General features: G+C 36.1%; 6 protein-coding genes across 9 annotated transcripts; 3 read left to right on the top strand and 3 right to left on the bottom strand.

Annotated features, from left to right (window-relative positions):
* Positions 1 to 6,807: 6,807 nt before the first annotated feature.
* Positions 6,808 to 10,607, top strand: LOC133867339 (uncharacterized). The gene is made up of 4 exons (XM_062304071.1): positions 6,808 to 6,988; positions 7,342 to 7,449; positions 8,723 to 8,890; positions 10,288 to 10,607. The coding sequence occupies exons 1-4, from the start codon at positions 6,887 to 6,889 to the stop codon at positions 10,408 to 10,410; spliced, it is 501 nt and encodes a 166-aa protein (XP_062160055.1). The 5' UTR covers positions 6,808 to 6,886; the 3' UTR covers positions 10,411 to 10,607.
* A 6,501-nt stretch (positions 10,608 to 17,108) lies between these two features.
* On the top strand, positions 17,109 to 22,236 carry LOC133866920 (glycosyltransferase BC10). The gene is made up of 2 exons (XM_062303578.1): positions 17,109 to 18,413; positions 21,393 to 22,236. Exons 1-2 carry the CDS (start codon positions 17,895 to 17,897, stop codon positions 22,029 to 22,031), a joined length of 1,158 nt encoding a protein of 385 aa, XP_062159562.1. The 5' UTR covers positions 17,109 to 17,894; the 3' UTR covers positions 22,032 to 22,236.
* Positions 22,237 to 29,608: 7,372 nt separating this feature from the next.
* Positions 29,609 to 36,342, bottom strand: LOC133865939 (uncharacterized). Of its 2 annotated transcripts, XM_062302466.1 has the most exons (8): positions 36,103 to 36,342; positions 35,879 to 36,020; positions 35,539 to 35,784; positions 35,314 to 35,384; positions 33,951 to 34,364; positions 31,476 to 31,830; positions 29,997 to 30,074; positions 29,609 to 29,820 (listed from the first exon to the last, which is right to left on the bottom strand). In XM_062302466.1, the coding sequence occupies exons 5-8, from the start codon at positions 34,340 to 34,342 to the stop codon at positions 29,770 to 29,772; spliced, it is 876 nt and encodes a 291-aa protein (XP_062158450.1). In that variant the 5' UTR covers positions 34,343 to 34,364; positions 35,314 to 35,384; positions 35,539 to 35,784; positions 35,879 to 36,020; positions 36,103 to 36,342; the 3' UTR covers positions 29,609 to 29,769. The 2 variants fall into 2 exon arrangements, with proteins under 2 accessions (XP_062158450.1, XP_062158449.1); XM_062302465.1 differs by having other exon boundaries at positions 35,879 to 36,342.
* Positions 36,343 to 43,686: 7,344 nt separating this feature from the next.
* On the bottom strand, positions 43,687 to 50,781 carry LOC133865729 (vacuolar-processing enzyme-like). The gene is made up of 9 exons (XM_062302178.1): positions 50,515 to 50,781; positions 48,450 to 48,614; positions 48,219 to 48,375; positions 46,078 to 46,163; positions 45,788 to 45,987; positions 45,417 to 45,465; positions 44,944 to 45,159; positions 44,476 to 44,682; positions 43,687 to 44,082 (listed from the first exon to the last, which is right to left on the bottom strand). The coding sequence occupies exons 1-9, from the start codon at positions 50,728 to 50,730 to the stop codon at positions 43,900 to 43,902; spliced, it is 1,479 nt and encodes a 492-aa protein (XP_062158162.1). The 5' UTR covers positions 50,731 to 50,781; the 3' UTR covers positions 43,687 to 43,899.
* Positions 50,782 to 60,540: 9,759 nt separating this feature from the next.
* Positions 60,541 to 65,424, top strand: LOC133866627 (uncharacterized). Of its 3 annotated transcripts, none has more exons than XM_062303215.1 (5): positions 60,541 to 60,716; positions 61,161 to 61,411; positions 61,967 to 62,072; positions 63,723 to 63,866; positions 64,904 to 65,424. In XM_062303215.1, exons 2-5 carry the CDS (start codon positions 61,227 to 61,229, stop codon positions 65,153 to 65,155), a joined length of 687 nt encoding a protein of 228 aa, XP_062159199.1. In that variant the 5' UTR covers positions 60,541 to 60,716; positions 61,161 to 61,226; the 3' UTR covers positions 65,156 to 65,424. The 3 variants fall into 3 exon arrangements, with proteins under 3 accessions (XP_062159199.1, XP_062159197.1, XP_062159198.1); XM_062303213.1 differs by having other exon boundaries at positions 61,150 to 61,411; XM_062303214.1 differs by having other exon boundaries at positions 61,141 to 61,411.
* A 229-nt stretch (positions 65,425 to 65,653) lies between these two features.
* LOC133866625 (probable protein phosphatase 2C 72) lies at positions 65,654 to 68,240 on the bottom strand. The gene is made up of 5 exons (XM_062303212.1): positions 68,004 to 68,240; positions 67,227 to 67,559; positions 66,910 to 67,024; positions 66,186 to 66,409; positions 65,654 to 66,080 (listed from the first exon to the last, which is right to left on the bottom strand). Exons 1-5 carry the CDS (start codon positions 68,160 to 68,162, stop codon positions 65,880 to 65,882), a joined length of 1,032 nt encoding a protein of 343 aa, XP_062159196.1. The 5' UTR covers positions 68,163 to 68,240; the 3' UTR covers positions 65,654 to 65,879.
* Positions 68,241 to 70,664: the final 2,424 nt, after the last annotated feature.

Here is a 70,664-nt window from a genome sequence, read left to right as displayed (position 1 = left end):
ACACGGTATATGTGTCTCTAATTTCTAAATGATAAGGCTGAAACATTCAATGCTCTCAAGACCTATAAGGTAGAAGTAAAGAAATAAAAGGAAAAGAGAATCAAGATCGTAAGATCTAATAGAGGCAGAGAGTACTATGGAAGGTACACAAAAAATTGACAAATGATAGGTCCATTTGCACAATTTCTTGAAGAATAAGGCATTATTGCTCAATACACAATGTCTGGCACACCACAACAAAATTGTGTAGCAGAAATAAGAAATTGCACACTTATGGACATTGTAAGGAGCATGTTTAGTAATTCTGAGTTACCTGTATTTCTATGGAGTGAAACCTTAAAACCTGTTGTGCATGTATTAAATCAGGTTCCATCCAAGGCTGTCCTTAAGACACCTTTTGAATTATGAAATGGATGGAAACTAAGTTTAAATCACTTACACATATGGGGTTGTCCTGCTGAAGTGGGAATTTACAATCCAATTATAAAGAAGTTAAACCCAAGGACAACCAGCAGTCATTTTATTGGCTATGCAGTCAACTCCAAGGGATTTAGGTTTTATTGTCATTCTCATAGTACTAGAATTGTTGAGTCTATAAATGCCAAATTTTTAGAGGATCTTGAACATAATGGGAGTGCTTATCCTCAAAAGATTGTATTAGAGGAAGCACAAGAGTTAACTGACGCTCCTTTATCTAAATGACGTTTGATTATGCTAAAGGAAATCCAAACAAATTACCTTGAACCACAATCAATTCCAGAACAGTAAACTCATGAGGAACAAGTTCACAATGAACCTACTCAACCTCCTCCAAATGCGGAGGAAGTAGGATTAAAAAGATCATTTAAAATAATTAGACCAGCAATCTTTAGTGATTATATTGTATACCTCCAAGAGTCCGATTTTGATGTTGGGCCTAAGGATGATCCAAATTCATTTTCACAAGCCATGAGTGGATAACACTCTACATTATGGTTAAATACAATGAAGGAAGAAATGAAATCCATGGCTAAAAATCAAGTCTGGGGTCTAGTTAACTTACCAAAGGGAGCTATAGCCATAGGCTGCAAATGGGTTTACAAAACTAAAAATGATGCTTCCGATAATATTGAACGATATAAAGTTAGACTTGTGGCCAAGAGTTTCACACAAAAGGAAGGCATTGATTATCATAAAACATTCTCTCCAATATCCAATGAGGATTCATTTAGGATAATCATGGCATTAGTAGTTCATTGTGATCTAGAGCTACATCAAATGGATATGAAAACAGCCTTTCTGAATGGGGATCTTGAAGAAGAGGTTTACATGAAATAACCTGAAGGTTTGATGATAACACTCAAAAAGTTACAAACAAATAATTCTATTTATGAACTAAAACAAGCCTCCCATCAATGATATATCAAATTTCAAAAAGTTATTACCTTATTTTGTTTTATTGAGAACTTTGTTGATCAATGTATATACCTTAAGGTTAGTGAGAGTAAAGTCATATTTTTAGTCCTATATGTAGATGATATTTTACTTGTAAGTAATGATTTAGGTTTATTTTATGAAACCAAACAGTTCCTTTCTCAAAATTTTGAAATGAAAGATTTGGGTGAAGCCTCTTATGTCATTGACATAGAGATTCACAGAGACAGAAAACAAAGAATATTAAAACTGTCTCAAAAGGCCTACATTGAAAAGGTTTTAGAGAGATTCAGAATGAAGAACTATTCAGCTTCTGTAGCACTTATCATTAAATGAGACAAATTAAGTAATTATCAATGTCCTCGGAATGCATTGGAACAAGAGCAGATGAAGAACATTTCATATGCATCTGCAGTTGGCAGTCTATTGTATGTAGAGGTTTGCACTAGACTTGACATTGCAATAGCAGTTGGAATGCTGGGTCGATATCAAAGCAACCCAGGAATGGAACATTGGAAAGCTGCAAAGAAAGTCATGCAGTATTTGCAAGGAACTAAGGACTACGGTTTGACATTCAGACACATTACTATTTGGAGGTGGTTGGGTATTTAGATTCAGATTTTGCTGGATGTGTAGATAGTAAGAAATCTACTTCAGGGTATATCTTTCTCTTGGCTGTAGGGGCTATATCCTTGAGAAGTAACAACCAAACTATAGTTGCTACATCTACAATGGAAGCATAATTTATTGTGTGCTATGAAGCCACTACACAGACACTATGGTTGAGAAATTTTGTTGGTGGTCTCAAAATTGTCGATTCTATAGCGAGACCAATCAAGATCTTCTACGATAATTGTGCTGCCATATTCTTTTCTAAGAATAATAAAAATGGAAGCAGAAGTAAGCATATCGACATCAAGTATCTTTGTGTGAGAGAGAACATCAAAATGAATGAAGTGCTCATTGAGCATATCAGTACTGAATTGATGATTGTGGATCCTATGACTAAAGATTTACCGGTAAAGCTGTTTAAAAGTCATGTGGAGCATATTGGGCTCATTGATTCATTTTGTACCTAGTTCTTTCTAATTAGTCTATAAACATCAAGTTATTGTTAATAAAGTTTTTTGCACATTTGTTACATTATCCATGGGGATAAAATTAAAATTGGACCTGAATAACTTATAGGAAGTTTATTCATAAAGTTTGATTGTCCATATAGTACTCATTTAGAGAATATTTTATATGTAATATATGGAAGGGACGACTTATTATATAAAGTTTTGTCGTCATGATTCATGTGTAGTATTCCTTGAGTGAGTGGGGGGATTTCATGAATAGTTAAAATAAATAAAATAATAATCATATTGAAGAACCAAACATCATAAGGAATTATATGTGTCATAAGGGCCAAGTGGGAGAATATAAGAAATGACAGATGTGTCTCTATGACACATTTAATTTGTTGTAACAGTAACGGTTAAATAATTACTGTAAAGGTAATTATTTAATGGATTTAATATGATTTATTTCACATTATGTTACATGATAAAAACGGTTTTTATATTTATATATTTCTGATTTAATTCCTTAATGGAAGGAGGAAAATCAGCTAACTAATGAATATGAGGGGTCCCTGTCCTACCTATATAAAAAGTCATATGCATCCATCTATTGGCGCACTCATAGGCATAGGTCAAAAGAACTCTCTGAAATTTTTATTTTTCAGAATTCTTGTTGTTGCAGAAAATTCTCTTCGTTTCGCTTAAACAAAAATATGGCTGGAGGTATTTATAATTCCGCTGCTTATTTAATTTAATTAGCATTTTATTTATATTATGCTTACAACCAGCTCTCGGACAACTTTCTGTAGCAACACTTTCTTCGTAGGAGGGACAGATTCGGCCATATTACTTGTATGAAGCAAGCTCCATATGGAGGTAAGCTTCTAACACAAAATGGACTTTGTTTATAACGTGAGAACAGAGGCAAACAGAGGAGGAAAGCTTCTACCACAAAGTGGACTCTCTTTCAACATATCATGTTCCACCGCACTCACATCCTTATCCAATGGGTCAACAAGTCCTAAACTACAAGGTTCCAGATGTGTATATAAATTGACCACCATATATTATATGTACCTTTATTAATATTAAAATTAAGGATCAGTTTGATTGGACGTGTGTAAAAATATTTTCGTTGTTTTCTGTGTTTTGACTGTGGTTGGAGAACTTGGTAAGTTGTAAAATATTTTTAGTTAACTGTAAAACACTCTCTTGCTTTCTCTGAAGTGGTTTACATTTTGTCAAGGCATAAAATCATCTCCTCTTTTCAAATACTTTCTCCAAGGGAGTGGAGGGGTTTGCAGCACCGGAGTTTTAAGTACAGGTTATCGGTGTGCAGGTCAAGGAAGCCGGAGTTGGAGACAATAACAAGGAGCTGGACAAAGTCGTTGGCATGGATAGATACGTGGACGTACGAGTTCGACATAAAAAAGTTAGTGTATCTCCAAGCCATCGTGAAGGAAACACTGCGCCTATACCCACCTAGTCCAATAGTAATACGTTCTCCACTGGAAGATTGCACCCTCTCAGGTGGGTATCACATTCCGGCCAACACACACGTAATGGTGAATGCGTGGAAGGTTCATCGAGACGAGCGTGTGTGGCCCAACCCTGACGATTTTGAGCCTGAGAGATTTTTTACTAGCCATAAGGACGTAGAGTTGAGGGGTAAGAGTTTTTAGCTCATTCATTTTGGCTCAGGAAGGCGATCTTGCACTCGGATCTCAATGGCTCTTAATACGGTGAATTTGGCGCTCGCTAGCTTCTTATAGGGTTTCAACGTTGCTAAGCCATCGCATCGCATGAAGATGTGGATCTGACTGAGAGTGTTGGTTTGACACACTTGAAGGCATCCCCACTTGAAGATGAGGATTTGACTGAGAGTGCTGGATCTAGTTTTGTTTCTGAGCCAAGTGATTGCGTTCCTGCATACAGGTAGTAATATGAGAAGAAGAAGATAAACGAGAGAGGGATAGAGATAGTTGCAGAGATGAGAGAGAGCAAGCGAGAAAGAGATGAGAGAGGGCAAGCGTGAAAGAGAGAGATTGAGAGCACTGAGGGAGTGGTATTAGGATCCTTTCCAGTTCAACTATAAATGCTACATGTATACTTAAACATTTAAGTAGAGAGTCTTACTAAAATGATGTGGAACTTATTTATTAGAGATGATTAAAACAATTAATAAAAAAAAATACTACTGATACCAATGAATAAGCCTCACATCATCTTAGTAAGACTCTCTTTATAAAAATTTAAGTACACGTAGCATTGAACCGGAGAGTATCCAGTTAATTGTAGAGTAGAGGCATTTTTGTTAAAAAAATATGAAAAGACAAAAATGCCCTTACACTTACAACTAACTGGATACTTTTTCCAGTTCAGTTGAATTTAGGGGTGGGTATCGGGTAAGTTGGTGTCAGAAATAGCATTTCCGATTACCGACCCACCCTTGTCGGTAAAGTCGGATAATTACCCGACATCTTTCCGTTAAACTTTGATTTCGAAATTGTCGGATAAATCGAGAAAATCGGAAAGTCGGTAATAGTCGGTCGGATGAATCGGTAATACGAACACATACCGATATGCCCATAAAGGCATAAACACAGGCAAACATCCAAAAAGAGTCGAAAAGACCAAGTAAAACTCAAAACATGAAAATAAAATAAAATAAAATTATGTGAAATGTGTAATAACAATAACTACAAGGATCTAAATCAGTCAGGAAACGATAACAAAGAGTTTCGTAAATCGAAAAACAGAGAAAAGTATAAACGACGTAGATCTATCATCTATGCTAATTGTTGTACCTGGTTTGCAAAGAAGCAACCAGAGGGAGTCAGGGAGAGTTTGGTAGAGAAGCTAAAAATGGAAGAGAAGCGAATGGGCCATGGCAGGTGAATGAGCTTTATGAACCCCCCAAACGCAGTACTTCCGATCTGTTTGGTTGCTGAGGGAAAGGGGGAAAGTTAACCGAGGCAAAGAAATTAAAAAGCATGGAATCTGAGACTGAAAGACGTTTAAACGGAGGGGCGGACGGCTGAACTGGTGGAGGGGCGAACGGGCAAGGATTTCTGGTTCTGGGTTTGGGGGGGAGACGGCGCTGTGGGTCTGAGTTGAGGGTGAAGGTCAAATGGAGTGAATAGGGTTTCCAAAAATTAGATTATATAGGTGTTTAAAACGGCGTCGTTTTGTTAGTTTTGTTAAAAAACTAACTGAGCCTTGGTCATGTCGGGTAAGTCGGTAACCGACTGAAAAAACCATTTTGCTGATTACCGACCGACCCGAAAAGTCAAAAACTCTTTTAATTTCGAATTTCGATTTTATAATTAATCGGTAGGCGGTATGCGGTCAAAGTCGGTTCAGTAACGGTCGGCATATTTTCGGTAGTCGATAATCAGATAATTTGCCCACCCCTAGTTGAATTGGAGAGGATTCATTTCCGACGGAGTGAGGGTAAAAGAGGAAAAAAAAAATCATTAAAAACGCACGTGATGGTCACGTGATAGGTTAACTGTCCGATTAACAATGCTAACTGACAGAAGGGAAATAAAGGTTAAAAAATAGGGATGATTGTACCGTTGGTCCCTGTGGTATGCCATAATTATTTTTCACTCCATATGGTTTAAAAAGTTCATAGGAGGTCCTTGTGGTTAACAATAATTACAAATCGATCCCTACAGTTAAATTCCGTTAAAAATTTTAACAGATTCCGTCAAAGGCCACGTCAGCACCACGTGTTTCCAATAAAATGGCGACACGTGTCCATCTTAATAAAAAAATATAAATTTATTAAAAAATAAATAAATAAACTTATTTTTTTAAAAAACAAAAACAAAAAAACAAAAAAAGAAAGAAAAAAGAAAAAAAGGGCAGGAAAGGGGCCGGGCGCCACCCTTTTCCTGCCATTTTTTTTTTTAAACAATAAGCTTATTTATTTATTTTTTAATAAATTTATATTTTTTTATTAAGATGAGCACGTGTCACCATCTTATTGGCGACACGTGGCGTTGACGTGGCCTTTGACGGAATCTGTTAAAATTTTTAACGGGATTTGACTGTAGAGATCGATTTGTAATTATTGCTAATCACAAGGACCTCTCATGAACTTTTTAAACTATAGGGAGTGAAAAATAATTATGACATACTATAAGGACCAACGATATAATTATCACTAAAAAATAATAGTTTGATGCTCTCTTTTAATCGTATCGACAGAGAGTGATAGTTCATTAAAAAAAAAAAAAAAAAAAAAAAACTAATTACTCCTATTAAAAAATATATGTAATTCTCGCGTAGTAAGAAAGACGTTTCACTTTTAATAAGATATATTCTCCAATGCCAAAACCCAGACTAACCGTCCAGTGCGTCCACTACACAGCGAAGAGCTTGGAAATTTTGGACGGCCAAAAATGGTGAAATGCCTCTTGATGATCGCTGCGGAGCTCGAGAACCTCACCAACCTTGAGCCCCAAGGCGGCTGTGACGACCCCAACTTTTCCTACCTCTTTAAGGTCTCCTTCAGTTTCTTCTTCAAATATAGCGTTTCTAATTTCGTGTCCAAATCATTCTTCTTTGAATCTTTCTGTCTTGCTTTTTTCTAGTGTAAAAATTGATTTTTTTTTTCACTGGTTTTGTTTCTATATCTGAGGGATTTTACTTTTGATGATTGTTGATTCTTAAATCTTAATCCATTGTTACTATTAAGAGTTAATAGTTTTTCCTCAATTTGTTGGTTCACGAGTTGAATCTGGAATTGTTCTGTATTCTGTTTTACGAGTAAACTTTTGCTCATTATCGCTACCTTTTGAAATTATCGTGAAGTATGTTTTATGGATGTAGATTTTTTTCTTATAAAATTTTGTAGTTGAAATGTGGGACTTGTGGAGAGGTGAGCCAGAAAGAAACTTGTGTGGCATTGGGTGAAACCGTTGCACTCCCAGTTGGCAAGGGAACCACTAATCTCATTCAGAAGGTTATCTCTCTATCTCAGTCTACTGTACTCTCTTCTATTAAACTGTGGATTATATTGTAAAAAGGGTTTATTGCAACACTTGGCACATATGCTTCCAATTGGTTGCTGATAAGAAAGGGAAAGAAAAATGAAAATTTTTGGGTCTAAAATGTTGTTATCTCATTTTCTTCAATTTTTAGTTGGACAGTTATATGTTCTCAGTTGACTTGAATTCTTTATGTTATTTATGTTCTAAATGATGATAATATTAATTTTCCAAATCTCGATTGTTGTTTTAGTTTGATACCCCTTCAGAGCAACCAAATGTGGTTGGATTATCAGCTACGTTTGGTGTAGGCCTCTAGGTTTGATTTCTGTGAGAACTTTGTTGATTTGTCACAATTGCATCTTCGCACTCTTATAATACATCAATCTATTTGGTCACTTGGTTTGTGAGCACTGGGGCGTTGATATGTTTTTGGTAGTTGATATTGTGACAAGCATTTGAGAGGGAACAAAATCGATTCCATTTCTATGGATATATGCGGGGGAGAATAGCAAGGTTTTATAATCTCATTATAGATGTGCCCTTTCCAACTTTTCTTTTGCAGATTTTGTCTATTATGATATTTATTTGATTGTTTGACTGATGTTATTCCTTTTACTAGCCTCTGTGCACATGCTCTGCACATCCAGCTGCTCTTTTGCTATCTCTTCTCTTTTATAATTTAACACATGTTTCTCCCTTTTCCTCTTCAATTTTAAAATCACTGTTTTAGGACCCCTTTCATCTCATATAATGATTAGGAAGATTACATTTCCATAGACCTAACACATGAGGACATGAAACATTAACCCATATACATTTAAAGCATAATTCCTGACAAATGTTAAAAATAAGGATTATAAGTACCTAAGACGTTGGAGGGTGGGAACCAATGCTTCATGAAGCTCAAACCCTTCACCCATTAAATAAAAAGATAAAGCTGCATATGGTTTGGTGATCTTTTAGAGGCTATATTTTTTCCTAGCTGCCTCTATGTTTTACCCTCTTTTTTTCTTCTCTTCTTTTACTAGCCTGAATTGGTGTAGTCAACTTGGTATATGAGATGGCAAAACTTAAACGAACAGGGTACTATCAGACTTGAGAGTGACGTAGGAACTTGTTTGGTGGTTATATCTTTTACTTATTGTGTAGCTTCAGTTTTTGATAGAACCTCTCTTCCTTTTTTATCTGAATTCTGCAGCAATTGTGGAATATTTTAGTGCATTTTTTTTTTCCTTTTTCCTATAGTGCAAGTTTTGTGGGAGGGATGGAACAATAACAATGATCCCAGGCCGAGGTAAACCACTGACTCAGGAAGTAAGTCAATCCGGGAAGCATACCCCCTTGATGTTGTTTGACTGCAGGGGTTATGAGCCTGTGGAATATGTATTCGACGGTGGATGGAAAGCTGAATCTGTAAGCTTCCCCAACCCTTTCTTCTTTTTTTTTTTTTTTTTTTTTAACGCAAAGAATTGAGAATGTTTTGGTGTAGATAATGGTGAATATTTCCTTGCTCTGATTCTGAGTTACAAACATAATACAAGGGATCTTCTTATTCTTTCTTGCCTTGTTTCCTTTCTATTGTTATGTTGAGCATTTCATTCCCATTTTATTCACTGTTACATTCCATGTAATGAGGTACAAGTACAACGATAGACTCATAATTTGAGTTGGGTTTTCTATGAGTTGTGATACTTCTTTTCTCTGGGTGGGGTGGAGAGATAGTAATTGTAGATAGTTTCAAGAAATATGTGCTTTGCATTTTTCACTTAATATGTTTGTTTTCCAAAATTTTAGGCATGATTCCATGAAATTTATTTACAGTATTGTTAATGCATTTGCACTTTGTGCATAAGGATGGGAACCTGTTCTTCTGGCAAATTTTCATGAACTGCTTTCCATTTATGTTCCACTTTTGTATTTATTGATATATGTACAAGTTGGCTTCTTGAATGATTAAAGGTTTTGAGATTTAATGTATTGGGATTTTTTGGTTTTTAAAAAACTGGTACATGGAGATTTCTTACGAAATTGAATACATTGTTTAGAAACTCTTGATTTCCAACACATTTTCTGTTAAATATTCCAGATTTTTTACCACAGATATGGGAACTGTTTACCTGAACAGTCACAAATAGACAAGAACCAGAAATTACACTGCAATAGTCTATTCATGCATTTATAGATAATACAGTTCATTATATGCAATAAATTTTATTTTGATGATTCCTTTGGACCATTAAGCAGAGATTGTTCTTTGAGAAAGTCACTTGTACATTCGATGGTCTCGTGTATGGAAGTATTCTTTGCAGTAGTCTGAGGTCACCTCTTTCAGCCATTATGCAAAGCTACAGGTGGGTGGCATGCCCGATGCCTCCCACCTGCTGCAAACATTGGAGAAAATAGAGAGAAATGAGGAGGGAAAATAATACTTAAGAGATTAATGAATTTTGGATCTCCTGTAATGAAATTAAAGACGAATTTCATTCATTTTAAACTAAAATTACTATAAATGCAACCAAGCTGCCCCTAGACTTACGTATCTCCTAGAAATATACTTCCTGATGATTTCCAGTGGCTCAACAATCAAGTCTCGTCCAAGTTTGGAAATACTATTGTTGAATATTCCCTGTTATATCAGTGTATGTAATTTGATTACTAAATGATTTCAGCTGTTGCTTGACTGGATTCACCCCCTTGCACATTTGTCCTACTTATATACAAAGAGATCTCTGATGTAGACTTAAAATTTGGAAATGCCCGGTTCATTTCTTTGTTTATTAATGTCAACTTACACCACATTCATTTTGTAGATTGAGGGAACTAAATTTCACGAGATCGACTTGTCGGGAGGGGAGTACGCCGAATATGATGAGAAGGGAGAGTGCCCAGTTATGATATCCAATCTTCGCTCCAAGTTTGATGTGGTGAAGTAGAGTGCAATACTCTTATGTTGACCTTTTCTCTTGGTATATATAACTGATTCTTCTTCTCTGGATGCTTTATTTCTGAAGTTGGCTGAATGTAATATGTTTTGACTCGGATATATTCTTGTATTTGCTGGTTAGAGCTATCAACTGTATGCAATGAATGAAAACAGAAACGTCAAGCTAATGGTAGCCCTTTTGGACAATTCTCCTCTGGCCGCGGATCTCCCCAAGGTGATCCCCCTCCAACCTTTCTTTTTTTCACTGGATCTGATATTTTATCTAGAATTTTGTCGTGGCTAAAACTCAAGGACTCAAAGGCATCAAGAAAGAAGTGTTTGAAGAAATTCTTTGGAGAGTATCAAAAAAAATCTTGCTGGAAAGCTAAGTCATTATCCGAAGCAGGTTGGTTTAGCCTAATAGAATCTGTGGCCACTGCTCTCCGCCTTCTACTCAATTTTCTTCTCCCAAAATCCATCTGCCCCAGATTGGATTTGATGTAACTTGTGGGGTTTCAATCAAACTAAAAAACGCAATCTCGCTCTCAAAAGCTGGGATTAAATAAGCTCTCCCACTGATCTCGGTGATCTTGGGATAAGGAGAATGTGGGATTTCAATTGTTCCCTAATTTCAAAACCAGGACAACATTTGGGTGCATGCCCTAAAATGCTATAAATCTCACGTTCTCTCCAACAGGCTTCATGGCTCTTGAAGGTTAATACTTGAATTTGAGACGCTCAAAATCTCATATGACATGGTAGAACTAATTTTGTCTGGAATGATCCTTGTGTGCCTGATCTCGCTAACCTAATCCCCATTTCTCGACAACCTGCACTCACTTCTCTTACTCTGGAGAGTTTGTTGGAATGCTCTTTCAACTCCCTTCACCCTTTTCTTTTTTAGAAGAATCAAAACTTTATAGAACAAGAACAACAACAAACAACACGCCAAAACAAAACTGGACCACGTCCAAAGAACAGGACTCACAGGGGATCAACAATCAAAGCAAACACCTATTGCATCAAAGATAGCAGATTACAATAAACAACTACCAAACAAAAACCAAACAGATTACAACAGGATGTGAAGATTCCACCTATACACCAACTCTAAAAAAAAAAAAAAAAAAAAGCTCTTAAACCTCCCTTTAGCTAGAAGTCTCGTTCTAACATCCCAAAGAACTTGGACCAAAATTGCTTCCTCTAAAAGCGGTATATTACCATGCTGGAGGTCATTATGATCCTTCTAGAGATGATACATCACCAAGCCAAAACACAACCGGCCTAAGCAGACTCTTGCCATGGAAATGAGAAATACCCCAATCCACAACATCATCCCAACAGCAAGGAGGATCAGTAAAACCACATGCCTTCATAGCAGCCCTCCAAATCTTGTGGCTAAAGCTACAGCTAAAAAAATTATACACTCTGCACTTAAAGCAACCATCGCAGAAAAGACAGTTCAAATTTTCACTAAAACCCCAACAAGACAGCTTATGTTTTGTAGTGAGAGCATCTCTAAACACAAGCCAGGAAATGAAATAATGTTTAGGAATGACCATAGAGAACCGAACCAACTTCCTCCAAGCAACTTCAGGAAACTTCTCCCTAAGATTATCCCAAGTGTCAGCACATGAGTAAGTGCCCTTACTAGACCTCCAAAGGGGCATATTAGAATCCCCAAAAGTAATTTCAGGTAGCCGGTTCTGGATGGTAACCAAATCATCTGATCTAGCCCCCTGCCAAAACCAGTCATTATTCTTGATAATAGAGGAGAGTCTTGTATCCTTAGAGAGCCCAGAATTATAAATCACACGATAACCATGTCTCTCCAACAAATAACCTGCAAGGTGCCAATGGTCATGGTAAAGAAAAATACTACTTCCATCCCCCACCTGAAACTGGATAAAAGTCTTTGCAACCTCCCTTAGCTTGAGAAGCTTCTTCTAGCTCCAAGAACAGGAACCTGCCAAAGACTTCTACCTTTTAGCCAATTCAAATCAATCCAGGCCACCCACAAGGACTCAACCTTAGTAAACAAACTCCAAATATGGTTTAATATCGAGGCCTGATTCCAATTAGCAACCCTTTTGAGCCCTAACCCTCCCTCCTTAGGAAAACAAAGATTACCCCAACAGACTTTAGCATTTGTCTTAACATCACTGCCAGATCAAAAGAACCTATTAAATTTCTGTTCCAAAAGCTGCACCACCTTCTTAGGCAAAAGAAAGACCCAGGCCCAAAACATTTGCAGGCTAACCAACACAGAGGAAAGGAGTTGTAACCTCCCTGCAAAAAATAGCTTCCTTGCTAACCAAGAATAGATCCTAGAGGAGATTTTGGAGATAAGGCAATCACAATCTGCAGTAGAGAGCCATTTAGTGATGAGAGGAACACGAAGATACCTCACAGGGAGAACGTACACCTTCCGGCATATGCAGCAAATGAAGAAGAGACTGCTTCTCAAGAGGAGGAACACCAGCTTTGAAGACCAAGCTTTTGGAAGGATTAGCTTTCAACCCTAAAAGGTCTTCAAATTCAACAAGAACCTTAAGAATGCACTGCACAGAGTCTGAATTAGCCCAGAGAAAATCAGAAGGTCATCCGCAAAGCAAAGGTGAGTGAGTTTTAACAAACTACACCTAGGATGATAGTTAAAGAATGAACCGGAACTAGCCTCTCCCAACAAGAGAGAAAGACCCTCCATAGCTAGCACCCCCTTGCCTTAGATCTTTTTTGCCTTTAAAGTAGCCAACTAACATCCCATTAAGGGATATAGAAAAGCTAGGACTAGTAATACACTCCCGGATCTAACCAATGTACCTAGAAGGAGCTCCAAAAGCTTGAAGGCAATGTAAGATATACTCCCAGCTCAAGGAGTCAAGCTTTCATTAAATCAACCTTTAAAGTACAACGAGCTTTCCCCTTTTCCTTGTGATAATCATTCACAACTTCTTGAGCCAACAAAATGTTTTCAGCTATCCCCCGTCCAAGAATGAAAGCACCTTGGTTAGAGCTAATAACTTCCTCCAACCCCGAGATCATCCTATTAGGCAAAAGTTTAGTAATACATTTGTAAATGATATTGCAACATGAGATGGGACCTATTGCCCGCCTTTTAACTCGAGCAGAGCATCTCTATTATGGGTGAGATAGGATTTAGAAGTTGTAGTAGATTACGATTTTATTTAAAATATTTTCAATGATTTAAAATCGTTAAGATGTGTTCTTCTCTCGATGGTTGTTGTTAGTATTGGCAGTATAGTTTGAGCATTTTCGTTGGGCTAGGCTAGGCATTTATACCCCCAAAAAAATGCCTAGTTTCTACGGTGCTCAACAAATTTGTTAAGTAGCACAAATAAATTAACAAAATCAATCGCACGTTCTCTTCTCTGAAACTCTTTGGACTCTCTACACGAACTGAACTCTCTTTCTCATCTGGGTTTCTCTTGTTTTCTCTTATTCGAACTCTCGCTATCCTTTGCTTGAGAGTTTTTTTTTTTTTTTTTTCTTCCCTGTTTTCTATTTTTTTTTCAGGAGCATTCCAATCTTTGATTTTTGTTTATTTAAATCGTATATGTTTAAAGGTGCGAATTTTTTTGGGAAAAGAAAATGCGTTGAATATTCTTGTTGCGTTGCTTGCTTTTCAAGTTGGAAAACTAAGAAAAGTGGGTTTGTGAATTAATTATGGAAAGTTACTGTTGATCTTCTTGTTTTGTGGTGGGTTTTGGTGAAAGAGAGAGAATTTGTAGATATTTTTTAGGGAGCTAATGAGGGTTTTTTCGGTTGGGTTTCTCAAATCGGAGAAACCAAGGATTGCTTTTGTCTTATTTATAACAAGTACAATAAATAAGGGTCCGTTTGGGTTTGCGATTTCAAAAAGTGCGATTTAAAATAACGATTTTAAAATGTGCGATTTGAAAAAAATGATTTTTAAAATCGTAGTTAAGCGTTTGAGAAAATCGCAGTTTAACTTTTAAAATCACAAATTAGCCTTTAAAATTTTGCGTTTTCAAAAAAGCATCATCTTGTCTAGGGCTGAGCATGGGGCGGCGGGGGGGGGGGGGGGGATGCCCCCTTTTTGGCCCCGCCCCCCACCCCTGCGGGTTGCAAAAATCGCACCCGTGAACCGCACAAAATGGGGAGAACCCGTGCCGTGCGGGGTGATGCGGGGTGGGGGATGCAGGTTGTGCGGGGATATGGGGGTTTTCAACAAAATCCAGATCTAGGGTTCATAAAGTCACAAATCACAGATTCAAACCAAATCACAGATTCAAAAACCAAAGCCAAACAAAGCCAGATTCAAACCAAAGCCAAACAAAGCACAAATAGGTTACAAGATGAGATGGGAATCATTCAATACTGGTCTTGAAGCGAGCATTGATGATCTTCCCGCTGTTCCCAATCTCCTCATCAACCTTGATCTGGAGCTTCATGGCGTCCCCACAGGACCGGCGACAAGACGACGCCGTTTAGGAGGCAGAAAAATGAGAGAAGTGTACTGGGTACTGCGAGTGCGCATGAAGTGAAAGAGGAAGAAGATCGAGGAGGAGGAGAGATGGAGAGGTGGCGACTGCGAGGAGGTGAGGAGCTGCTGGTGTTGGAACTCATGGAAGAGTCGAAGAAGGGTGTGCGGCAAAGGTGTGCGGCGAAGAGGGTTAATGAAGAAATGAAAAAATTGAAGAAGGGTGCTAGGGTTACTAACTTAATGGACTTGGGCAGTTGGGCTTTTCTTATTTTTTTTCTTTAGTTTTTCTTCCTGCGGGGTGGGGCGGGTCCCCGGGGTTTTTTAAAACCCCGACCCGCAACCCGCCCCGCCCCGCACGGGTATACCATTTTTGGACCCGTACCCGCAAAAAAAACACTAAAAACCGCGTTTTTAGGTGCAGGTTAGGGAGGGTCCGCGGGTTTTTACTCACCCCTAATCTTGTCTGCGATTTAAAAAAAACAGATTTTCTGCGTTTTTAAATCGCAATTTTTAAAAACGCAGTTCTCAAACGATTTATGTTCTGTAATTTGATTTAAAATCGCACTTATTATCTACGAAATTGCAATTACAAACGCACTCCAAGACAAAACAAGCTAAATAAATATACTTTGTTTAATATTATTGTCACATCATACTAACATTTACAAATCCTGCCCTTGTGAAAAAGAGTTACCACTAGCTCACGGCGGCATTTCAAAGTGTGGTCGGAAGGAGCTAGTTTGGTAGCATGTAAATATTTGTCAAATATACGTGATTATGCAGTCATCATTGTTACCAAGAATTATGTTGATTTTCTAGCAGCACATATGATTCATTTTCAAGACATATCCAAGAAGTCCCACCTAGAGAGTGTGGTCTAGTGACATTTTAGAACCATTTAGTTTTAACATTGTTGGTACATTTTTTAGCCCGGTGACTAGCAACTTCAGATTCGTCTCTTTGCCTGTGACTTGCAAGACAGCAAAGGGCTGTTGGGGCAAAGCTTCCTCCGACGCCCAAGTCAGTAAGGAGAGTGAGAGAGAGAGAAGATGATCATATTAGATGATATATGTTACCTCTTAAGTGTTATGCCTATATATAGGCTATTTTCCGTCGCTGATATGCATAATGAAAGTCTCACAATTGTACAATGTGAACAGTGATCAATGATGATGTTCTGACATCCGGTAAGGTGTGTAGATATTAGGCACGGGACTCTGTACTGACACTTGATATGATTCCTAACTTGATTTGATCAAGTTATCATGCTGGAGATCTTAATAAATGTTGGAGATTTTGATCATGCCTGACCTGTGTATAATCTGAGGGTACAATTCGAGCACTGTACGACCCGTGCATAGTGCGAGTGCCATACATAGTCCGAATGGGGATAATAATTCCCCAACAAATATATAATAATAATTTTCGTTCAAACTCGAAACAAAAGACGTAAAATATTTGTGTAAATCTGAATTCGTAAATGTTCAATCATTTAGATGTGAAGTACTTGTATGTACTCAACTATAAACTGCATCGTATACTTAATTATATTATAAAATAGATGCATGATTGTTCAACCACTAAAAATAAAAATAAAAATAAAATATGATGCATGATAATTCCTCTCTCCAAACTATTTAGAAACATGTAAACTACATGTCCGAACTATCAGTGGATTTCCGAAGTTAAATGCAAACTCCTTACCATCTTTTTTACCTCTCTATTCACTATCAGCCTCTTATCTAATACCAACCCATTTAATATTTTATTGACCCATAAATGTCACATGCACTTGAATTTTTTTGTTTGACAGTAAAAATTATTATTAAATTCAAAATTCAACGGAATGATCCATTTAAAATTTAGTTATAATTTTTACTGTCACGTCAAAGAGTGCATGTAACATTTTTCTTTATTGAGTATGCCCGCTTCGTTAGTAAAATTAGAGTTTAGCTCTGTTTTTTAGTTATTTTTCATTCTTCTTTTTTTTTCGAAAACAAAATATTAATAAACCCAAAATACAAAATATTACATCGAAATATTCTTTCAATAAAAGAACAAAAAATACCTTTAAAAAAATTAACAAATGGGGCATAAGAAAAGCAATTTAATAGTCTTAATCAAAAAAAATTGGATATCACTTTCTAAATGGTGTACCCAAAAAAAATCTCACTCCAAATTGGAATTAAAATAATAAAAAAAATAAAAATAAATTAAAAGGAAAGGAAACATAAAGAACATAACAGAGCAAGAGTCCCCACTTGAAAAATACCTACAGCACATTGCAAGCAAGCAAACAACAAAAGGAAGACAGAAGCCCTCTCCTTGTAAAACAAGACAATTCCAAAACTCATTAGATTGATTTTCACGGACACATCCCAAAATTATACACACTCTCTCTCTCTAGACTCCCCGCCTCTTTTGGACTCTCTCTCTCTCTCCCCATTCCTCTCTAGCCTGAGGACCACTACGAGACTTTCCCACATCTCCAGTGCCTAACCTTCCTCACATACTGAATATTCAACACCGTCTCTGTGAAAAGTCTTAGTATCACAGAACAAGACTTTACTGCAATCCAAGCATTCAGTTTATAGTCAGAATCTTGCATTTTCGTGATCTGCAATTCACTGTACATCGACTGCTACTTGGTACGTTATGCTAACCCCTTGTTGGATCCGATAATGTCCGATCTTGGCTCAAGAAAAGCTTTATTTTTTGAACCCATATGTGCTTTGTATGTAATCGTGTAAAATTGGTTCTGGGTTATGTAGTATCAGCTCTAGATCCGCAGCAGTTTCTTCTGCTTGGAACAGTTTCTTTGTTAAAGACCCATGTTGTAAAATTCATAACGCTTTTACTTTTCTCTTCTAAGATTCAATTTAGGATTCTGGGTTTCTAGTTTTGATAATTATCCAAGATTTTTGAGTCTTGGAACCGTTTTCAGTCCGGAAATGCTTTTTTTCTTTTTGGGTTTTATATGAAACAAAATCCCAGAAGTTGAATTCGACTATACTTTTAGTATCAATATGCAATCGAGGGCTGTACAATTAGAGGAAGGCAAGGAACCTACGGTTATAAACAGGACAAACCAATCTAAAGCCTTGCCGTTTAAGGTGCTTCAGTTACTTGTGCCGGTTCTGGCTCTCTGCATTGCCTTCTCGGTCATTAGTATATACACAATTCGGCACTTTGGCATTAGTAGTGTAGTGACAACGGTGACATCCACATCACAGCCGTGCCATGATGAACCGACAAGTTTGGAGCAATGGATTAGGCCACCAGTGAATTTAATCCATGCTATGACTGATAAGGAACTATTGTGGAGGGCCTCTTTTGCGCCTCGGATAAAAAAGTATCCTTTTCAGAGAGTTCCCAAGATTGCATTTATGTTCTTGACTAAGGGGCCGCTGCCGCTGGCACCTCTTTGGGAGAAGTTTTTGAAGGGGCATGAAGGGCTTTATTCGATATATGTTCATTCACTGCCATCATTCCAGGCCAACTTCCCACCTTCATCAGTTTTTTATAGGAGACAGATCCCTAGCCAGGTATTGATATTTACGTTACCTTCTATATTACAAGGTTGCATATTCTACTAGAAATTCTGCATTTGATAATAAAGATTTGTGCATTATTGTTCGAATTGCAATTTTAGTTTTTTTTTTTTTTTTTTTTTTGGGGGGGGGGTGTCCTTAACATTTTATTTGTATTTGAAAATGCAGATAATGGTGTGAGTTTATGCCTTTTTTTCTGTAGAATTGGAGGGACAAAGTTGTGCCCCATAGTTCCTTTTTATTATTATTATTAATTTTTTTTTTTTTACTAAAGCTGGAGAGACGTCTTCCTCCATGAGGATGTTATTCTGTCTATATTTTTTTCAGTGGCTGATTTCATCCTACTGCTGGTTCATTCTTGCTCGATTTGGTTGAATATGATTAGGTGACAAGCCTGACATTAGCATTGGTGATTTTTACATTAGGATAAGGATTATTTGTGCATACAACTCCTATTGTTATGCCACGAGAGACACAAAAGTAAACACAAATTGACAGTACAGAATGTTTTTGCTTGGTTGCATCATGCTCATTTTGATCTTATCATCTGCCCCTTCACTAAATTTTGCTGGTTGAATATAGGATTCTAGTTTAGAGTGTTTCAGAAACGGTTTTTATTTGTCTCTGTAAAACTTGCTTCTATAGTTGCAAAACTAACAACAATAGTAACTCTCTACATTCCAAACTCCTAATTAGGGGAAAAATAAAAGATAACAACAACTTTCTTATGTTAAAATAAGAATTAAGTTAACAAATCTTGAAAAAGATAAGGTTTAAGAACTCATAATTGGAAAAGTAGTAACTTCCACTCTAAACAACCCGAAATTTAAAACAACAAATAAGCTCTAATATGATCTTTTCAGTTTTTCTTCTATTTTTCAGGAGGCTGGGACCATGTTGCTCTAGTATGAAAAATCAAATGCGGGGCCCACGGGAGCCACTTTAACTTTGCAAATTTATGCACGCCAATAACTATAAGCTAGTGTTTCTATATTGTTCAAAATCAGGTCTCAAGGAGGGGTAAATTAAAAATCTGGAGACTTGGATTAGGAATTTAGGATGGGTATAAAAGATTGAGGAGCTGGTAAGTTGCTCCGTACAGAACTGAGACAGTGAATACTGGTAATTGTGAGAATTAGAGAGAGTATGGTACTTAGTCCTAGTGTTAGTTTTGCATGAGATTAGCATGAAGAGCTACAATGCCACTTGAAAAATCTGTATATGCTTTTTACTGGTCTTTTTCCAATATTCTTCCTTGAGTTGAACAATTATGATGTATCTGATGAGCTTCAGGTTGTGCCCATTCTAATTTTATTAGGATTCAAAAAATAGTTCCATTTTTTAAATGCTTCAAGTAAAACAGACATGCCATTCTGGCTACACATAAAAGCTCATTTGAAGTAATTCTGCCTGATCACTAGCAGAAGATGGCCATTGCAGTTCAAGCCCACATGTCCTAGCCCTTGTCCCAATCAGTTTTAATAGATGGATGTAATACTAACCAGTTGCATTTAGACCAACAGAAATGATAAACTTGAATTTAAGTTCAACTAGACTTGATAATGCATGGTCCCCCAAGTTGATCCTACTTCATTTAAAACATTCCATAGAAATGATTAAGCGTCAAAAAAATTTCTGGTTCCTTTGGTCTTAAAAGTGTGTTAGAAAAGACTTTTACTGTAAGATCCCATTGTCATATAAAGTTTCTTCGAGCTCCAATAGGCTGATTAAAGACCATCGATGGTGCTGATTTTACCTTGGGGTACTGGAGTGTAGATGTTGGATGGATGGAGTTCCTCAAGTTTACTTTGCTCATTGTTAATTTCCCTCGATTATTTTTCGTGGAAAGGAGTACTGAGTTGAGGCTTTTCCAAGTCACTATATGAGTGTGTCTTCTGCAATTTGAAATGGGAGGGCTTGATGTATCTACCAAACCTGTCCAGAAATCATTATGATTCTGATTTTTATCTTGCATGATGTTTCCTGGTTTATCTTGTTAAGATATGTGGCTTTCTGTTGTGAGGAAGTATGAAGTATAGCTATGTGTAGATGCAGGAATATTTGCATACGTGAGTCATATTTGCTTCCCAAGTGCAAAACAGGAGCACACCTCTTTCAGGGTTTTATAGGAAGTTGTATCTTTGCATACGTGAGATGGGCATATTATCTTGCTAACAAATGGTTATGGTCAACATTTTCTTTTTCTTTCTCTTTTTTTTTTGATTAGTATGGTCAACATTTTCTGTTTTACAGAAAAACAGATTTTGTTGACCTGGCTTGCCTGTGTCTGGCTGAGGCTAATCTTGATGTTCTTGCTTTGTAGGTTAAATATGAATAAATTCTGTGTTGTGCCAATACTGGGGTGGGCGGAGTTCGGGACCAATAGGTTATGGGAGAAGTTGTAGGTGAATGGTCGAATAGAGCTGTAGACCTGAGCTGAGCTTTAAGTCCATAGGATTGATTCTTCTTTCATCCTTGTAAGCTTCTATGGGAAGCACTTTACCACTCACATTGTTCCCTTGATGAAGCAGCAGTTGCATACTGCTTAATTAGAGGCAACTGGTTGCAAGGGCAGTGTAGCAAGTGAATGCTAATCTTACTGTGTTGATTATTTGAGCTCATACTTCAACAGAGAGATAGCAGCAGCAGCAGTTATAGTTGTAGGCTTGATTTTTTATCTTTTATTTTTATCTGGTCTCAACAGGAAAGAAATCCTTCCCAGTCATATAAGTTGATTTGGAGGAGAGCTCCAGGGGTGATTTAAGAATTCCAAACACCTCCAAAGTTCTTTACCCCATTTTACCCACCAGATATAATTGATGCTACCACTCAGTTATCCGCCCAAACTCCTATACCTATCTTGGTTTTGGCTAATTATAGAACATTTTTTCCAGCTCTAATATGGTCTTGTTTAATGCATCATTTCTAGTCTTCGGAGAAGGAGTTTATGATTTTGTTGTTTCTTCTTTGCAGGTCTCTGAGTGGGGAAGGATGAGTATGTGTGATGCTGAGAGAAGACTCCTTGCTAATGCGTTACTCGATATCTCCAATGAATGGTTCATTCTCCTCTCCGAATCATGCATTCCGGTCTATAATTTCAGTGCCATCTACCACTATTTGATGAAATCTAGACACAGCTTCATGGGCGTGTTTGATGATCCGGGACCGTACGGGAGAGGCCGCTATAACGAGAACATGGCCCCTTTGGTAGATATTACCCAGTGGCGTAAAGGGTCTCAATGGTTCGAAGTACACCGGAAGCTTGCCATGAATATTGTGGAAGACACCATGTTTTACACAAAATTCGAACAGTTTTGTAGACCTGCATGTTATGTGGATGAGCATTATTTCCCCACCATGTTAACCATCCAAGCGGGGAATTTATTAGCAAATAGAAGCATCACTTGGGTGGATTGGTCGAGGGGTGGAGCACACCCAGCTAGTTTTGGAAGAGCCGACATCACGGACGAGTTTTTCAAACGAATTCTTGAAGGTCAAAACTGCAGTTACAATGATCGGTCCTCTTCAATTTGTTTCCTATTTGCAAGAAAATTTGCTCCAAGCTCCTTGGAACCCCTATTACAATTGTCAACAAAGGTTTTGGGCTACTGACACTAAAAAAATGGGACAGCAGCAAAAGTTCTTTGTGCCATACATGTTGAAATGGCATCATTTGTGACATTAACTATGTGTTTTCTCTTGTATACGTTGAGTTCTTTGGCAATGCCACAATCTAGAACAGGTTTTACATGTACACAGAGTAGCATTTAGCATCATATCCACATTTTTGTTTTGTGAGTTTTGATGTTCCCTGCCTGCTTCTCGTGCCTCCACTTTTTACACATACCTTTTCCCTTACTCTGATATTAGTGCTCGGCAATTCCAAGTCATCGTTCTCTCAAGAGAAATGTCACTTTCGAACTCCACTTTTTTAACTTTGAATTCATCTCTGTTGCAGCCTCTGTAAGGAGAAGAGAAAATTTGTAAAAGAACATAATAAAGATGGTGGTGGTGGGGGGGGGGGGGGGGGGGGACAACGTGATAGATGGTGCCCCACAGCCATAGGACGGTTATAGGAGGGAGGACATTTCAAAAGCCGTGTGAACAGTATTATATATATATATATATATATATATATATATATATATCATCTTTACAAGATAGGATTGATTGCACAATGAAATCCCCCTTTCGTTCTCCTCCCATTCAATATCTACACAGTAATGCTCCCCACACATGCCTTTTCCGCATTGATCTCGGATCTTCTTCGTCTTTACAAGATAGGATTGATTGCACAATGAAATCCCCCTTTCGTTCTCCTCCCATTCAATATCTACACAGTAATGCTCCCCACACATGCCTTTTCCGCATTGATCTCGGATCTTCTTCGTTTCATGGTTCATTATTTAAAGTTAGGACATCTAACGGCATATATAATTTTATATTATTTAATTCTTTTAAAAGACGTATTAATATTAACTTTATGTACACCGTTATATATATTAATGGTGCTATGTTAGTCAATAAAAACAAATTTTACAAAATCATGAGATTTAGTTGTCGGAGCCACCCCAATCAGCATACCACATCAGAGTATTCATTGAGGGTGGTCAACTACATCCGATGCCATTGAGAGTGATCTCGACCACCCCTCGAGGAGATATGGTGGTCCAAATCTCACTCGTAAGGGGTGTACTTGACCACCCCCAATGTCATCTAGAGTGATCGCGACGGTATAACACTTCCAAAAAAAAATTTGTGGTTGAGTTACGGAGTAATGTGACCATTTTGAAGGTTCGGTGAGGGTGATCAACCATCTTCTTACCCCTAGGCCCCAAGCGGGTGGTCGACCACCCCGAAGAATGGTTATAAGTGATTATTTGGTCATTCATTAATAAATTGTATAAACAAAAATTGAGCTAACATAACAGTGTCACATCGCACTCGCACCGTAAAACATATTTCGCATAATATTTTTTATTCCATTTTTCAATTTACTGTTATTAAGGTAAAATAAAAGGCCATGTTGGCATTTCCCCTGTTTTTTTTCCATTTTTCTTTTGTTTAAAGCAAAAATCATTTAAATGATGGCTATAGAGCATCCGAGAAAGAAAAAGAAAAGAAAAAAAATGATAAACTCTTAGAAAACTTTGCTCCCCACTTCCAAAACGCAACTAGAACGGTTACATAATGAGTAGATGAACTCATGGTTTGTTTGATAAAACTTTTTTGAAGATGTTTTTCATTTTTGAATTAAAAAAGTATTTTGACGCGACATAAATATAAAAAAATAAAATAAAATATTTTAGTTTAAAATTATTTGTTAATGTTTTTATTTATTTTGTTAAACAAAATATTTTTTTTTTTTTGAGTTGTGATTGGTGTACAACAAAATTGTACGACACATGCACAATACTAAACACATAAGGTATATTCATATAGGTCTCACCCATGTGTCTTGTGTTGTATATATATTGTGCAATTTTATTGTGTAAAAATCTTTTTCCTTTTTTTTTTTTTTTTTTTTGTATAAAATACTTTGTGAAACGAGGCGAAAGGCTCATTCATTAATACTCATGGATCATTAATACTCTTGTCCATGAAAAGAATATAATAAGGTATAAATTAAGGAAAATATTAAATTTACAACACCAACACAACAACCCTTCACATGAGGGTGGGCCCTACACACTGGGGTCCACCCTCATGTGAAGGGCCCACCCTCATGTGAGGGGTTATTGTAATGGTGTTGTGGATGAATCAAATCCCATAAATTAAAGCATTTTAGTAAACAACTTTTCTAAATGGAAAAATCTATTCAAAGAAAGTGTCCGAAGCCCATATAGAGATATTATGAAACAAGACGACATGGCACTTTTTATGTACTAGATTGGAAAATGAAATCAAATAGCATTAATTTTGGATTTTTTTTTTTTAATATATATTTTATAAACATCACTATTTTAGGGGAAAAGAATACTCTAACCTGGTAATTGAATAATTGATGTCACATAATTTTTTTTTTTTAGCCAATTAATAAACTAATCAATCCACTAGTAGTCCATAAGTCTATAATGTAAGGCATACTTAGTAGGGATGAAAATACGCATGCGAATGCGGTTATTAGCAATATCTATATTTGCATTCGAATAATACGATTATCACTTTTAAGTATTTGTACATGTATCCGCATCCACTTTGTTATTGCAGTTATTATACGCTATCTACATATGAGGTAATAAGCGTTTTAGGCTTCGAAGTTGTAAATTTGGTAAAAGGAAATATATTTGAAATAATAATAATAATAATAAAGGAATAACATATAAGGCAATTATTTTCTTTTTTAGAGGAACATATAAGCCAATTAAATTAGAACAAATCAAACAGGTTTCCTATCAGGGAAATCCAACAAAATTACAAAACGATGTCATTGCAATGAATTTAATTAAATATATATATTATGTATAAAGGGAACATACATGCAATTAAATAACTGCATCTACATACCCTAAAACTGATATCCGCATATATAAATAGTGATTTTTACTAATTGTATCTACATACACAGATAGCAGATATAGGCAATTATTATCCGTATGTAGAGGCGGAGCTACGTGATAGCTTGAGTCCCCCCAAGCCACCATATTTTTTTTAAAAAAAATATAATAAAAAATACCTCTCAAATTCTAAATGCTAACTCCACCCCTGTCCGTAAACATTTTCAACCATAATAGTTATAATACTTGGGGTAAAAATTGTTCCACCACATAATTATTGCAGTCTTAGTGATGCAATGACTCACCAGCGCATTGATTGAGATGGAGAGCATTGAAGCCTCTCACGAAAGGAAAGGCAGACGAAAGGTGACCATAAAGGCAAGAAATTTCACCAATAAATGTGGGGTACTAAGTTTTCAAATTCAAAACCCCCCGAATCAACCGCCTCCAGGATGCTCCTATCGGCTATCCATTATCCCAACTCATTTCTCAATCATACCCACCACTCTCCAACTTTTTACTCCAAAATCAAACCCATCATTCACGACTATTTGTCAGATTTTCTTTCATTCTTCTTCTAAGCTATAAAAATTTAATGAATACCATTTTTGCTCGAAAAATATTCTCACCTGAATTTGCCTTGCCTACAGTTATTTCTCCCAATCGTACAATTTTTACAGTTAGTTTATTTAACAAAAATAATAATAATAATAATAATAATCTCCAATAACTTTTTAAATAGCTGTAGGCATGCCAAATCCTTCTCACATATGACATAGCTATAATGCTTTAATTTTAATTTTTTTAATTTTTGATAAAATTTTAAATTTCTTTCTTTATAGACTATCGTGGACCATTGTCGTGTGCGCTAGTCAATCCTCACTCTAAACCAAAACCACAGATTCCAAGAGAAGGTTCTCGAAACATATAAAAATCAAATAATCCGGGCCAGATGCTAATCCCACCTTACACCTGTCATATATATTTTCCGTCAATTTTGAACAACCTGTCTTTTCCACAAACAACGTGTCCCTTTCTAATTGGCCTTAACCGCCGATTACAGGTTGGTCTTCATGCCCGCGGGCCCCGCCTCAACGATTATTCCTACGCCGATTCGCTGTAATAGCGTAGTCTTCCCGTTTTCCTTTTTCTCTCTCTTCTAACAGCCCCCCCCCCCCCCCCCCCGGTCCCTGAAAGTGCCACACCATCCTAACTCGCGTCAGTCACACGCTCCAATCCGTGACGTTGACTGCATAGCGTATGTAGCGTACGGACACCACTCGATGCGCGAGTCAGAATATATGTGCTGTATTGCTCAAAAACAAAGATCTTTGCTCACAAAACGGCGCCGTTTGTAAACAGTTTAGCTTTGCCCCCAAACGGTAAGAAAATCATGCGCACACACGCGTGGCACAAACAGAGAGAGAGAGGTGGCCCAGAAGGAAGCAGCTGTCACACCTCCAATTGACAGCCTGTAATTCGTTGTTGCCCTAGCCTCTCCTTTGCTCTCCCTTTATAAGCAGCCGCTACAACCACATCAGCTCTCCCATCTACGCAAAACCCTCCTTCTAGTCTCTATCTTTGTCTCTGCATTTCAAACCCCAGAAAAAGAAAAGAAAACAATCTGACGCCAATGGCTCTCTCCAAGACTCCGGTGGTAGCTCTCATGGCCGTCGTTTTCACCGTGGTCTCTCTCATTGGAGTGGCTCATGCCCAAACCGTCGAAGCCCCCGCGCCAAGCCCTACCTCCCCCGCGGCTTCCGTCTCTCCGTGCTTGGCCTCGGCTTTCCTCGCCGCCGCTGTGGCTCTCGTGTTCGGATCTGCGCGCAGGGTCTGAGTGTCGCGCCGTTCATGATTAGGCATTGTGTGATTAGCTGCTTCTCGGCGTGGATCGTATAGGGTGGGCTTCATATTATGTTTAGTTTGGTATTAGGGTTATCATTATTTTTTTTCTTTGGTATTTTGAGTGGTTCTTAGTAGTGATGGATCATGGATGTAGGGTTTTGATGCGTTTGGCGGTGGTGCACAGAGGATACACATTATGCGTTATGGGTTTCATTGTGGCTTGACGATTATTACGTTTATTATTATTATTATTGCGAGTAAATAATTGATTCTTCTTATACAGATCTCCGTTCTCTTTTATGTATTTTGATATATTTGTTTCCCCGTTAATACTTAATAACGTGGTTCTTGATCTGTTTGGTTGCCGATAAAATTGCGGCGAAGACACTGGCATTAAACCTGGTGAGTGTTGAGCTAATAATTCCCTGCGGATTTAAATAATGAAATAATTGCGTTTGGAATTTTGTACGGCTTTCGTTGGAGTGGGGGCCTCATTGTGGGCGGAGATATTTTCAGTTTCAAATCTGAATAAAGCTAGTAAGCTACACTTATAATACTTTCTTATTTCTTAAGTTTACTGAACCTTTTTGTTCTTACGAATTTACCCCTAAGTGGTAGCGTTCTAGGTTGTCCTTGAAAAGCAATAGTCGCACTGTTCGCTTGCCACGTTAAACTAGTCACGTGATCTGCCTTGGATACTCATATGGGTTTAACTTAGAAAGGAGGAAAACCTAAGAGTCGGAAGGGTTAGGGTTGGTCTGGATTACGATGATCTTTCCATTTTAGTTGTTCCAATTTAAGAGAATGTTTATAAAGATTATTTATAGAACTAAATAAAAATTAAGTTGTTTAACTATTTGTCCAGTTAGATAAGTCCAATAAATAACCTTATTTGATAAGATTTTAAAGACCATGATTCGTTTTAGCTACCATAATTTCAACAGGTCAAATAAGACGGTAATTTCAGGTATCTGAATTATTAGCAATTTAGCCGTCGACTAGCAATTTAGTAACTTATAAAAGAAAAGATTGTTAAATTTACTTATGTCAGTCAACCCCCGCCTGATCAGAGCCCGACAGGTGAATCTTGCAACTTCTTACTAGGCTGCGGTAACTCGCTGATTCAACAATGAAATAAAATTTAGTATAAGTAGTTATGTAAGTTATAAATAATACCCTAAACAAAAATATTTAAATTACTAAATGAATTGAGGGAAAAGCAAATAAATTGTAAAATTACTAAAAAAAAAAAAAAAAAAAAATGAAACTTTTAAGTAAAAGTAGGAAAGAAAGTTCCGAAAGAAGCATAAGGTTGGTGGATTCGGGAGGATAATGAGTTGGTACGCACTTTCATATGGTCGGAGTGGGATGATTAAGTAGAATTGAATTTTTTATGCTCAATAATGGACTATATATATATTATTATTATTTTAGTGTGGGTCTTTCCCCCCACTCCCAAGTCTCCAACTTGGTCTGCTAATCAAGATTCACTTTGGCAAGTGATGGGACTGAGGAATCAATTCCTTGGCGACTTGTCTTCCTCTAACATGCTTACTACTGTTTTTATCGCATCTTATTTAATTCTACACGAGAAACGATAAAGTAACCTCTTCCCCATCCTTCCAAACCTTTTCTATGATAGGATAAAATTAAGATTTGATTGTTGCACTACAAACTCACAACAAAATTAGTATTGTTTTTATCGCATCTTATTTAATTCTACACGAGAAACAATAAAGTAACCTCTTCCCTAGCCTTCCAAACCTTTCCTATGATCGGATAAAATTGAGATTTGATTGTTGCACTACAAGCTCACAACAATATTAGTATAATAATCTCTCACATGAGAGTGTGGTTCAGTGTGTGAGGTTCACCCTCATATGAGGAGTTGTTGTACCCATATTGTGAGCTTGTAATGTAAGTAACATTTTCTGGTAAAATTTAAACATTTTCTTTCCGGTCTATTTACTACAAACATTGAGAATATAACATTTTATTTATTTATTTATTTATTTATTTATTTTTGAACGGGAGATTAACACTGGTCAAGTACACGAGGTTTAACTCTATTCACTACAACCATAGAATGTAACATCTTCTTTATTTATTTATTTCAATTCAATGGGAGTTAAACACCTACAGGTGGTTTAACTCAAAATCTCAAAATCAAACGGACCCTTTAGTTTTACAAATTATAACAGATGATACTTGTACACATCCAATAAACACCGAGAATGTTATTATTTTAACGGTGTACCACGTCAAACCACCTGAAATGACTAATAAATAAAAATAATAATTGAGAGGGTCGAGCCAGCCCCAATGTCCTTTGTTGGATAAGTTTAAGCACTCTCCCAATTCTTGCTTGCCTTTCAGAGTGTCGTATTCCTCACCTTCAATGACAACTATAATTGCTTAGGTGATTTTTTTAGGGTGGACAAAAGGCAATTTTAATTTTAACCTGAACTTAAAAAAACTACTATGGAGGAAGCTCCATGGCCCCATCTTCCCAATGGTTCATACTAAATATGTTAGTCATGTGTAGCAATTTCCATCATACGTAACACTCTGATTATAACCATAAGAAGCGCCGTGTATTATATTATTCTTTTCTTCTATTGAGATGCCAAATAAACGAAATTAATATTGGTAGGAACATTATACAAGAAATGTTGGTTTGAAATAGCAAAACGTAATTTTCCCCTGAAAACTTTTTACCGAGGACCACGGTTGCATTCGAGACCTAGGCAGGTTTAAGCCTAAACTAAATAATAATAATAATAATAATAATAATAATAATAATAATAATAAAAGGAAAAAAAAAATGAAAATGTTTACACCTGGACCTAAAAGAAACAAATAACTCACGTTTTCATTCCTTTCAACAAGTGAGATTTGTTAAATATTTCCCACGATTCTTACATATCTCACATCTGGACTTTCTCATCTTCCTCAATCCTACAACCCCTCATTTTTCATAGTGGAATCTTCTTCTTCTTCTTCTTCTTCTACTCAGAGTCAGAGTCCATGTTCCCCATCGCCTTTAACCCTCTTGGTCTCTGCGTCAAATACAGATAACTAATTTATTATATGTAAACGATTGATCACCAATAGAGAAAGAGAAATTTTGTGAAACTAATTCAGTGGCGCTTTTACGTACAGTAAAAACCCAAAAGCTAATAAGAAAAAAGGAGTTACTGTTGTAAAGCAAAATAAGGGGGTTAATAAACAGTACCTTCTTGGATATCTTCTTCTCCCTGACCTCGTATCTTTCCAGGGTCAGATCACACAACCATGCTCCTGGGCTGACTAGCTGTGAAACCAGTTACAACAAAGAAAACAAACTGAGAACACAGTAGATATTTACCACCCAATTCAATTCATTCAACAAAACCCAGAAGCAATTTTCTTTTCTTTTCTTTTTTTAATTTTTTAATAAATATTGATTCAATGATTTATAGATCAGGCTAATTGTATAAAAGTTGAATATGTAGCATTAATAATAATATGATGAGAGCTACATGTAGAGCCGCCAAGAAGACAAGAGGCAGGGACGAATGAATCTCGACGACGCAAAGTGATGAGGTAGGGCAAACCGTAATAAATCAAAGGTTTAGGGGCCCAAGTATAAACTTTGACGTGGGGAAGTTTGGCACTGGTCACTGGGCCCCATGACTTTCTTTTTTAAAATAAACCCGTTGCCCCTGCCAAAAGTCGCTCGTCTCGAACAATCGCGATTCACGACACATGTTTTTGTTAAGTCTTGTTTGGCCCACAAGTCCCATCCGCATATTTCAGTACACAAATGGGACCCTATCAATTCACATCAAACGGCTACGATTGCTCTAATGGCCATCTTCTTTAAGACCGTAATAAATCCGGTATTAAGTAAGAAAACGACGATAACAATTGTGAAAGAATAAAAAAAAAAAAATAGTAATAAAAATAGCGTTTTCATAACGCAATATGGATAGAAATAAACTCAATTTCCCCCCTTTAACCGTACCAAGCTGTAGGTGTCACAATAAGGTACGCATCCACGCCTTAACTGACACGCATTCACATCCCCACTTTTTCCTGCTATAATCTTGTCATCTCACACGCCTCTTGTCTTTACTAACCAAAGTAGATCCATAATTTAAAACTGCTAACAAATAGAATAATTCTATTTTATACACAGCCACCACCCAATTTGTCACGGACATCCGATTTCTGCTCCACAAACACTTCTTTCGCGTAAGTTGTGCAAAATTTGGACCTTTTCTTCGTCTACTAAAATTGGACTATCCTCTATAATAAAGATAAATGCTCAAAATATTAAATTGATATTAAGATGATGTAGAGTTTATTCATTGCATTCGTAACATTTTATTTTATTAATTATTTTGATCGACTCCAATAAATAATCTCTACATTATTTTATTATAAAAAATTTAATACCCAGAGCATTTCACGTAGATAAAACATCAAAACTACTTCCTAAAAAACAGTGACCCATTATTCAAAATCCAAGCTTGCAACGAAGATACCTTGCATCTTTTGCTCTACGTTTAGCATTTTAAGACTTTTTCTCCGTGTAAAATAACTTTTCTCCTAAGTATATGATATAATGATAATAACAAATAAATAAAAAAATTGGGGACTTCACTGCTATAAGATAAATTAAATTAAATTAAAGAAAAAAAAAAAGAAGAAGAGAGGATTAAAAGCTTACATTGAGGGTGCGCTGTATGAATTTGGCTCTCTTCTTGGGTCTCTGAGGAAGCTTAGACCCCTTGATGGCCATGAAATCCTCCTCTTTCTCCTTGTTGGTCAAAGCAATGACGAACTTCGGGGGCCACACCGGTAGCCCAGCCTCGCCGCTTCCGGACGATGACCCTCCCTTCTTGCTATCGTGCGCAGTCTCCGAAGATGCCGCTGACTTGTTGTTCTCATTGTGATGGTGGTGGTGGTTGCCGTTATTATTGGTATTGGTCCCTCTCTTATCGTGCGCACCCCTGTCCGGTGAAGCAATTCCCCTCACACCTCCGTTGCTTTGCCCTCTCATGGCACTGGATGTCTCCGAGTTCCTAATTAGGACCACACAACACAAAATAAGAACTACATATATTGTACCCTATTATCATACAAATAAATCATTGAGCACGAAATTTTGTTTTGTTTTAACTGGAAATTAGGTTGCGAGAAAATAAAAATTTGGAGTATAGTTATCCACAAATTACGAAATTGACCTTGGGATGATCTAGATCGGTGGGTAAGGGAGAAAGCAAGAAACGCGTCGGGTTTTGCCTAGAAAAAATAGTGTTGGTTTTTTGGCTTCTCTGGGGGACCTTTACGTCCCGCTTTTAAAAAAGGGAGTGGTTAATTGCTCTTCTTTAATGAAAAAGTCTAAGAGAATTGAGGGAGAAATGATTCAATAGGATACGCAGGGCTTTCCCTTTCCCAGGTTTTGAGCCGTTGGATTAAGGTTGCCTTTCCGGGCTACGTGTTGAAAAGTGGACTGGCATGTGGGATGGGGTGGGACCAGATTCCTATTTGGTTGTGTCATCCGACGGCTGGAAATGGGTGCCTGATAGAAAAGGATTTTTGGAGGACACGTAGAATCGAAACTGACCTTCCCATGTTTCCCACGAGTCCACGTCGCTACGCACACGCTGTTGGGCTTAGTGGATCAGATGCAGTGGAGATTGGATCAGGTGCGGTGAAGGATATATAAGCTTGCTACATTACAGCGCCTAGCTGGAGAAAATTCAAGGTAATTCAATAATGTTTTGCCTATTTAAAATTTACTTTACAACTTGCAAGTATCATGATTTGATTCATTCTTTTTATTCTCCTTTTATCTTTTTAAAATTGATATGACTTTAAAATTATCAAATCAAAATTTATGACATATATTTGAGTAATTTAATTTTTCAAATATTTTTTAAATTGAATTTAAATTCTACTCAAATTTTATTGTCTCAAGTTTTCAAACCATCTAAACATAATTTCAAAAATAAATTCTCTCAGTATTCAAAATTTTTCAAAAAAATAGACACCCAAACATCTCATAATAATCATCCTTTAATCTCAAAAAAAAAAAAAAAAAAATCAACTTTAAGAAGATAAAAAAATGAAGAAGAAAAAAAATAGTTCCTAAATTACTCAATTTTATAGATGTCCACTATTCCAACAACAGAGCAGAACCAGACAAAGGGATGGCTAATGGCAATTCCAATCATTTCAAACTAAACTAAATGCGCTAATAAAAGTAATAGATAATGTGAGAGTATTACAATTAAAAATAATTTAAAATTAATGCAAAAAACAAAAACAAAAACAAAAAAAATCACACGGAGTGTCGCTCATACAAGCAGCTAAGCACAAGACATTAACTTTTGTAATAATAAACAAATCAAATAAGGAAAGAAAGAAAAATATAAACAAGTCAATTTTCATAAACAAAATACGATTAAAACACGAGACAAATTTGCCGCAAATTTACCGAAAGAATTAAATACGGCAAAATGACGTGTTATCATGAATCGAAAACCTGGGGCTCTGACAGTGACAGGCTAAGTGAAAAAGAAATTAAATCTTCCTTTATTAAAGTTTGCTCTTATTTTAGACAATAAGCTGCCGCCGACCTGAGGATTTGAGAGTGCACAAAAAACAAAGCCTCATGATGCATCAATGCCATCATGCATCCAGCCCAAATGTAGCATTGAAGTTCAAATTCAATGTAGCATTATTTTAAGTCGGTCAAACTCACTTTAACTACGCTGAAATTTCAAGTCACCACAAAACAGCCAGGCCCACATCTTAGCTTCCTTAAGAATGAGCCCATTAAAGGGAAATACATGTTTTTCATAAATTCCATCATAGTCACAAACCACCCATCGGATCACATCACATGACGCTCACTCTAAGATTCAATTATATAATAGTTATATAGGTGTTTAATAAATAGAATTACTCATTAAAAAAAAAAAAAAAAAAAAAGAGCAAATAGTTGGCCCACGCGCCATACATCTAGACGCCAGACACACTGCAAACGACGACTTCAAAGTTCAAACAACCAACCACCCCGCTAGACAACCAAATTTTCCGCAATTCAGCGTAGCGTGGCGCACACGCGCCGCAACTACCATAGAAAAATATTCACACTTAAATAAAAAAAAAAACTGAGAGGTTTTGTATAATGTACCTGAGAATTCGCTGAGATGGCGGTGGCGGTGGCGGAGGCGAAGACGGTCGCTGACGCAGATTCAAATACCCATTACTATGATTAGCGCTAGTGGGCTGATTGGACGAGTCCTTATCTACTCTCACGACCCTCCGGTCCACCCGAACCGTGTTCCTGTGGACCGGGGCGGCCGAGTCGTTGTTGTTGTCCCTGACCTGGACCTTCATGCACCTGAGCCGCTTCCGGTTTCCCCACCGCAACACGAAATCTGACGACGTCGTTTGTCTGATGGTCTCGGAGCCAGCTCTCAGCAACAACGATGCATCCGATCCTCCTATGGTAGTCTCTCTACCGTTGGTATTGTTTACGTTGGCATTAGTAATGTTGTTGCTCCTCAGAGAGTCCTTATCCATCTAGTTTTGTTAGTGTACACAGCTGTCCCATCCCATAGAAGTTAATTAGTAATTACCGAGGTTAATTTCATATATAACCCAAAGGGTAACTTCTAATTAAAACGGAACGAGCACCGAAGAGGCAAGGCAAAATTTGGCTTTGGATATGGCTACTCAGCAACTTCCACGAAATCAAACCCTCCCCACCAAAAAATATAATAATAATAATAATAAATTAAAAAAAAAAAAAAAATAACAGAGATCGAAGGGCGAAGATTGTGGAAGAAGTGCATCGGACGGTCCAGGATTTATGAAAAAATATGGTGGAAATTTCGCGCTTGGGTGAGATGTCATCATATGGAGATGGAAGTGGATGATGAGGAAATGGCGACTATGGGGATCTTCCGGGTGATAATGACCACAAACCGTTAACTGTAGGTGTGAAAACAGAGCCAGCGAGATCTTTCATCGCAGCTGTGTTTGGCTGCTAAGAAATGCAGGAAAATCTTAAGAACCAGCACTCAATTGCAGCCTAATCAAAGAAGTGGCTAGTTTTGGAATTTCCTACATCAAAACGAACGAGGAAAGAAGATTCAAATTCTCCTATCCTCTCTTTTCCTCAGAATTCTCGGAAACCAAAAGTAGGGTCATTGGTTCATAAATTGCAGCAACAATTCAGACGCCATCAAATGAAAGCTCGAAGAAAAACATTCACAGTAGAAAGAGAAGAATTTTAACGCCGAAGCCGTTTCCTTTACGTTGCAAAAAAATCAGGGGATGAAAACAGCAAATTAAGAGGAAAAAAAACCCACTAATGCTGAGTAGTTGCACGAACGGAAATTTCTTGGGAAGGCCATAGACGAAAGGAAACTTCCAATTCCGGACTTTTCAGAGATAAAACAACCAAAAAATGGCAATAATGCGCACCTATAGTCGCAGAGAGAGAGAGAGAGAGGTTTAGAGAAGAAAAGTCATGGAAATGAACGCATTACCTGAGAATTTCAACTCTGTTTCAAAAAATGAAAGTCTGCGAATCGGAATCACTTTCCGAGAGCTTCGATGCCTGCAGAATACAAAGAACCAAAGAAAAGCAGTGTTTGGTTATAGGGATTCAAAACCGATTTGCCCGTATAAAAGCACCCAAGAACCAACATCAAATTCCTAAGCTCAATTTGAAAACCGGTACTTGGTCTTCAATTTAGATAATGATTTCTCACCTGTATTACTCAGATTCTGCCACAATCACCACAGGGAATTTACAAAAAGAGTTTTCCTCTCTTTCAGTCTTCAAACTACCTAGAATGCAAATTTATGACCGGTATTCAACAAAATGATGACATTTCAGAGCCTAAATCTTCAAATCCCATGTAACAATCCAATCTCAGGCCGATAATTATCCGTATATTTTCATTGAAAGGTTCCAGATTCCTTCTAAAAACTGCACAAATCTCACGGAAATGTACCTGTAAAACAGAAATTGAACACAAACAAAGTTATCTCAGATGATAAATCGCACAAAAACATGAAGGAAATCAAGCTCTGCTTCGAATTGCAAACCTAAAAACTCGAAAATTCTCGACCTCCTCTGTGTTATCTTCAATGAAACTAACCCAATCTTCGCAATCAGCTACGGAAATCAAAACCGAATCCACTTAGAATTCCTTCCGAGGGACCCCGTTCTGAGCTCTTCAAATGTTATCTGTACAACAAAAAAGAGTTATTCTTTGAAGACTGACTCCACCAAAGCGCTGTAAAACTGATCTCTTCGCTCAATTATAAACCTCTCTCTCTTCACATCTCCAGATCCTCAACCTTATATAGTACCGCTCTCATCAATTCTCTCCGGAATTCGCCGGTTTGGTATCTAAGAAGACGATAGAAAGCCAAAGAAAATTCGGAGAGAAAATCAGAGAGAACGACCAAAATTACAGAGAGCTTCTTCCTCTTCTTCTCCTTCTGATAAACGAAACGCTCTCAGTTTTTTATACCTCCTCCTCCCACTCTCCGTCACACTTCAACCGTCCAACGCTGAGCTTTCCTGACCGTCCATCAATAATCGCAGGGCTCTCCTCTCTCCTCTACTAAACCGTCGAGTCCGTTTCCTATAAATCTATAATCCCCGTTACGGGCCTTACGGCGTTTCCCAAACCTCCTTCGCCCTAAAATTTAGTCTCACGGCGTCAATCAAACTAACGGAACCTTTAACGCTGGCTGCTTCTCCTACAAGAATTTCATTTTATTATTTTTTATTTTATTAGTTATTTCTCGCGACCGGTGTGTTTGGGAATCAATCGTGGGACTGAAGTGTGTTAACTATGGTAAGCTAATCTAACCATGGTTGGTTAAAAGATGTTAGACGGTTTCGCAATGTCTGCTACTCTATCGGAGAATTGGGCTTACTACAGCCGCGAGAATCCAAATGTTTGTTTCGATTTAGAGGGGTAAGATTAAACAATAATATAGAATAAAAGTTAATTAAAAATATTAAAGAAATATAATTAACTAAATAAATAATTCAACAAAATTTAATTATTGTTTAAAACATAAATGTTTTTTATAATTTATTTTGTCACGCCTAACATTAATTTATTCAGTTGCTCTCGACAAGTCTTCATATTTTAAAATTGCTGCGAGATTTTTTTCATTTCTAATAATCTTAAATATATCATTCTCAATGTACATAACCAAACAATCATTAATTCACTAATCTCTCATTCGGTTACGTAAATGATTTTTATGCTCCTTTTGTTTCGGCGTAAATTGATTTTAGAAAAATGATTTCGGCATTTTACGGTGTTTGGTAGGGGAGAAAATAATAGTCAACGAAAATCATTTTTAGTTTGACCTTAAAAGCTTTTTTAATTTTTGAAAAACGATTTACGGTTTTAAAAACCGTAAATTGTTTTCCGAAATTAAGCTCTTCATCTTTGCACGCACATTTGATATCCGATTGCTGGAATCCGGCAAGGGTCGATCTTCAGAATCCAGCGGCGCCGAAATTAGTCGACATCCGATCACCGTCGCCGGATGTCAGCAGATCAGATTCCGGCCGAAACGGCCAAAATCTGACCATGGTCAAAAGCCGGCCAGATCTGGCCAAAATGGTAAGGACCCAGCTGAATCTAGCCAAAATGGCCCGGATCAAGCGGGATTTGACCGGGTCCGGAGGATCCCAGCCAGGATCCGGCCATATCCGACTAAACATGCTTGCCGGAATCCGGCAATGGCAACCGGACGTTGCCAAATTTCCAGCAACAGTTGCATTTTCACTTTACGTAATTTTTTCGTGCGAGCCAAACGCCTAAAAATATTTTCGAGAATATCATTTTTAAAAAAAATGATTTCGTATAAAATATTTTACGACAGAAATCATTTTACGTCGAAACAAACGGAATATTAATAATTTTCATTGCCGAAAATGATCTTTCAACAATAGCTATCACAACTGGTATAATCAAAGATAATGTCACCAATGAATAAACCAATAAATACACAATATTCTTTTTCATTTATACCAGCTTTTCAGCAAACTGCCTAATCTCTCAGTGCTGCAAATTTTTCACTATAATGCATGCCAATGATATATATTTTAAGTTAGTTATCAAAGGTAATGAGTTGAATTGCTTAAAAATCATTCAAATAAAATTGAACAAAACAATTTCTCCTTGTTAAAAGCAGAAAATGAGTCACCTGAATTCAAGCACGCAACATAATGTAATAATTCAAAATCCATCTTATCAAAACGATTGTTAAATTCCTCGAGTTGCATGTTAGTAATAATATAATAAAGCTCCACACGGTAATGATGTGAATTTTTCATGCTTTGAGCCTTTTATCGTGACCACAATTGGTACATATCATCTATATTGGGACAACAATACTATTTTTGACACAAAATACATAAACTTCTTCAAATCAAAAGTTTCACACATCTTCTCTCATAGCTGTAAAACACTGCTTTGAAAGTTCAACCAACCTCATTGCATTCAGAATATCTTGGTATTTTCGTTGTAATGCTTGAGATAACTCATATACAACCCCCAAAACATTTTTCATCAATTGTAAATTGAAAGCAAATTCAAAAGTTTGGAGCGACAAAATTAGTATATTTGCTTATGCTCTCTGTTCAGAATTTTAAACCATATTCTACAATATATTCAATTGCATCGATAGCCAAAAAAAAAAAAATGTGAATAACACTAACAAGTTTACCATAATGAGAATTCCAACACGTATCTCCAAGTCTCTTTAGATTCATTTTCTTGATTCAAGCCACGACTAGTAGAAATTTTATTATTTCGTAGTATTTCCACAGCTTCAACAGTTCATTTTTCATAATGCATAATGCTTTTATGGATTAAACATTAAAAATCATAATGCTCCAAAAACATTAAAAATGCTATCAATCAAGTTAAATTCTAATTTGGGTGTGATTTTAAGCAACAACAACTAAAGTTAATTAAAGCTGATGTGCACAACAATGAACATAATAAACAGATGAATTATCGTTCAAAATAAGTATTTTAAGTCCATTCAACTCACTTCACATATTGCTAGCAAGCTTCATTGTATCATTTTCCTCACAATCTGCTAATACTTAACACATGCTTGCTAAGTACTGACTCAATTGTCATCGTCAATACTGTAGCTATGGTATTGCTAATATTTGTAATATCTTTAAAATGTTAAGTCACATAACCCCACTTATTTACATAATGCAAAATGATTACCAATTGTTCTTTAACAGTATATCATGGTAGCGACAATAATCAAGTTTGACATGCAATGAAATCAGATTATGAGCTCAATCTGGTGATAGCGACAAAATAGTGGCTAAGGGTGATGGCCGAAGACGTTGCTGGAGATGATGGCAGCTAGTGACAACGACTGGAGATGGTGGCAACCAACAACGGTGGTCGAAGAAGGGTCAAAAACTGGGCCAACAACAATTGGCTGATAATGGGCCAAACAACTTGGACCAAAAATAGGCCAAAAAGGGCCATTAAATGGACCTAAAATAGGCATGGGGCAACAACAAAATCAATAATAAGCCAAACAACTATGCCAAAAGATGGGCCGAAGAATAGGGCCAACAATGGACCGAAAATAGGCCTAGGTCAACAACATGACAACAATAGGTCAAATAACTAGGTCAGCAAATGGCCAAAATATGGGCTAACGTGAGCCAAATATAGGCCACTTGGGCCTCTCTTTTTTTCAACCGATTTGTTTTCTCGGTTTCTCCAATTTTTTTAGTAGGAGTTAAACGGCATATCGCTTATTGGTTGAACCATCTATACAACATGTAGTTTAGAATAGAGAAGGATGAAGCATCCATCGTGCGGCGGCATGTGGAGGAGTATAAGGTGCGTGGCATGTCTGGCAGAAGCTTTTGGTGGCGCGTGTGGACACATGAGACTCTCGATTTGGTTGATTTCTGTGGGGTTGTGCAGATCGGCCAATGAGCTTTTGATTGGCAGACCATCATTGTTAAAGAATAATATTTCTTGATCATTTTAGGTCAATGAGGCTTCAAGCATCCAAAATAAAATGACATAGTGTTGGTACGTTTATGTTAATTGGCTACATTCTAGTTGGCAAAGACGCTTCCATAGCAAAGACATCGTAATTTCAAATGAACATTGCAGAATATTAATTCCAATATGGAAATGATTGATCAAGGCATGAATCTGCATAGAATATTCCTAAGATGGCAATTTCCTATTGAATGAAAGATTCTGGAGACTTTACAGTTCAGAAAGTTAATTTTTCCCTACAGCCCGTCCAGACGCCAAGATGCTAAAGTCCGGACGTCTAGCTCAGAAACTCAGAGTCCTATGAAGGTCTAAACATCTTAGCGGACGCGAACTATAGAAAGCATTCTTCTGCAAGAAGTCTGGACGGTTCAGCAGACGTGAGCCACAGAGAGCACCCATCTGCAAGAAGGTCCGGACGCTGATGCAATGACTGCGGACGAAGGAAATACTTTATGCAACCGTCTGGACGCTAGGGTTGCAAGTCTGGACGCGCTTTAGTGATTTCATGAAGTTTTAGTTACAGGTCCAGACACTAGAAGCCAAGTCTGGACGCTGCCTATGCAAGTTCGAGTTTGAGTCTAATTAGAATTTCTGAAGCCTATTTAAAGAGGCTCATAGGCTGTGTAAATTGTAATTGTAAGAATTCAATGTAGAATTCTAGTGTGCTAAGAGAGGGTGTTTATGCAAAAATTGTTAAATGTTCTAACTCTCTTAGAGTTTTATTTGGTGTTGTATTATTCAACCGTTTGAAATCTAACTTAGAGATGAGTTCTAAGTTAAAGGGATCTATTGAAGAACTCTCAAGACAAGAGGTTTGGTTGAAAGACGTTCACGTATAGGTACGTGTTATAATTCAATGTACGACTACTTCAAAAGGATTTGTGAGTATTACTATATTATAACTAGCTATTTATTCTTAATAGTGAATTTTTTGGGTTTAACAGTCCTGGAGTGGTTTTTCTCTTTGGTACAAAGAGTTTTCATTTCATAACTAAAATATCTGTATCTATCTCTTTATAGCTTGACAGATTTCGGTTGCATATTTATTTACCGTTGATAATTTAGGAGTCATCATTTTTCACATAGCATTCCTGATAGAAAATTACAATTTCTTAGAAAACCAAAAACAAAAGGTTAGTCAAGTTCTTTTTCCCAATGATGAATTTATTTTTTTCGTCTGAATATTTAGGAGATAAGACCATTCTAATGCTTCACTTTTCCATGCATAAACTGGAATGTATATAAATATGGATGGGATACGCCCAATACACATTAGAAACTGATCATTGCTTATGAATAAAGACTGTTTCGACATAAAAACACAATGATTGAAATTTGAAATAGTGGATGTAATATTTTTTATATTACATCGACTAATCATTGCTTATGAATAAAGACTGTTTTGCAAAGGGAGAACAAAAAATTTGTTTTTAAAATACAATACTGCCCCAAATAATAGTTTACATATTCCTTACTCAAAAAAAAAATTAAAAAAAAAATACAGTTTACATGTTCCAAAGTTTGAATGCTATTATGAACAAAGAATATATAAAAAAAAAAAAAAAAAAAAAAAAAAGTATAAGAGCATAAGAGTATTTCTAGTAGCCTCATCAAATTTTACTCATTAAAGTAGTTAAAAATCACTTTTCTCTATTCTGGTGAGCCATTTTTTTAAAACTCTCTCAGGAGCCTCACCATTTTAACTATTTACTATCACTATTCCATTTAAATAATATTTTTTTATTCTTTCTCTATTTAATCTTTTTACAAAGAATCCTTCATGTCCATGAAATAAGGACATTATCGTGTGAGAGAGATGAGAGATGGGAGAAGAAAATGAGAGAAAAAAGGAAAAAAGTGTGCTAATCATGTGAGAGAAATGTGAAACAAAATTGGTGAGTGAATATTACTCATCAGAATTTGTGAGTAATTTTACTCATCAAAATTTTTTTGTTAAAATGGTGAGGCTGCTGGGAGTGGTTTTTTAATGTTTTCATTAAATTTACTCACCAAAATAACTAAAAAGCTATTTTGACGAGGCTATTAAGAAAGAGAAAAAAAAAATGTGTAAAATGAATTTATGAAATCTGCCTTTTATAGAACCATAAAAGCAGTTTATGATTGTTGAAATAATAGTTTATTACTGTTAAAATAGGAATGTTGGGAAACGGTTATTTATGTAACATTTGAAAAAAAAAAAAAAAAATTATTTTTAGTTTTACTTTTTTTAATTATATTCAATTCAATTTACATTACCAAACATCTTTTTATAATTTTTTTTAGATTTTTTAGACCATTCAAATATAGGTGCAGAAAAATAAATTTTTTCAGTATTCATAATTTTTAATATAGTAAAAAGTAATATAATATAATTAAAAAAAAAAAAAAAACCGCACACCCAAATTAATCCTTAAAATTTTCAAATAGAAGGAAAAAGACTATACTCATTTTTTAGGAAATAATTCAACATAATATTGTGAGAATGTAGTCCATAACAAGGTGATTTTGAAAAATAAAAAGAAGAGAAAAGACCAGGAAAAACAAGAAATCATTTCTGTATAAATGAAAGGATTTTTCCCCTGATCAGGTAGGCTGTCTTTTAGTTAACTTGGCCCAAACAGTGTCCTGTTTTAGTGGATTCTTTTTCCATTTTATTTTCCTTCTTTTTTATTTTTTATTTTTTTAAAAAAGGTAGTATTCTCCTTAAGAAATAAGATACTGATTTAGGGTATCGATTGATGTGCATATAATGGGTCATGGTACCATGGTTTTAGTGGGGATGGGGCACACACGTGCCCAGACTTCTGTGCCTGTCATTGCAAAAACCAATAAAGACGTTGAGAATGTCTTGTATATGAATGCTCGTACACGAACACTCGAATCAGCGAATTGTGAGGTGTCATGTCGTTATTCGCTCAGATTCTCTTAACCTTTATGGACAGCATTCCCTAGGACTGCAGACTTCTATTACATTTACATTTTATTTTATTTTTTTATTATTATTTTTTTATTTTTTTCATTTCTTTGTTCGGACGTAGCAGACCAATTCAATAGACAATAATTAGAAAGATGAGCAATCGCCTGGCGAAAAGAAAGGGAACAAAAAAATCTGTTTTTTTTTTTTTTTTAATGAAAAAAAAAATTATACGATATTTTTATTTTATTGGAAAAGAATTACACAGGCTTGAGCTGAGAGAAGCCCTATGAGTTACTGAAACGACGGCAAAGAGCGCGTTTCAATCTTCCCAGTAGAGGGAGCAAAAAAAGGGGCTTTGCCCCCCATTAATTTCAAAAAGATATATTTATTTTTCATCTGAAAATATGTTTATCAATGTTTTAAGGAGTATTTTTGACATTCTAAAAATAATCCACGATTATCAAAATATTAATTCCAGAGTCAGTAAATAAACATACAAACATCAACTATAAGCAACTAAAGTGTAAATTTTCAAACATATATTGTTTAAGTTATGGGGTAAATGTATATTATTATTATTCAAATAAAAATAATAAATAATTATTCGAATTTAAAATCTCAGTGGCCAAATCATTTTTAGGATCACGTTAATTTCAAGAGAAAATGCTATATGAGAGTCGGATTTGGACCTGAAAATAACGTCCCTTTAGGGGTAATACAGGAGTTGAAGCTCAATCAACCCCAAGTCAACCATTTAATGACATGAAGTATTTTAAATGACTAATTTTTTTTTTTTTAAGTGACTGCCTAAAACATGTCATGTCAGCCAGTAATTGTATGATAAATTGATGTAAATAGTAGCATGACTCATCTTTGAACACACTGCAAATATGGAGAGCAGCCGCTCAAGGTACACAGTAAAATCGGATGCATGTTCATAAAACCATAACAAGCACTGTCATATTACTTACAATTAAAGCATGTATTTCAATACAGCTTAGTCCATTAGAGGGAACTTCATTTCTATAATATTTACAGAGGAAATCATAGGAACCATCTTCACAATATATAAATATAGAGAACCGCATATCAAGTGGTCTTTCAAGTTGCAGATTATGCTTCAATCATGCACTGAATCCCTTCTGCAGGGAGCTCCAAGGCCCAGAAGGCACGCTGACACAAGCTTGAGCAGATGCCTCAGCCATCTGCTCCTTCTTAATCCCAGCGTTACAGAAGTTGGCAAAGGACCTCATGTGTTTCATCCCGTATTGTGATAGGGATCCACAATGTGTCTCAAAACTCCTCACCTACACAGATCATAGATAACACCATTAACTCATACATGTCACAGCCAGAGAACAACTACTAGTAATTTAAGTTAAAATCCTCCAAGTCAACAGTCCCACAGATATTGACGCTTTCGTTTTTATTTTAGATTTGGCTTAAGTGCGGTAAAAAAACTACAACAGTTCACAGATTTACTTCCAAGTTTTTCACGAGAAAGGGAGAGAGAGTGGAGTTAGATTTGAACCGTCGAAAAAACTACAAGCTGTAACTTTTTTTTTTTTTTTTTACAGTACCTAAGCCAAATCCGATCTGCTATTAGTGGATCCGGCTTATTTTTGCTTGAGACAAATGGACAGGAATAAAAAAGTGTTTAAAGACTCTATAAAGGACAGGCTGAGGATTGGTGACATTACCAGTGTCTTAAGGCAGTCCCAATCATCAACAAGTGGTTCCCCAGCAGGTCGAACAATGTTGAGCACCTCTGAACCTTTCTCGATTCCAAATAGGAGCTTCCCGATAAGTTTCATGCTCTGATCTACATGCATTCTATGTGACATTGCTTCAAAAAACTGCTTCTGAGCTTCTACTTTCCTTGAAGAGCCTTCTGGAGCCTTGCGGAACTGCAAACGAATTTAGAAAGAGAAGGCTGAGTCATAGAGGCCAAAATTAAAGGCTGGCAGCCTCCAAGCAAAAAATGTTTGGGTTACCAAAATATAATCTAGAGCTCCTTATATTTACAGCTAGAGCATGCGAATTTCACATCAAGAAAGAAAGGCTACATCTGTTGACCCATGTTCCTTATAATCAAGCGCTCCTTGTGTTATTGTGAGTTATGGGCAAAAGCAATAGAGAAATTCTCATAAAAGAGTTGGGGAACAAACCTTATCCCAGAAATGGACGAGATCGGCATCTCGCTGGTTGGTGGCAGCTTTTGTAGTTGGCCTCAAGAAGTTCTCATCCACAAAAGTGTAGTTGTCATTTGCAGGATTTGTACCCATATACAGGTCAAGATTGTTCTTGTTAAGACCTATATCACCATATTGCATGACATGAGAGCCAGCATAAGCAGAATTGTCATTTGCTGTCCTCGATTTGACCTGTGAATTCCAACATAAGGAAATCATACAATGCTATTAGCAATTAATAAGGCCATAGACGGCATCTAGATGCTTTTGATACAACAGACCCTTGAAAACACACATTTCTTGACCTTATAACCTTATATTTGCCCATTTTAGACTAAAATAGCTTTTAAGTGCATGGTAATATCATTGGAAAAGAGACCCAGTGATTTCTTGTTCCGCCCCCCACCCAATCAATTTATAATGTCTATAACAATGAAGTTGGTTCTCACCAGTTCATACTGCTGGCGCAAAGTTTCTGTCTGCAGATTGTGTACGTCACTGATCACAAACTAAAGACTGTTAAAACTTGAACAAAAAAGTATAAATTGAACATTATCAATTGTATAATAATATCATTGACCGAGATGGTATAGATTTCAGCTAACATCAGTTCACCTTTAAAGGTTTCTATTTCTGACATTTTTCAATTTTTGAGAGGTCAGTGCATGTGCAAAATCTACTCAACCAAGTAAATCGCCATCAGTTTGGTGATACTTGTACAAATATATAGTTGAGAGTACTCCTAGAACCTGATATTTACAGGCTGCTTTTGTTTCCCTTCTCCTATGACATGAATTTTCTAAACACATGTTTTGCGTACCTGTCTTCCATCCAAGCAACACTATACAAGTCACCCAAACAGGTTTCATATTCTGGGGGAGGACTAGGATACTCTCCAGGGCAATAAGTTCCCCAACTGCTCTCTTCAGCATTTGCTGCTGTTGTTGCATAGATATTCAAACCTTCTGGAAGAAGACCCTCAAAGATGCTTCCAGACTCACACGCTTCAAGATAAAATACCTACAATTTTACAAAGTAGTCAGCTAACAATTAAAATCCGACCAAAATGTAAAATGCCTCAAGCAAAGGACGGTTCAGCTAGTAACATACCAAGCTTTTATAGGTCCCAGATGCGTGCTTCTTCTTCAAGACTTCTATTAGGTCTCCAGCATAGAGGTAAGGACTGGTAGGCATCCCTGACAACAAATTACAATACGGATAAGAGAATATAAAATTCATCCGTAATCAAGTCTTCTACAATGAAATAACAGTCTGAATAGCATTCATAACCTAATTGGACCAAAATGTATTTGAGAAACTGAAATTAGTTCCTTGAGTTAACTTTTAAACTAGTGTAAGCCCTGACCAACTGCTTGGAAACATGAGTGGTCTGAACTACATCAGGTTGGACTACTCAAGAGATTCCAAGGCTTATAGTAGAGACTGGCCTTGTAATATTGTGGCCAATTTCAAAAGGAATGGTAATTAATACATTCAGGGGAGAGTGGTATTGAAAGTTTTACTGCTTAATAGATCCTTCTCCAGATGTAATTCCGCAAAAATTCTGAGGACAAAATTAGTGATTGAGGGTGCACATCATATAACTTGTTTAGTTCCCAAAATGATAGAGGACAAAAGAAAATACAGATTTAAAATCTTACACCTATATAAGATAGCCTCACTATCTTGTTTAGTCAGTGCCAAAATTTTCTTTCTTTCCTTCTCTCTTGCCAGCGGCATAATGTACAATATAAGCCAAGAAAAAAATAAAAGAAAAAAGAAAAAAAGAAAACCTTGAATTTAGGGGCCAGAACTCTTTGAAAGAACCACGGTTCCTCTACAACTAGGTGGGTAATATAATTTGAAAGAGTACTACTATATGCAAGACTCCAATCCCCCTAAATGTGACATGACTTTTAAAATCATCACTGGATCAAAATTCAATAGGAGGGAGATAGCAGTCTTGCACATATCATTACTCATTTTGAAATATCATCAAATCATTAGAGACAATGTTCATAAGTCATATTTATACACCAACAAAAATATGTTTTCACATGGGAACCCATGCTTCATAGCTTTAGGCTGAGGCTAGATGTTTTCTCAAAAACTTTGGGCCCATTTCGTAAAATTTTCAAAAACCTTTTTCACTTCTCAAATGCTGAAAATTCTTTCCCAATATTAGTTAACCAAACAAATTTTCAGATGTGGCCCCCCGCCACCAACACACTTTTAAACAAATTACAAAACTCAAAATAGTTCTCAAAAAATAAAACACAAAATAAAAACAACTAATTTTTTTTAAAAAAAAAAAAAGCTACAGTGGTTCTGCCGCGGGGCCGCCAAGCAGATCTGGGGCCACCCTGGGGCTGCCAAAGAGAGATCAGGCAGCTGCTGCTGCTGCCTGAAATGGCAGCCAGCGGCAGAAATTTTTTACCACTTTTTTATTATTTTTTGTAAATATATTTTTTAATTTTTTTTTAAAACCCAAAACACTTCTCAAAATTTTATCATACACAAAGACTCCACATTCAACACTTCTTTGAATGTGGCCCCCACCAAATCAAATCTCAATTCTCATTTTCAAAACTCACTTTACCAGATTTACCATTTCTTTCTATTGTCTTTTGTGCGTGTTTTGAGAAAGGGAGGGGGGGGGGGGGGGGGGGGGGGTGTTGTTTGAATTTGCACAAACCAAGAGATGAAGCCATAAAACAATCAATAGGAAATCAACAGAGGAGTTAGTGTTTTACTATCAGTCACAAGTTTCATATTGGGCAAAGTACTCATACTGGAAATTATGATTGAGGATTACTCTATCAACCACAATCTACTTCGCGGATGCCTCTTGAATTTTTTTTTTTTAAATACAACAAGAGTTCAGCCTCTTCCAACGAATTAGTAAATTGGCAGGATTTGTTCTTCTTTTATATTTTTGTTTTTACATAACAACAAACATAGCTGAGATGACCCGAGGGAAATAGCTAATTTATTTATGGTTATATTAAGAAAGAAATTCTTAAACCTATTATATCGAGCAAAGCGAATGAAGTTGAGGCCTCTAATCCAACTCCATAACTGCTGCATCTATCAGCAGCTAGATCTATGGCTTGCCCTATCTAGTAAGCCACACCAGCTTAGCGACTTCTAACCCTAACAAATGAGAACTGAGCCATTGGGTGAATTTGTGCAACCAACACAAGCAAGCTACAAAATTTTATGAGAAATATATTTCTCAGAGAACCACTAACCAAGCACTCCAGGGCCCCCATGGTCACTATAGTATATGAAAATATGATCGTTGGGACCGCTATCCACAACCTTCCCACTGCCTCCTGTAAGAGCAGTTCTATTTCCAAGGATAACGGCCAAAATGTTGCCAACAGTAACATCTTCCCCAGTATAATCCTGCCACATGAAAATCCACCACATGAGGCGACATTATCAGCAGTAGGTTAAGACCATAAGGAAAGAAATCTGACCTTTGGCACTCCTTGATACACATCACTGCCATGTGGGCTGTTAATGATAACTCCAGGCCTAGGGTTCTCTTCATTGAAAGCAATGTCATCATACATGAAAACAATAATGTTTTCATCTTTCAATCCACCTTTCCTCAAGAGTTGATAGGCATGACAAATATCAGCCTGGGAATAATTAGAAATAGGGAAAGAAAAAAAAAAGAAAAAAAGGGTTAACAACTCAAACAATAAAATCACAAGTACAAACAAGGAACAAGGTTTCTCACTCAAATCTTAATAGTACACCAGCATTACGAAACATTCATGATATGAAAACCAATGAGAAATGGATCGTATTACTTTATACATTCATTAAACTAGTCAACATAACAGTACTATGCTACCAAGCATATTATTTTCTTTTCCCATGTCAAGATGAATCTTCTTTCTCCACCTTGTAATATACATTTTCCTTCATTAATGCAATATTTGTATTCCCTAGAACAACAAAAAAAATGGGATGATTCAAGTTGAAGCACGTCACAACAGGATTTAACATAAAAAGTCCCACAGAGAGTCAAAAATGGGGAAAAAAGAGCTAAGAATAATTGTGGGGAACCATGTGAGAGCTAAACATGGAAGTTAAGAGATGTTGAATCAATATTATCGAAGTGTACCACAAAGTGGTCCGTCCAACTCAAAATATCAAATTGCCAAGCAGTGGCGAAGGGAGTGGGGGCTGCAGGGTGCTTCCCCCTCAAGCTTCTGAAGCCCTCAAGTACAGTTAGACTCTAAATTATCATTTCAAGATTGGCCTTTGTCATATTTTTTTTATTCATTTCCTCCTTTATTTGTGTTAATTTTATGAGACAAATATTCCACTCTATTATTTTTTCACTTGATTATCTTTTTTGTTTGTGTTCTTACTTCTCAAACTCATTAATTTAATAAATTACAATCTATTAACGATCATATTATGTGCATTAGTTTATGACTTAATACATATAGGATGAAAGTTAATCAACACTTAATAAGCACTTGTGACATTCTTTCGTGGAATGGGATTAATAATATAAGAACAATACAAAATGTAATCTGGTGATGACTCAAGACCCTTGGGTCTCATTCTTTCATGTCCCACACTTGGCTCCTATGTAACATAGCCCATATTGCTTTCACGTACCTACAGAAAGTAAGCCAGACCCTCGAATATATACATATAAATAGCCATGGCTCCCCTTAAGAAAAAATTCCTGGCTCTGACACTGCTGCTAAGCTCCCATTATGTGTCTGTGAAGGTCAATTCAATTTTCAGCGCTATAAGAATGATTGGAGCAATACAAGGTCCTTCTCAATACAAATTTATAATCCTATGCCAAAACCAAAAGATTCTTACTAAAACTGTGATAAAACCAGGTTTAGTTTGGGATGAGAATCCACTAAAATACTTCTTCTAACAATATTGGAAGTCTTGAACGTTGAATTCCCACAGAATTTTACCACTTTAGGCCATCGTGTAGTGCGTACAAATAATGAATCCATAATCATCATTGGGTTCTTAAAGAACAATCTCACAAATAGAAATCTGAAAACAAGGACAAAATCCAGCTATTTGGAATTGGAGAAAATAAACTGGCGTAAAGCAAAAGGGGAATTTCTCGTACTTTTTGACACCACAAGAGCACCAAACGAGGTTCTTAAAAATCAAATCAACTACGAATAAAAAACACGAGCAACAAACTCTCAAGACATAGTTCGTAGCCAACCGAAAGAAATCTCAAATTCTTCACTTCAAAAAAAAAAAAAAAAAAAACCAAATTTCTCAGCTATTTTGTTCAAAGGAAAATAAATTCAGGCATGAACTCACAAGGAAATTAACAAATAAAAACCCAAAAAAAAAAAAAATCAAAAGCCAACAAGGGTGAAGAAAAAAAGAAATCAGAAAAGTATAGAAGTTACATTTTTGTTTTCTAGTCAAGTATACAGATTAAATACTTGTGAATAAACAAGTTGAGAAAGATGAGTAAAACATGATCGAAGTTCAAAACGTTTGAAATAATTGAAACTGGAAAGGTAAAATTATTACCTGATGCCTGTAATTCCAGTAGCCATTAGATCCGGCAATCAGAACCGCCCATCTGGTACCCGATGTCTCGTCATCGTTATCAAGAACATTCCCACCATCTCTGCCGAAGAATCTCGAAGCTTCTGAGGGCAACCGGATATAGTCTCTACTGGCCAAGGCCGACCCGGAGAGGCCAAGGAGGAGGACGACGACGACGACGGAGGGCATGAGAGTCATGGTGGTGAGCTGGGGCTCTTTCTGATTGGTTGGAGCTGCCTAAATTGAGAGAGTCAGGGAGATATATCCTGACAGAGTGATGCTCTCGATGATTGACTTGGGGTGGAGCCCATGAGCTTGGGGTTTGATTGCATCTCGGCCATACACGTCATTGTTGGTCTTGGGAATTTTGGCTCGAGTGTGATGCAGGGTTAAGATGAGACGGGTGGGGCCGACAGCCTCGTATCCATCGGATGACATTGTTGTGTCTTGGCCGTAGATCATGGACGTATCGTCTACAAATACAAAACTGCCCTCTGAAGATTTTATCGTCTCCTTGTTTATTGGATGACATCCAGCAGTCCACGTGTCCATGGTGCGCATCTAGCGGTTGATCCTATTTGCTTTTGAGGGTGTAGATGTAGCAGGGAAGAGAGGCTATACGCTATGGGGAGTGATTGTTGTACACCAAGTGTACAACAATCATACAACACCCCTTCATAAGGGGTGGGCTCCATACACTGTGAGACTCACCCCTTATGAAGGGGTATTGTATGATTGTTGTACACTTGGTGTACAACTATCATTATTCATACGCTATTGGATTGGATGGTTTACGTTGTGGGGTTGGGGGGGGGGGGGGGGGCCACCGTGGTTTACTTTTTTAAGCACTTAAGCTATGCTTGTTAATTGGCTGCACGCTTCTACCTGCTTGTTAAAGAAAAGGAAAAAATACCAATAAAGCTTGTTAATTGGCTGCACGCTTCTACCTGTTCTGTTTGTTAAAGAAAAGGAAAAATTACATTATTGGTTTACATCGTTGAATTAAATTACAAACCATTCATTTTGATATTTAAATAAATTTAGAGGTCTATATGGTTGATATAATTTACAAGCTGCTTTCTATTTGTTTCGGCGTAAAATGATTTCAACATTTTCTAGTGTTTAATGAGAGTGAAAATAATAATTAACCGAAAAATTATTTCTGTTTGACCAAAAATACTTAATAAATTTCGAAAAATAATTTACGCTTTTTAAAAGCGAAAATCAGTTGTTATATATATATATATATTTTTATGTTGTGAATAAAAATTAATTTTTATAAGTTAATATAATGGAATGAAAATATAAAAAATATTTGTGATTTTCCGTACGCGCCAATGAAAAATATTTTTCTGAAAAATGACTTCCCAAAAAATATTTTATAACGGAAACTATTTTACATCAAAACAAACGGAGCATTAAAGTCAAATTCTGTTAAAAAAATTGACAGATTCCGTTAGGTATTACGTGTCGGTAAACACATGCCACTCTTAATAATATATATATACACACACATAAAACTTAAAAACTTATTTTTTTAAAAAATAAAAAAGGACGGTTGCCGGTTGGAAAAAAAGAAAAGAAAAAAAAGCGTAAATTATTTTTTATTTACGTTTATAAATCAAAAACCAAAATTACTTCTCAAAATACATTAATAAACATGCTCATTTAATTTGCAACTTTGAGGGCTTAAGCTTTTTGAAATTTTTAAAAGCATTTTGCAAAGGATATTTGCTTCAATTTTGGCTAAGAACTTGAAAGAGCTTTGCTATTTGTCTCTTTTATTGAAGAGAATTAAGGGGATTATCCTACGAATAACACTTGTAATTGTATGGCATCTATTAGAATGAATGTGCATAAAAACAAGAGTGAATATCGGATGATAGAGCAAGCGATGCCGACACGAGAAGAAATTTCTTCCTTGCACACTTCTTTTGCGTTTGCTTGGCCCTGTCTTTTTCTTATGGCCGCCTAGTCCAACAACTTTTTATTTTACCTAATGATCGTTACCCCTATATTGATGTAGCAACACTTGCTTTATGTCAACTTTTGAAAAGATAAAGGAAAAATATTCTATCAGAGAATCTTCAGCAGCAATGATAGTTAAAATAATTATTAAAAATATATAATTTTTTATTTTAACTATTATTTTTTTTATATTCTCTTTAATATGTTGCCTATTCTATCATCTTCTTCCATTTAAATATTATTTTATTTGAAAAAAAGTGTGAAACAAATAATGAGAGAGAGAAAATAATAATAAAATCTTCGTAGTGTGAATAGTGAATAAACATAAGAGCCTATTTACTATTCACACTAGAAGAAAAAAATCTATTTTACCTATTCTGCTGGAGACGTAAAATGGCTCATAATAGTCAAATGAACTATTTACCTGTTCTGTTAAATATGCTCTTGTTATAATATATGTATGTTATCAATATTTTTTAAAAAATAAAAAATCTATCTTACTTCAAACTATTTCTCTTCTGGCATTTTCACTCCCCTATTTTTAGGTGCATATTCTTTGGCGTGACACTAAATACTATAATTTGATCCAATTCATTCAAAATCTAATAATACATTTTTAGTTCCACGACAAGGAAACAAAGAATATGCACTTGGAGGGTACACGAGTGAGAGTATGTTTTTCATTTCTATTTTTCCTCAATTACTTAATTTACTTGGGTGTATGTTTGGTAGATTAGGAGGATTCATTTCATATCTAATAATGATAAATGTTAGAGCTCATTCTAATGTCATTTTGAAGTATTTTTATGTTGACATGGCATCATGTGTTTAATAAAGAAAAGCTACAGCTTGATTTCTCTCTCCTATTTTTATTAAAAAAAATACAAAATGTTATGTCAGTATAGAAAGACCCCAGAAAAACACTAGAAGGAACTATAGCATTTCTCTTTCATAATAGATTTTTAAACGACGTAACACCGTATACATTGTTAGATGTAATAAAATAAAATCTTGATTGTACACTTGAAATGGAGAGGATCATATTCCATGTTTGGTAAGTGTTTTTTGTGTTGTGATTTGAAAAGAGTTTTCTATGTGATTGAAAGTTAAGAAATATTTTTTTGGTGGAATTCACATTTAAAAAAGAGTTGTTTGTGTAGTCCACCACAAAAAAAAAAAAAAAAATTAAAAATTAAAAAATAAAAACGAAAAGAAAATTAAAATAAAAATTTTGGAAAATTTTTTGGTGTTTAATATTTTTTTTTTCAACAAACAAATACTAAACATGTTTAATTTGAAAAAAAAATAAAAATACATGCTTTTTTTTTCAAATGTGAAAGTTAATTTTTACTTACGAAAAAAATAAAAAATAATAGAGAGGTAGGTATACAGCCACCCTAAGAGGTGGTCGCATAGGCTTCCACAATTGAAAAATAAATATGTGCTTTTTAAAAAAATATTCCAGTAAGGAAATGTAGAATGTTTTCTAAAAAGTGTCCTTTTTTTTTTTTTTTTTTTTAAGTGTTTTAAGTTTTGTTTTTGGGTTAAATACAAATTTATCCATGTGGTTTACCAATTTATCAAAAAGCTTTTTGGGTTTTCAAAAGTGATAAATTTGGTCTACATGGCTTATTGGCTTTCACATTATCAATACGATCTTTTGGTCTATCTATCGTAATAAAAAAAAAAAAATACAGAATTACGATTTTATTTTTATGTTTTTCAATAAAAAAAAAAAAAAAGAAAAAAAAAAAGGTGGTGTTGGAGTCTTGGAGAAAATTCATTCGGCGAGTGGTGGTGGGGTTCTTCAATGACTCCCCATGGAGGTGGTCGTAAGGGTTAAGGTCTCATGTAAAAGATAATTGCATTGTTTGTAATATCTATGTGAAACTACTACTACTTTCTTTATAAAAATTGCAACAAAAATGTTATTATTGGGGAAATATCTCTCATGTATGGGAAAAGACACTTTTGCTCCCACGACTTGGACACATCAGACTACTGACTCATCATTTAGGCCAAAGGGTACGGTAGATAAAAATTTGGGTTAACCCCCGAAAATGATTCAGACTCGTACACGTGTGAGTCCCATGGACAAACAGGACCTCCCTACCAAAGGATCACAGATGTTTGAGTATTGGGGGAAGGGTGTATTAACTTAATAATACTCAGGAACCCCATAACACACTTGGGTAAAGGCATACAGTGAACAAATACGTTTCAAGGTCATAGTAATAAAGGAGCATTAATTAGGTGATATTCCCTCAATTAATGAGTATCTAAGTATTTAATGACATGTGTACTTGGACGGGGCATATTCAGTTAGCCAATATGACAGGTTGTCGCCGTCAAAGGCTAAGTGCTCCATGTACATCATACCGGGAACGTCTGTGACGTCTAATCGCCGTCTGTGAGGTAATCCACACATGCAAGCTATTAATGAAGGGAATCTTTGAGTCGAACCGTGGGGGAAGAAGATGAAATGAGGTATATAAGAAAAAGATTCTCATGTAAGAGAGGTAATTAATTTCCTTATAAACTACATTTACTATCCTAAAGAAATTATCTGAACTGACTTAACCATCGGAGAAGGTTTCGTCGGCCAACCCTTGGCAAGCCTTTTTTGTTTTGCAAGTTATCGGATTTATTCTACTAAGGATTCACTTGGAGCTCGATACATCATCATTCGGAAACTGTCCCAAACAGTTTTTAATTTAACTAAATTATGACACTATAAAAAAAACAATCGCCAAAGCATTAAACTGAAGCTTATTCACATTCATTAACAACTTAAAAATATCATTTGTTCTCACTATACATCTTACCATTGTAATCACATTGTTCACAACTTTACAAAATTATATACAATCTCAAAAAGGCATCACAACCATCTAAACACCAATCTGATGATTTGCAAGCTAATTAATATCTTTATTTGGGTCTCAAAAGTTACGCATCTCCAACCCTAAGGTTTGAACTAAACGTCCTCCTTAAGCAATCTCGCCCCTCTTGCTACTATTGTTGTAAAATTAAAGAATTTTACAAGTAAATTTCTAAGTCCACGACTCAGTATGCAAATATTCAACCAAAACGGTGTATGTGATGTACGCCATCTTTGTTCTAATAAAAATATCTTTCTAAAAATTAAAATACACAACTTGGTCTTTCAAAAAATTAGAAGTAGAAATCTCATTTTAAGTGAAATACACAATTACTTGAAAACTCAATATGATAATTCGCTTTTCACTAAAGACGTTAATGCAAATTCATTTACTTGAAATGAAATGAGAGAAAGTTTTTCACTTATTGGAATACTAAAATTGAAAACTCTTTTTGAACAAAAGATCTGAGTATTTCATTGATCAAAGATCATGAGCATAAAACTCTTACATCACAAAGCATAAAACTCTGCAAAATCATAGTCATATGCTATGAGGTTACATAGTCATAGATACAAACAAAATTCTCGCAATAAAGTATTATCTATGACTTTCATTTTACGCTAATCCATGTTAAAAAATAATTAAATAACAGATTTGCTCTGAGCAGATTAGATCTAAGACAAGAGTAGCCAAATATCCTAAAAATTTATTTAAACCGGCCGTGAGAGATAACCCATATCACCGAACTATCCAGGCCGTAAAAGATAATCTCTTACACCTAACTAACCTTCATCCCTCACGTCTTACTAAAATTGAAAACTCATACTCACTTCAAAGCTAGCCTTTTCTACTTTCATAACACAAAATATCTGAAAATATATAAATACAACTACTTTTACCATTCAATTCATTTATTGGTAAAATAATAATGGAACAACATACTGAAAACAAAACATTCATTCTAAACTCAAACACACACACACAATCTTCAAGCTAAAGGATTATTGGAAGAGGGTTTGATGTGGCGGGTGGGGAATGGAGAGAAAATTAGAATATGGGGGGACAATTGGCTTCCCTCACCTAATTCTAATCTACTCTACAATCCTCACCAACGGTTGGATGTTGATGCTCGAGTATGCAATCTTCTAGACTTGACTTCGGGCTGGTGGAATTTGGCGACTCTCCAAGAACTGTTCTCAACCGAGGAGGCTAATAGAATACTAGGGGTGGTTCCTAGTCCCCTTAAACACCTGGATCAACTTATTTGGAGAGGGTCCAAAAATGGGATGTTCACGGTTAAAAGTGCTTATCATCTTGAGAAGCAAATTCGAGCCCAAGCTTGGGGACAGAGTTCTACTGCTGGGGAGGTGCACACAATGTGGAAGAGCATATGGAGTATCAAGTATGAAAACGCCGGCTGTGGTGAAGAACTTCCTGTGGAAGGTGGGGAACGACTTACTCCCTACTAAAAGCAATTTGTTGAAAAAGAGAATTTCGAAGACTCAACCTCCCCCATATGCCTTCAACTCCCAGAAGATACTTTCCATATTCTCTGGAGGTGTTCGTTTGCTATGGCGGTTTGGCAAGAGCGTGGCAAAAAAATCCAGAAGTAGCAACTCTGACGAAGGGTGAGACATGTTTGAGTGGTTTTGATCACTTAATCGAAGATTCTAAGCTATTGCTTGCCAGACTGTCTTCTTATTCTGTACAGGATGTAAAACGAGAGGATAACCAAGCCGCTCATTGTTTGGCTAAGGAGGCAGCTTCCAAGATGTTAGATGCTGTATGGGAGGAGAAGTGTCATCTTTTCCTACATAACATTGTTTTTGCATGGCAAACTTTTGTTGCTTGATCAATGAAATCACTATTTTCTCAAAAAAAAAAAAAAAAAAAAAAACACACACACACACTTATATATATATATATAGCTGAAATTAGATGTTGTACTGAGTATACTATTTTCTATTACTAAAATTGTCTGTTCACTTTGCTAGTCTTTTTCCCTTTGGCATATGTAGAACAAAATCTTTTATGACCTTAAGGTGTCAAACTTCATCCCCGTTCGACATAATTTTATTGAAAATATCTATTATTGTTGCTTTTGCATAAAAATAATTTTCAAAATTAAAATTTCATATATAAATTGATCATATTATCAATTGAAAGATGTTAACAAAAAAAAAAATTGAATACAAAAATTTAAATATAAAAAAATAATTACTTAAATTTATAGTCTCGAACCTCAAAATCTATAAAACAGGCCTGATTACTGTAGAAAAGACTTTGACGATACGTTGCTTATTGAGCATCTTGAACATGTTGATTGGTTGTCCCCTAATATATCGACTTTATTTTTTAAAAAATAATTTCACTGCTTTTGACGTTTGTTTTGTTTTTCCCTTATATTTTGATTTGATGGCTAATTATTAAGCCTAACTTGATTTTAATTTACGCACTCCATCGTTTTCACCCTTTTTTTTTTTTTTTTGGGTACAAAAACAAAAAACAACACATGAGAAACAGGTTAAGGAGGTGGGTCTTTACCGCATTTGATCCGAATTGACAGGGAATGCTTTCGAAAATTCTGTAGGAAGCAACCCATTTGTGATTGATTCGGTTGTTGTTTTCTGTTTTTTTTTTTTTTTTTTTTTTTTTTTTATTTTTATTTTTAAATATGAAAAAATGGTTATTGGTGATCGTACAAATATAAAGGAGTGAACACTCTAACAACAAAAATGACAATATAGAAACAAACACAAACAGTAAATAATGATTTCATCTTAATTTTAGATAAATCATAAATGAGTCAGGCTTTTTCAAGGACCGTACAAGACAGTAATAAATAGCAAAATGACTCGGTGAAGAGCCCCAAAAAATAAAGACAACAACTACCATAAAGTATACGGTGGTTGTTGAGGGAGAGATTCTGCCAAAAACTGAAAAGGACCGTTGAGAAATAACGAAAACCGACTACAAAAGTCTCCACCACTATATCAAACCACATAAAACCAGGAAGACTACCACCCACAAGCAAAATACAAAATAAAATACAGAAACACAACAATAGAAAAACAACCGCTCCACAAAACATCAACACCAACACGAAAGCGATGATCGAAAGAAATTCGGCGGCGCGTGATGACCAGGGGCGAACCTATTCAGGGCCAGGGGAGGTCCCCCGGCCAAGCCCCAGATTTTTTTTCCCAATAAAAAAAAATTATATATATATATTATCCTTAATTTATTTTTTTATCTTGCCCCCCTAAATATTATTTTTTCAATTTAACCCTCCAATTTGTCAATGCAGGGTCGTCATCTCTGGAGCGTGCGAGACAATTGGGTTGTTGTTGCTTTCATGGTGAAGCACTGACTCATTTTAAAAAGAGTGATTTTCATGATTGGTTTGCGTACATACACAAAAATATTTAGAGAGGATAAGGGGTCTAGATTCAATGAACCTATTCACTGCTGTATCTAGACAAAAACATTTGCAAAGGATAAGGCCAGGGTCTAGATTCATGATTAATTTATCTTTCTTAGGCAACCAACTTTTACTTAGCAACCTATTAATCATTTTCATGGGAATACAGGATCGGTCGTGGGTTTCATGAAGAGCTTTTTGAATGTCAAAGTTTGTTGTATATATAATGAGAAGGAATGAGGTTGCAGCCAATAAATTGAAAGGACTTTGGATATGATCTATCCTTTACTCCAATATTCGATCTTTACAATTTTGTATGTTAAAATAAATATATGAAACAGAAAATATATGTGAAAGAGAAAGAGAAAGCAAAAATATATTAAGGACTATATTATATTGATTCTTGATATATATAACATATTACAAGAGACCTCTACATAGATAGAGGCTATAAGTAGTGATCAAAAAACCCTAGAGTAATTAAGGTAAGAAATAAACCCTATTAAAAAAGATAATATTCTAAGAGGATACAAAGATGAAAAGTGATGTAAAAGATTATTATATTTTTACAAACAATATATTAGAAGTATGAAGGAATATTCTTTTCTTTTTTTTTTTAATTTTATGTGATGCTCAACAAAATGAATTATGATATGCTTTATTTGTCCATCAAATACATCATTACTTGCAATTTGAATACAACTTTTGCGGTCCCATAACAAAAATTAACCTAACTTTTGCAACAACGCACGAATCCAAAATATCTTAGCCGAAGTATGAGCTATTGCATGATTTTCAACTTCAAAACTAGATCAAGAGTCAACAGTACTTTATTTCCTATTCTTATGAGGAACGAGAGAATCCCAAAAAGAAATACAAAAACTCATGTGGTCCGTTTAATACATTGTAACCACACCAATGTATCAATCAAAAGTCTTAACTTCCATGATCAAAATAGATATCATCATGAATGATATGTTATAATCTTATCATATGGAATGTTTAATTCCATTATCAACTATGAACTATAATTTGTAAGTTATAATCTCGGAACTTTGGTGGCTGAAGGTTGTTCATAATCTTTGTTTTAAACAAACATTCTAAGAGAGATGCAATTGAAAGCACAAAAACTAAACTTTCTCTCTTAGCAAATGATAATAAAGGCTTTCGTTCTCTGAAAATAATGCCTCTAGTCCTTTAAAAAATTGTGCTATAAAAACTTTAGAATAAACTTGAGAAAGTGGCCCTAAAATCAAAAAGTCTGTTTTTGAAATATTGCATATTGTCGGTGCTCGTTCGAACTAGGCCATAACTAGTTCAAACGTGTGTAAGGTTTTTATGAGAAAACATGATTTTCGAAGCGACGCATTTACAGTGACTTGGAACAAAACGAAGGATGCGCACCACTACGGATCTAAAAGTAATATTTGCATTTTGTGACTACGACTGCATATATTGAAAATAACCACATACGCATCTGCAATATCAATTAAAATAATAATAATAATTAAAATAAAAAAAAAAAAAAAAAAAAAGGGTTTTTGATATGAACTTGGCTTGGGCTGGAGGCTAGAGCTAAGAAACGGCTGAGTCGAGTATATAGGCCGTGTCTCCTGCAAGTTGGGCTTCACTAGTCCCAATATTGGGCTTGACCACCTAAAGAGAATGGAAAATTGCGTGGGCCGGTCACTCAGGATAAGGGTTTTCTTTAGTTGGTACTTGGTAGTAGAGAGGAAATGTGAAACTATTCTCCACGCAGCCGAAGCTAAACCTCATTCCCTTACTGCTCAGTGCTCGCCACCGTCTGTCACTTTTAAAATCCAGAGCAACAAAGCGCACTGTTACTCAAATTCTTAGAACCATTCGCTATTTTGATCAGCGACGGAGTGCGTCTCAATTCCCTAGCTTCAAAGGTATGCGTTAATCTCTCTTGTTTTTTTTCTCTGGAAAAAGAAAAGTTTCCTAAAATCTTCATGTCGATTCTGTTGTTCTTGTGGTAGATATTATTCTAGGGTTTATTGCGTCGAGCCCCAGTAGAAACAGGAACTTATACATGTATGTTAGATTTTTCTAATTTTTTTAATGGAGGTTTTCGTTGGGTATTTCTCGTTAATGTATTAGGCGATTTAGTTTGCAAGGGTTTCGTGCATTTGGTTTTAGTCTTTAATCTACGGTTCACAATTTAGATTGCAGTTCTTTTATTTTTCGACTAATAGATCATATAGTTAGGTCAGAAGGTTTGATATTTTAGCTTACTTGATGATATTTTGTGCTGGTTTTGTTTTTGAAGTTCAAAGTTTTCATTTCTACTTTTATTATCATTGATTCCTTTTGAAGCTATTTCAGTTTTGATGGAGGGAGGAGACAGCATATTAGAAGCCATCTATGAAGAGGATTACGCGGAGGACATTGATGATGTTGAGATGCTTGATGTCGAAGAAGAGTTGGAGAAGCCCAATTCCCCAAATGAAAAGGGACTAAGCAGTGGTGGAGATGTGAATTTAGCAAGTCAAGGATGTCAAAGTAAAAACAGCAAAAGAAGAGCAAATAAGAAGAAGAATAAGAAAAAGAAGGGTGGCGCGGGGCCGAAAGTTACAGACATAAACAGGTGATTTTCTGCTAAAGTGGGAAGAAAGATGGTTTTGCTTTGTATTGTTGGAACTTCTATCCACATTTAGTTACTTATTTTACATGGCTCCTTGATTCACATATTTCTTTCTATGTTGATAAGCTAAAACTTCATAATTTTAGTGAGTTTCTTTATCAATGCATATACGTCGAAGTATTATAGAGTTGTTTCAACTTAATTACATTGCTTGTTTGGTGGTGTTGTCTTTAACCTTTTCTACATGATGACCAAATAATCTTGGCTACCTTTGGTTGATTTGGTCAGTGTTTTCAAGTCTTATACGAAAGTTTCCATTTATAATCCAATAGATATGCAGTATGTCTTTTTTGCTCTTCTTTTTAATATCGTGGAAGAAAGCATCATCCTTTTCACCCTCGCATGTGTTTTCTTACTTAAGGTTTCCTTCTATGCAATAAACATCGAAAATGGTATAACAAATTTATCGGCATTACTAATTGTTTTGTCTATGTAATTTAGAAGGATTTAGGAGTTCATGCTATGGTCCTAACATTGCTTAATTTCTGTCCTTTGCAGGTTTGTCTTAGATACATGTAAGCGTCTGAGAGAGAAGAAATCGTACATGATATATGCGGCTGTAGGTTGTTTGGGAGTTTCTGCATTAAGTGATCTTGTCAAAGAGGTATTTTACCCTTTCGTGCAATCACCGTGTTGTATTCACAGGACAAGCGCAATAGATCAAATATATAACAGCTTAATGGGTTATTTGAGTAAAGGAAACTCTGTCGTAAACATTAATTTCTCATGGAGAGAAACAGCATTGTATAACTTAACCTTGGAATTAATATCTTTTTGTCGTTTCCCTGCAACATGTGCTATATAATTGTTTTCTACTACTTTCGTATCTTCAGAAAAATCTGAAGTTGGGTTCCCGTTTGATGATTTGCCCTGGTTATATGCCCTTGCTGGGTTCTTTGTTCCTTGCAACCTTATTCGCATAAAATTATTTGTTTGAATATCCTTTCTATTCTGCCTTCTTGAATAGTTCTGGCTTTTGGCCTCTGTATTCCTGACCAAAAGACTGTCATTGGGTCAATGGGCTCTGGACTTAGAGCTACTATGAGAATACCCTAGAGTTCACTCTACTTCTTGAGCCATCTGCCTCTTCTTTCGGTTCTCCTTTAAATTATAATATCAAGGGGAAAAGAAATCCTTTGCTATGGATTGGTCAAATATGGTTTGTTTGCTTCATGGGAGGAAAGGTGAGAATTTTGGTTGTGCTTCAATTTGGACTGGCCTAGGGCTGAAAATGATTATCCACTCTATTTAAGGCCATACAGCCATTCTTAGTTTCTGATGCTCAATATTGTTTCCCTACCCTTGCAGATTTCTCTTGCAGAAGCCATTTTGCTCCTTTCAATCATGTGCTCTGAGCTATGATGTCCTCTGGCTGAACCACTTCGTGATTTGCTGTTTGTGTAGGTTGAAATCATTTTTGTCCTTCTAGTTTTGTCAGTCAGCATGCATGTAAAAAGTAATCCGACAAATAAGAATTAAAAATATTTGGCAAATATTACTACTTTTTAACACTCCAATTGTTGACCAATGAAACGTGTCTATCATGTTTGTTAATTTAGAATCTGAACAGAACAAACATAAATCAGAAATCCCGCTGGTGAAACCAAAGATTTTGTTTGTAAAATTGTGTAGATGGTTAATTTGGTAGATTTTTTATTTTGATACTGGCGCCCAATTATAGCATATCGTGTTACTATTCTTTGCACTAGAAATTTGATTGAGTGGGTTTCCTATCTCCCCCCAACACACCCCCCACCCCAATAACCTTTCTTTCCCTCATTTCTTCATTGGCTACATACTGCCCATTAACTTAGAGTAAAAAATGGTTACAAATCACTTGATTTAGGGTCCGTTAGGAGTGATTACTTTTAAGGCTAATAGTGTATAGAAATTGGAACAGGGTTATGGATTTACATTATGCATTATGTTGTGCTTAGGATTTTTGGGCAATCATGATTCAGCTCTATGCAGGGATAGCTGACTGAAATTTTGTGTGTATTAACATCTTTGGCCTTGTTTACGTTGTAGAAAGAGGGCATGTCTTGAAGTATTTTTGTTCATTAAATCTTAAAAATTATATGTGATATCCATGCATCAAGTATTTGAGATACTGGTTGCTTATAGTGAAGAGGTACTTGATATCTGGGAAAAGGGGCTACTGACTTTTGATATTGTTTCAGTTGTTCTCTTTTACTTTCCCCTACTAGGTACCATTCTGCAGCTGGGATATCTAAAATGATTGTGAAAGTTTCAGGTGGATGCGGTTCAGGCTTGTGGAGGTCAGATGACTGCCGATGGCGGACGCTTACGAACAGGTGGTGGTATATTATGGCGTGTCATCAAAGCTCGAGACCCAAAAGCCTACAAAGAAATAATGAAAAAGGCGAAAGAGTTTGAGGTTTGTAGCTAAACTTCACTTATTTTTATATAACTTGAACTACCATGCTTAAGCTTAAGTGTTTCTTTTCCCTTTTCTAATTGCATACATTCAGTTGCTCATATGTATGATGTTAATGTTTGCATGTATCTATAGTCTGTGTCTGGTTAAAAAAGGTGGATCTTGGAAAGGCTTCCTGAGAGCCCTGGTATCATGTTTGGAGTGACGAGAGATTGTTTCCTGATGTCAAGCAAATTTCTGAAGTCCACTGAGTATTACAAATTTTTAAAAAAAAATGATAACTTGGAAGGGATATAATGTTCTTTAAAGCTTACACTACCTGGAAATATATACACAAACGCAGATGCACACACCCGCATATTCATATATACATACATGTGCTCGCTTAAACTACCTGGTGGTCCAGAGCTACTGGTATAACGGATTTTTAATCTGAAAATGTAAATTGAAGTGCCTTTTCCACTGAATCATGCTTAGGTTTCTTCTTCATTGTCCACTTCCCATTCATCTGCACTGTGTTAAGTATTTTTTTGGTGTTTAGTGCCTCTTGTAAATCTACAATTGCATTGATATCCTTTTCCAAGGTCATACTGAAAAGGGGGTGTGGCTGTTAAAACTAAAGAATCTTAGAGTCAGCTGTCGAAAATTAAAGTGGAAAGACTACTTTTCATGTTTGTCTAAAATGGTTTGATCACTGGCTTGCCATTACCCCCATAAAAAAAAAAAATAATAAAATAATAAAAAAGGAAGCTTGGTTGCTTTATTTGTTTTTTTTTTTGGTCAAACAATGTGGTGGGTGTTCATTTGTTTATAGTGAACACTGCCTTTGTGTATATAATCGCAAATACCAACTCTCTACCCTCAGCCCCGTATTTTCAAATTTTTTATTTTTGGTTCCAAAAAGTTGGTGAGTAAGCTTCTTGCACTTGCAGCATTACATTACCGATGAACTGAAATTATAGTATCGTTATATCATTCATGATAAATTTTTGAAGTGAATGTAAAGTGCCGGCTAATCTTTCTTTATCATTATGCAGAAGCAATTCAAGCAACCAAATATTAGGCGAGAAATGGGGCAAAAGAAAGAGGATGTTTCACCTGGAACTGTCATGAATGGGCCGCCAGTCAATTTTTCAGATGGTTCCCAACTTATATCTGATATGCAGAATCAACCAGAGCAGTCGAATACTACCGATATTAAACGAATATCTGTTCATAACAGGTTACGGATACCTGTCTCATATGATGATAACCTTCTTGGTGAAGATCCTGGCAATGAAGCGACTTGATTTTGGGCATTGGAAACATTCAGGGATGATTGTTGGTTTTTATGCAATTGGTGGAACAAAATGTTTTGACGCATTTGGCACGATTGAAGAATTCCTTGGAGGCAACTATTAGTTTTCCCCTCGTAAAAGAGCAGCTCTCAATTACCTATTTCTTGGTTCTCAACCGATATTTATTTATTTTGTTGAAAGCAATTGTGACGGGTATTGCTTTTCCACCCAACTTGTTTTTGAAATAACACTTGCTAATTTAATATGAATTCAACATGAAATTAGCGGATCAAAGTTTAGGAATATGACTCGTTTAATTAAATGAGTTGAGTTAAGATAAACTTATATAGTTTTATACTCATCTATTCATAACTCGAATGTCACAAGAATACGAATTGTCACTCTTAGGTTTTAACAGATGGGCTACAGAAACTGGTGGCTTCCAAATCTTAAAATGGTACATTGACATTTTTTCTTTTCCAAAAAAAAAGAAAAAAAAACCCTTCAAAATTTGCAATGAGATCTCATATATTGTATATGTATATTTTCCTAATCGAAGAAGGAAAGGGGAAAGAAAACAAAGGGGTATCTTTCACTCTTAATCTGAAGGGAGGAAAGAGAAGGGGAATAAGCAAAAATGCTCGAGAAAATAAAGGGGAACAAGCGGAAATGCTTCCAAACACATTATAAGAAGCAGTTCTAGTGATTTTTTCACCGGAACGAAGTCAAATCCAGCTCAAGTGCCCTTTGACGGCATAAAAACGTGGCGCTTCTTTTGCAAAAATAGGCAAACGACACTGCAATCATCAACTTTTGCAGAAGGGTATCTTTTCCAGGCGGTGGTGGCTGCCTCCACCACCATTCTTGCTGCTGCCTGTTCACTATCTGCTGCCCAAACAATGGATGCAACTTGATCATTACTGAGCACGTCCCAGACCTATATTTTCATACACAAACAAGAAGAAGAAGAAGAAAAAAAAAGGTTATTCCAATTAGAAATACAACGAAAAAAGCAATTTCAGTCAAATGGATTGGCCCTTACCCCATCGGTTGCAAGAAGGATGAATTGGTCGTTGGAATTTAGGCGGCGATAGTAGATGTCTGGGATGGCAATGATGCCATGGTCTTTGAGTATGAAGTCTCCAAAAGCTCGTGACATGGCTAGGCCCGGAGAGTCATTATTGGGCAGCCACACTCGTTGGATGTGTGGCTCTTGCTTTAATGCACCCACTCGGCCATTGCATTTCCTTATTCTTTCTGCTTCACCTATCTCACAATGAAAAAAAATTCAATTACTAGTGTGGAAATTTATGTGAAATTGGACAAGTAAAGTTATGTGGCAGTTTGGTCCCACAAGTAAAGTTTCAGGAAATACACTTCTTAGTGTGACAAGTATCGGGGCAAAACAGTGCTCTCAGTTCTGTAATTTTTAAAGAGAAATGTTACACGAACTCTTTCTTTTACACTCTCAAGTGTTTACTCTCTAATGTGGCAGTTGCAGAAAGAGAGCAAGCACATTGAATAAAAAAAAGTTATAGTGGAAAGCTAACGTCACAACTGTTAAATTAGGGAGTAACCACTTGATCGTGTAAAAAATGGAGTTTGTATAGCATTTCTCATTTCTAATAGTGTTAATGTGTTTTGAGAAGTGTTATTTGGTTTTTATGTGACATCAAGCTGAAAACATATTTTGTGTCTTGAATTGTCCGTTAATGTATTTGTTGTGAAAACAAAAAATTTAACAAACATTATCGTAAAACTCTTACAAGGTAACCCTGGCTTTAAGTCGGTGGTTAACTGAATTGCTACAACTCCATTATCTGTAATTGTCCCTAAAATTGCCCTTGAGTCCCCTAGATTAGCTATAACAAGATCTTCACCCTGTTTAAGTTTTCAATCACAAAAACATAAAAGGTAAGGTTTAACTTCTCCAAATAATAAATTCATAAACAAATGAAAAACGCTTAGAGTATGCAATTGGAATGACGTGGCAATTTTAATAACTAATTTTCATTGCCACATCATCAAATTGACTGTCTACTAAATAGCGTTTATGAGAGAAATAATTAGTTCATATTTTTACCTGTTTTATGACAACAACAGCGGCGGCTCCGCTACAAGAGCAGTCCAAATTCTCTTGAAGCTTTATCTCCTTGTCCATCACCTTGAAGGCATCAACGCAAGCCTCCTTCCATATATGAAAACTCTTGCTTGGTATTATAAATTCACCTTCTATTCTCTCAACGTGGTTTTGAAAGTTACCATTATCGTCGACTGCATTAATCTGCGCCAGAGCCTTTTTCTGGCTTAGTATGAGCGACGGCAGGCGGTTGTTTACTAGCTTGCTCACCGTATGACCATTCTTCCCATGCCCGTCAAAAACTCCACACAAAACTCCATCTTCCGCTCCATAGCCCTTGTGATCGAAAGGAAAAAGGAAGTAAAGTTTCAATGGGGGGAGCCTAATAACATTGATGCATATTTGTTTATTTTCCATGCATGTGACCAGAAATTACAGAAAATTTTTATAAGAAATAGCCAAAGCATGAATAAATATTAAGATTAAAAATTAACTAATATATTTAGTGTATCCATATTTCAATTTTACTACTCAATTAGGATTTTTCATGAGATCCTAACGAAAGGATGTCAAAATTTTCAAAATTTTCAAGATACTCCCATTTTTTTAGGAAAAAAAAAAAAAGAAGAAGCAGATTTAGGAAGAAAAAAAAACCCATTTCATGTATGAGAAGTAAACTTTTTTCCCAATGGGAATAAAGAGCAAGTAAATTCTAATTTCTAAGTTAAAGCAGAAGCTGTAAAACTGATGAGGAGCAGAGAGATTAAAGCATCAACAAACCTGGTAAAGAATTGCAGCGTCTTGGTTCACTCCTTTGCTCCCTTGCTTAGAGCAAAGAGAGCCGAGACCAAGATTTCCATTGGAAAAATTACTTCCTTCTAAGAGCATCACTTTTTCACGGCGAGTCTCCCGCGACGCAAATGATGCGCAGATTCCCATTGCAGATGAAAAGATTTGCTCTGTTTTCTTTCCACTTATGGCAAAATAGTTATAGGAAGGAAGGAGAGTAGAACTGTAGATGTGGCTCCCATAGGTGTGAAAGAACACTTAATTTTTTGGTTGAATATTTATTTCTTTCCTTTTTTTAATCATTCTAGGCTACCCCAAGACTCAGTTGAACGGCCGGGGTGAAAAAAGATGGAGAGTGGAGACGGTTGTTGACCGTTGACCGTCTTGATGCGCTTTACAGGGAAAGGGGATTGGATCCATGGCTATTGGGTATTCTTTTGGGAAATTCCATGGTAATTTTATATTTGCTTAAGAAAATATTAATAAAATAAAATAAAATAAAAATATCCATGGCAAGTTTGGAATAATCTGGTCAAAAAATTTGCGAAGAATATAGAATGAAAAAATTACATTATATTCCTAGTCTTATGGTGTAATCATGGCTCATAATTCTCAAGTTGTCCCTTCTCAATTAAAAGGACCGACATTGAAATCCGTCGTGGAGGTATCTCTTTAAGACGATAAACCTGATCAAACGGATCCTGACCATAGAATCTGATTACTTTTTGAAGATCATCAATACTATATATTGAATGATTAGATCGACTGTGTAAGTTGACCCTCTCTCAAATTTTCTAGATAACTTCTGTTTGGTATGTCAACTCCATAATTGGAGGCAAAGAATCATAAGTCATTACTAAAACAAGCTCATGGCCTGCAAGGGAATGAGGCTCAAATGAAACCTTAGGAGGTCCAAGCATTATTCACTAAACAATCATACAGTAATAGACCAACGCTTATGATGAACGATCTATTAAGGCCCAGTTACAAGGATGAGCTTAATGGCTGACATACACGGGCTAGATGTTCTGCGAGTCCGCATTATGCAATATCTTGTACTGCTGAAGTAGATTTTTGCATGGCAGGACCGAACGATGGGTTCATGCAAAATAAAGGAAAAGTCATTGGAAAAATGTTGGTCCTTTGAGGATCTGAGAGCCTCTGATGATGCTTACGTTAGTAAATGGCTTTGAGAATAAAACTGAGTATTGAGAGTTTTTAAAGTTGTAAAGGGCATGCCTGTTTTTTGGGGAATGGGATACTTTTAATGTGAGGCTCCATGGAGGTGGTCCCTAGTGGAGTGCTTGATAATATGTCACAATAAAATTACTGACTTAAGCATCAAAAGCATCCTTCGCTGGCACACCCAAAAAGCCTTTGAGCGGACCCATACTTTGTTTTGTAAGCACTCATTTGCTTAGACTCGATTTTGTAGATTTTAGCATAATCATATACTATGCCTCATATTAATCCGGCACACCCAACAAGCCTTCGAGCGGACCCTTCTACCGTTTCGTGGGTACGCAATGGCTTAGACTTGATGGTGTAGATTTGAAAATCATCATATACTATGCCTCACATTAATATGTGATCAAGGCTTTACTTAAATTTTTAAATGTAGCAAAGCCTCTTAAAAGCAACACTTCACCAAAAAAGTCACTGAGCCATTTGAGACCATTGATCAATTGGATGAATTAGTATCTTTACCATTTTCAATATATATATAGAGAGAGAGGGACAGAACTAGGGGAGCCGGCAGGGGCCATTGCTCCCTCTTAATTCCAAAAAAAAAAAAAATAGCCTACTGGCCCTAAATAACAATTTTCTTTGACGTCTGACCTCTGCCCATAAGAGCTTTTGGCTCCATCCCTATATATATATATATATTTGATTGTTTTTGAAATTTCAGTTATATTTGATTGATCAAGTAATTTTGGCCATCTACACGTCAATCAGCATTGCAGTCAGGGAATCGTTGAGTAAATAACTAGATTCTCTTTCTCAAACTATTTTCTTCTTCTTTTTTTTTCTTTTTTTTTCTTTTTTTTCTTTTTTTCTAATTGAATAAGAAAAAAAAGGTTATAAGGGAGGATCTTTCCCACTCTTTCTCAAACTATCTTGAATGCACATCTTGCCTTTTATGTGAAATCAATAATTAATCTGAGAGTTATTGACACTTGAATCTGCGCATGGCTTGCTTGGAAGATTCCAGATTCTTATTTTGAATGTCCAAATGAAATATAATTCATTACCATGTTACAATTATCCCAGGCTCCCAGCCAAGCTGCCAAATAATCCTTGTATTCGGGTGGAACTGATAATAACTATGGATCCTTGGTGATTACAATCCCAGCCTAAGATCCTGTATGTACCCACCCTGTTTAAGGTTCCATTTGTTTCGATATAAAACATTTTTTTGAATTTTTTTCCCTCATTTCTCAGTGTTTGTTACAACCGAAAATCTTGGTAAAACTAAAAACATTTTCGGTTAACCATGAAATCCTCCTTTAATTTGCGTAAAATGATTTCATTTTTATTTCATAAACCATTTTTTGAGTTTGAGTTTCGCATTCTCAACTAACAGTACTTGACCTCCTTGCATGCACTCTCACAGTGCCGCCGCCGCTGCCTTCATCGATGCTGTCACCGTTG

The sequence above is a fragment of the Alnus glutinosa genome, chromosome 4 (assembly GCF_958979055.1).
Source record: "Alnus glutinosa chromosome 4, dhAlnGlut1.1, whole genome shotgun sequence".
NCBI lineage: Eukaryota > Viridiplantae > Streptophyta > Magnoliopsida > Fagales > Betulaceae > Alnus > Alnus glutinosa.
The sequence above is the reverse complement of the archived record's forward strand: the minus strand, read 5'-3'. Positions and strand labels throughout refer to the sequence as shown.

What these genes read in the sequence shown, in the direction of transcription:
- LOC133867339 (XM_062304071.1), top strand. Translation starts at nt 6,887, where the DNA reads ATGGTGAAATGCCTCTTGATGATCGCTGCGGAGCTCGAGAACCTCACC. An exon ending in ACTTTTCCTACCTCTTTAAG is followed by an intron (nt 6,989 to 7,341) that starts GTCTCCTTCAGT and finishes AAAATTTTGTAG; the next exon opens with TTGAAATGTGGGACTTGTGG. An exon ending in GTGGATGGAAAGCTGAATCT is followed by an intron (nt 8,891 to 10,287) that starts GTAAGCTTCCCC and finishes TTCATTTTGTAG; the next exon opens with ATTGAGGGAACTAAATTTCA.
- LOC133866920 (XM_062303578.1), top strand. Translation starts at nt 17,895, where the DNA reads ATGCAATCGAGGGCTGTACAATTAGAGGAAGGCAAGGAACCTACGGTT. An exon ending in GGAGACAGATCCCTAGCCAG is followed by an intron (nt 18,414 to 21,392) that starts GTATTGATATTT and finishes TCTTCTTTGCAG; the next exon opens with GTCTCTGAGTGGGGAAGGAT.
- LOC133865939 (XM_062302465.1), bottom strand. Translation starts at nt 34,342, where the DNA reads ATGGATAAGGACTCTCTGAGGAGCAACAACATTACTAATGCCAACGTA. An exon ending in TCATACAGCGCACCCTCAAT is followed by an intron (nt 30,075 to 31,475) that starts GTAAGCTTTTAA and finishes CTGGTTTCACAG; the next exon opens with CTAGTCAGCCCAGGAGCATG. An exon ending in AGAAGAAGATATCCAAGAAG is followed by an intron (nt 29,821 to 29,996) that starts GTACTGTTTATT and finishes TATTTGACGCAG; the next exon opens with AGACCAAGAGGGTTAAAGGC.
- LOC133865729 (XM_062302178.1), bottom strand. Translation starts at nt 50,730, where the DNA reads ATGACTCTCATGCCCTCCGTCGTCGTCGTCGTCCTCCTCCTTGGCCTC. An exon ending in GTTGCTTGGATGGAAGACAG is followed by an intron (nt 45,466 to 45,787) that starts GTACGCAAAACA and finishes GTTTGTGATCAG; the next exon opens with TGACGTACACAATCTGCAGA. An exon ending in GGGACTGCCTTAAGACACTG is followed by an intron (nt 44,083 to 44,475) that starts GTAATGTCACCA and finishes TGATCTGTGTAG; the next exon opens with GTGAGGAGTTTTGAGACACA.
- LOC133866627 (XM_062303213.1), top strand. Translation starts at nt 61,155, where the DNA reads ATGGAGGGAGGAGACAGCATATTAGAAGCCATCTATGAAGAGGATTAC. An exon ending in AAAGTTACAGACATAAACAG is followed by an intron (nt 61,412 to 61,966) that starts GTGATTTTCTGC and finishes TGTCCTTTGCAG; the next exon opens with GTTTGTCTTAGATACATGTA. An exon ending in AAAAGGCGAAAGAGTTTGAG is followed by an intron (nt 63,867 to 64,903) that starts GTTTGTAGCTAA and finishes ATCATTATGCAG; the next exon opens with AAGCAATTCAAGCAACCAAA.
- LOC133866625 (XM_062303212.1), bottom strand. Translation starts at nt 68,162, where the DNA reads ATGGGAATCTGCGCATCATTTGCGTCGCGGGAGACTCGCCGTGAAAAA. An exon ending in CTTAAAGCCAGGGTTACCTT is followed by an intron (nt 66,410 to 66,909) that starts GTAAGAGTTTTA and finishes ATTGTGAGATAG; the next exon opens with GTGAAGCAGAAAGAATAAGG. An exon ending in TCCTTCTTGCAACCGATGGG is followed by an intron (nt 66,081 to 66,185) that starts GTAAGGGCCAAT and finishes ATGAAAATATAG; the next exon opens with GTCTGGGACGTGCTCAGTAA.